Genomic DNA, 72,089 nt, shown 5'->3' with positions numbered 1-72,089 from the left:
AAAATATTTACAAAAATGTGAGGGGTGTACTCACTTTTGTTGCCAGCGGTTTAAACATTAATGGCTGTTTGTTGAGTTATTTTGAGGGGACAGCAAATTTACACTGTTATTCAAGCTGTACACTCACTACTTTACATTGTAGCAAAGTGTCATTTCTTCAGTGTTGTCACATGAAAAGATATAATAAAATATTTACAAAAATGTGAGGGGTGTACTCAGTTTTGTGAGATACTGTATATATAATGTAAACCTAACACAATTTGTCAAAACGGTTTAGACTTTTTATTTTGCTGGCTTACTGGTAAGTTTGCTGGGGAGATTTATAATGTATTGTTCTGTGAACTGTCATGACCGCTTGAGCGGTTTGACCGCTCCCGTAGACGTCCTGTGACGAAACGTACGTAGGGCGGAACCTAACGTCACTTCCGGTCCGCAGCTCGCCCCAGTTAGAACGCGGAAGCTTCCACAGCGTTGCCTGCACGAGTCTGAGCTGATCTGCTGCATCCTAAAGCGTGAGTTACTACAAGCCTTTTGGAATATTCTCCTTCACTACTGCACTAAGAGGTTCGTTGTCTTCTCCCCTTTATACCCAGATGGGACCCATCAGTCCGTGAGGACATTCTGGGAAAAGGTTTGAGGTATTTTTCTTATACCCTATTCGGCTCCTACTCACACTATCAATTATATAGGGTAAGTGCGACCTCTTGTGGCTCTTTTGGAGATAAACCATTAAGAAGGCATTCATAGCATTCTCTCCGCTTTGTATTGTAGCAACTACCTTTTTATCCTTTTTACCTTATCGTTCACCATAATATTAATTTCACTGTTATTTATTGGAAAGTATTCCACCACTATATTTACTATAAATCACCACATTTTAGTCATATCCAGGTGATTGTTTTAAATCGTCCTTTTAGCCAGTGACTTGGAATTTGTCACAGGCATATACACCTACACATGTTTGCACTATATACTACGCACTAAGCACTTTCTTCCTCTATTTCTCACCCGCATCTTTGCACATGCGCTAGGTAGCGCCGTTTCCAACTTTTCACCCCCACATTATATACCACTCCTCTGAAAAGCGATCCACTCCTTAATTACTTTTCAGAGATGTTTGGCAGGTTGTGATCAGGAGTTGTATTACCTCCTCGCCTCCTGCTTTAACTCTTTGTACCCTGCACTATGAAATGCTCGCAATGTGCCATGTGTATACCCGCAGCCGCTGCCTCTGCAGCTAAAGGAGGAGTGGTTGGGTGGGACGTTAAAACCGTGGTTCAACCGTGGAGTTTTACTGCCCCCCAACCACTAGTATGAATGAGCTGTAAATGTGTGACCAAAAACAAAATAAATATGTGATCATGTGTACAATCTTTGTGTGCTTCTAATTCCTTGTGTATTCAACCATCAGTTTGCATACTCACATTAGATCGGCCAATACCTAAAGTATAAAATCGACTCCAACACTGTAGGAACCTGGTTAGAACCCCAATGTCTGTATGATTGAGCACACTGTCATCAAGCCCTAATAGACCTTTTTTTTTTATGGATTTAAATTTGCCTGGAAAAATTGTTAATAGAGTAATGAGGGGGTCTGGTGTAATGTCACTGTCTAAAATTGTATTGTCATTTTTTAGGATTTTGTCCCAGAAAGGTAAACTGAGCAAGCATTTGCTCCATATGTGAGTCATCATGAATTCCTCCTTCAGACATCTCCAACATGTATCAGGGCATGTCAGTTCTGTGATATGCATGCCTACAGGGCAGCTATACTATCTGGACATGATCTTGTAGTTTCTGTAGCCGATATGGACATTTTATGTCTTGGTGTGATCACCTTATCTGAGTCAGTGGGGAGTATGGACCACCCCAACACTTTCTCCCGTTAAGTAATGAAATAATAAAATTTGGGAAACATTTCAGATAGAAGAGATTTATGAATCATAGATACTATATGGGTCTGCCTCTGTTCGGGTAGAAGATATTGCTCAAAACTCTAAGGGGGTCTAGTTAGTAAAGACAATGGATGGATAGATGGAGTGACCAAAGTTAGAAAGTTGAAACTTCCCAAGCAAGGTCAACTGATCCCTCTTCATAGATGAGGGAAGTTCTAAGGCGGGGGACAAGTCAATTAAGTACCTTCTGCTCTGCTCCAGGCTAAAAATGTAGGAGAATTTAGGGCTAGTGAGAATTAAGAGTTAGAGAATAAAGGTGTCATTGGTCCCAGCCTGGAAGATAGGAATCCTTTTTTTAAGCATATTATCCCAAATTTGCATAGTAGTGGAAACAGTAGGAGGTAAGGTATCTGACGTTGGTCACAACTCTGGGGGCAACTAAGGGTATATATTTCAGTTGTAAGTCAAGGATATCCTTATCCAAACTTTATATTTTTTTTTGTTTGTGAGAACTAATCAATTAGATCAGGAAGGGCAAGCCCTCCATGTGTTTTTCAAATGGATAAGAAGATTCTTTCAAATCCTGGAGTGTTTGAGTTTTTGACCACCTATTTCTTAAGTATGTTCATAATACACATTTGCAATGATATCCAGCAACTTTAGGTTTCCTCCAGGCCCAGTTGATCATAGATTCACTATACACTCCATACTCGTGCCACTTAGAGGGAAGTAAAGCATGAGTAGCGTAAAACCATTTTTCTTAAGCATTGAAAACCACATTTCCCAGCACTTCAGAACCTTCTCCAGCAAGAACCAATTTATTGCCCTGTTTCGACTTTACAACCAAACGAATTCTGGTGGTTAATTGAACCAGTAGATGGTAGATTGCTAGGTTTTTGATTGTTTCTTCTTGCGATAATATGCAAATTACCAGTTGTTTGAAAGTGGTTGAAAGTAACTTAAAATTGCCATGTGCTTTCTAAAAATGTTCAAGTTCACCTGAAATTTGTGTCAAGCAAGAATGGAGTACTGAGGGCAGTTAATTGGGCAGGCAGACTTATAAATGATCCCCAACCTGATAGTAAAAGGTCTTGGACATTGGATGAGAGTCTCCATAACAGGTCCCATTTTGGTCAGGTTGCCCAGGATCCTTTACCTATGAAGCCATACTCATGGTTTCTCTTGACATATTGATTTTTATTTGTATGTTTTCAACAATACTCAGTATTTAGCTGTGTACTTGCTTAAGCTACCTAAAGGATGACATGAGATGAATACTGGAAGATCAGACTGCTTTTTTGTTGTCTGGAAATAAAAACTGAACTAAAAAAAAGTGCTGAAGTACACAAGGGTGTGGTGGTCCTCCTGCTCGATCTGTGACCCTCCAGGGTGTAAGGCTCTTGAAAGTGGCTGAGTACTGTAAATCACCTGGCCAAAGCTAGGCAGATCCTGCCCCCAGGGCCATCTTACCGAATGGGCACGCCAGGGGGCCCCAATTGCCCAGGTGGCCCCACCTGCCCAGCGACCCAGCCAAGCATTAGTCCTGATTCCCGTGTGCATCCCACCGCCGAACTTAGCAGGTGGCAAGCGCCTGTTGGCCCTACGCTGCTGTCAGGCCACTTGGGCCATGGAGGGGGAGCCCACAACTGCAGGAATGCCTGTTTGCCTCCATGGGAACAGGCACGCACAGGACAGTCGAGTCTGACTCCCGTCCATGTGTGTGTTCACCGGACCCATCCGTCGAACTTGGAAGCTGTCATTAGCCTTGCACTGCTGTACCAATAAATATAGCCTAATAATTTTGATAATTTCCTTTTTTTTTCTTGTGAGTGATTGTGTAGGCAGGGCCCCAGTGCACTGCATTGCCCAGGGCCCTTTAATGCTCTTAAGATGGCACTGCCATGGTACCGCCAGGTACTTGATGAAGGCTCCAGGGCAAAACAATGTTAAGGGAGAGTTACAAAACCAAAGGCCACTTACTCCCCAGACGTGACTCACAGTGGGGTCTCAAACCCATAGTGATTTTCTGGCACCTCAGGGTATCACTTCTATAGGGCATGATCTCCACGGGCTTCCTGCCTCTCAAGCCCCAAACCAAAGCCGGCAGATCCATCTTACCAGGAGGCACTGGGTTCCTTGGAGTCCAACCTCAAATGAGGGATACAAAACTTTGTACATTACCTAATGGAACTAGGTTTCAAACCTTTGTGGAGAAGGATCCCTCCCAAACCCCATCATACTAGATGGAATATTCTTCAGCCAGTATGCCTGCTATGAGACAGGGAATCAACAGGCTTATACCCCCGGACATTTATAAGAACAGATAATAGAGCTGATCTTAGCCAAAAGGAGACTGCTACATGATTGCTCTGTGAAGTGTTCATAGCATAAACTATTACAATCTTCTGAGTGTGCATGTTAATCCATGGAGTAGACTCCCCCCTCCCCACCTTTCCTTGTTCTCAAAGAGAAAATCTACCGGTTTGGATTTTGCTGACTGATCGCCTTTATTTCACTGAAATAGGTGATATCAGCATGAGCCTGGCCACCAATTTATATAGTTAAACAAAAAACATTGCTTAGAGGATACATTTTTTGTCCATATGTTGACCAAGCAAAACCAACACCTACGTATAAGAAAATAAAATGCTGTGGGTGGAGGAGCATATAGACAATGCAGAACTCCAGGGGAGGAATGCTAATCAAGGATGGGATGGTGTTATGTGGTCACTAATCATGTAGACCTTTTGTGTTAAGTAAAACCCAAAACATTTACACATTTAATCCCATTGAGAACCCTGCAAGGATGGTCTGGCTAATACCAAAAAACAATAGTGTGCAGTGGCCTACATAGTAAGGTTATAGTCATGGTCAAATGTAATCCACATTGATTTAACCACTTAAGGACCAAGCCTATATTTTTTGCTTGAAAATTACTTAAACCCCCAAACATTATATATATATATATATATATATATATATATATATATATATAATACATATATATATATATTTTTTTTTTTCAAGCAGAGACCCTAGAGGATAAAATGGAGATCGTTGCAATACTTTATGTCACACCGTATTTTTTCAGCTGTCTTACAAATGCAGTTTTTTTTGGGGAAAAAATACTCTTTTTTGAATTAAAAAAAAGAAAACCGTAAAGTTAGCCCAAATTTTTTCATATATTGTGAAAGATAATGTTACGCCAAGTAAACTGATACCGAACATGTCATGCTTTAAAATTGAGCATGCTCATTGAATGGCGACAAACTTTGGTACTTAAAAATCTCCATACGTGACACTTTAAAAATGTATACAGGTTATCCGTTTAGAGGTACAGAGCAGGTCTAGTGCTAGAATTATTCCCCTCGCTCTAATGATCTTGGCAATACCTCACATGTGTGATTTGAAAACCGTTTACATATGTGGGTGCGACTTGTGTATGCCTTTGCTTCTTTGTGCGAGCTCGGAGGGACGGGGCGCTTTAAATTTTCTAAAGGTCACCAGTTTAGAAACACAGAGGAGGTCTAGTGCAAGAATTATTGCTCACGCTCTAACGATCGCGGTGATACCTCACATGTGTGGTTTGAACACTGTTTACATATGTGGAAGCGACTTGCATATGCGTTTGCTTCTGTGCGCGAGCTTGGACAGATGGGATGCTTTAAATTTTTTTTTTCCTATTTATTTTACTTTTTATTTTTTACTTTTACACTGTCCCTCTTAAAAAAAAAAAATTTAGATCACTTTTATTTCAAGGATGTAAACATCCCTCTTTAACCACTTTAAGACCGGAAGATTTTCCTGCTTAATGACCAGGCCCTATTTTGCAATTCAGCACTGCATTAATTTAACGGACAATTGCGCGGTCGTGTGACGCTGTACCCAAATAAAATTGACACCCTTTTTTTTCCCACAAATAGAGCTTTCTTTTGGTGGTATTTGATCACCTGTGCAATTTTTTATTTTTTGCTCTATAAGCAAAAAAAGAGCAACAATTTTGAAAAAAAAAAAAAAACAATATTTTTCACATTCTGCTATATAACATTCCCCCCCCCAAAGAAATGTAATAATCACATTTTTTTAACATTTTAGGCCAATTTGTTTTCCGCTACATATTTTTGGAAAAAAAAATCGCAATAAGCGTATTTTGATTGGTCTGCACAAAAGTTATCGCGTCTACTAACTATGGGAAAGATTTATGTAATTTTTATTGTTTTTTTTTTTACTAGTAATGGCGGCGATCTGCGATTTTTTGTGGGACTGCCACATTTAGGCGGACAGATCGGACCCCTAACTGACATTTTTGACTCTTTTGGGGGTACCAGTGACATTACTACAGTAATCAGTGCTAAAAATATGCACTGTTACTGTAATAATGCCATTGGCAGGGAAGGGGTTAATACTATTGGTGATCAAGGGGTTAAATGTAAGCCTAGGGGAGTGATTCTAACTGTGGGGGGGTTGGGCTTGTGAGATGATCAAAGAGACCTGCGATCCTATATAGCAGGATCGCATAGCCTCTGTGATCATTGCAGGGAGAAGGACGGACGGACGGCTGTGTTTACATCAGCCGTCCGTTCTTCTCTGTCAGCGGGGAGAGATCGCCGGTGTCAGGCGGCAATCAGACACCATTGATGGGGCACTATTCCTCCCACTGACACCAATGATGGGGCACTATTCCTCCCAATGACACCATTGAAGGAACACTATTCCTCCCACGGACACCAATGATGGGGCACTATTCCTCCCAATGACACCATTGAAGGAACACTATTCCTCCCACTGACACCATTGATGGGGCACTATTCCTCCCACTGACACCATTGATGGGGCACTATTCCTCCCACTGACACCATTGATGGGGCACTATTCCTCCCGCTGACTCCATTGATGGGGCACTATTCTTCTCCCTTACACCAATGATGGGACACTATTCCTCCCACTGACACCATTGATGGGGCACTATTCCTCCCACTAACACCATTGATGGGGCACTATTCCTCCAACTGACACCATTGATAAGGCACTATTCTTCTCCCTTACACCAATGATGGGGCACTATTCCTCCCACTGACACCAATGATGGGGCACTATTCCTCCCACTGACACCATTGATGGGGCACCATTCCTCCCACTGACACCATTGATGGGGCACTATTGCTCCAACTGACACCATTGATGGGGCACTATTCCTCCAACTGACACCATTGATAAGGCACTATTCTTCTCCCTTACACCAATGATGGGGCAGTATTCTTCCACTGACACCAACCAACATTGTTACCAATGCCAGGACATTTTGTGCACCTACTGGCCACAGTCCGGCCCCTCTAAAGTCTGAAGGATATAAACTGACCTTTTATAGTTAGATAGTTTCGAGATCCCTGCACTAGAGGGATCCCCAGCAGGAGGAAGGTGGTCCTGATTTCCCCTATAGAGAGCTTGTTTTAACTAGGGATCACTAGAGTCAAATCCTGTGAGGAGGAATAGGAGGGCATGGCCAGGCCAAGCGGTGTGTGTCTAAGGACACACGCAGTCTGGCTCGGGAGTGCGTCTGTATGGGTGCCGCCTTAGCACTCGGATTGCTGAGGGGTGCTCGTAGGAGGAACGACGGAGAATGCCGGTCGGGGACTCCAGAAGAGGAGGTAAGGGACTGCTCTGTGCAGTACCATTGCACAGAGCAGGTAAGTATAACCTCTTTTTTATTTATTTATAAAGAAAACCTTTGCAATCACTTTATATTACCAAGATAGGCTTTCGGGTGTATCCTTTTTTAATCTCCTTGGACCTTAGTGGAAGGGCATTTGCCCCACAAACCTGTAGTGAAAATTTAACTGTTAGGGCAAATAAAAAAAAAATAACAAAGACAGTACAAAATTGTATTGTGGTAGTAAAACCATATTTCCACATAGTAACTATTCACTTCTCTACCATTCCTTTTATTTAAACATTGAAAACAATTTTTATTTTTTTATTGTTTATTTGCCAAAGAAAAAAAAAAATAAGTTATGCAAAAAAAATCAAAAATTGATTCAACTCTACTATTAAGCTAAGAAAACACAGCACACCACTTTCTTTTATTAACCAGTTCTGGCCCGGAAGCATTTTTCCCCCTTAATGACCAGGCCATTTTTTGTAATTCGGCACTGCGTTATTTTAACATAAAATTGTGTGGTCGTGCGATGCTGTACACAAATAAAATTGATGTCCCTTTTCCCCCACAAATAGAGCTTTCTTTTGGTGGTATTTGATCACCTCTGTAATGTTTATATTTTGCGCTATAAACAATAAAAGAGCGACAATTCTGCAAAAAAAAACAATATTTTTCACATTCTACTATATAACATTCCCAAAAAAAAAAAAATTTGAAAATCAAATTTGTTCATCCTTTTAGGCCAATTTGTATTCTGCTACATATTTTTGCTAAAAAAAAAAAAGTGTATTTTGATTGGTTTGTGCAAAAGTTATCACGTCTACAAACTAGGGGAAAGATTTATGTAATTTTTATTTATTTTTATTTTTTATTAGTAATGGCAGCGATCTGCGATTTTGCGGCGGACAGAACGGACCCCTAACTGACATTTTTGACACTTTTGGGGGGACCAGTGACATTACTACAGTAATCAGTGCTAAAAACATTCACTGTTACTGTAATAGTGAAACTGGCAGGGAAGGGGTTAACCCTAGGTGATCAAAGGGTTAAGTGTGAGCCTAGGGGAGTGTTTCTAACTGTGGGGGGAGGGACTTGTGAAATGACCATAGAGACCTGCGATCCTATATAGAAGGATGATTGAAGTGATCATTTCAGAGAGAAGAAAGATCCGCTGTGTTTACAACAGCTGACCGTTCTTCTCTCCCAGCGGGGAGCGATCACAGGTGCCCTGCGGCAATCACGGCCGCCGGCCTTGTGCATCGGCATCCCTGCTGCCTAGTGAGGATGGGAGCACACTGGCGGTGGCATGTGCTTGCCCCCCAGCACCACGTGCGTGACCGACATAGTACTACGTCATTTGGCGCAGCTGAGCCAGCCTGCTGCAGTAAAACTGCGGTGGGCGGTCGGCAAGTGGTTAACCGGTTGCCGACCGCCGCACGACTATATACTGCGGCGGTCAGCCCCGGCCAGGCAGAGTGACGTATCGGTACGTCACTCGCCTGTCACTGACTTGCGAGCCTATCGCGGGCTCGTTCACAGGCAAGTCAGTGCGTGTGACCGGCGGACTCGATGTCCGCCAGTCACACTGCGATCGCTCCTGTGAAGGGAGAAAAGACAGAGCAGCTTGTGTAAACAAGCTGCCTGTCAGTTCTCCCTGTGTAAAAGTGAAGATCTGACCGTTCTACTATGTAGAACGGTTGATCTTTGCTTTTACACCAATAGGAATGTCCCTACACAGTTAGAATCACGCCCCTAGGACACACTTAACCCCTCCCTCTCCAATAAAGTTAACCCCTTCCCTGCCAGTGTCATTTTTGCAGTAACAGTGCATATGTATAGCACTGATTACTGCAGTAATGTCACTGGTAACCCCAAAAGTGTAAAAAATGTCAGTCAAGGGTCCGATCTGTCCGCCGCAATGTCGCAGTACCGAAAAAAAAATCGCAGATCGCCGCCATTACGCGTTAAAAAAAAAAACACCAAAAATGACAAAAATCTTTCCCTTTGTTAGTAAACGCGATAACTTTTGCGCAAACCAATCAAAATACGCTTTTTGCGATTTTTTTTACCAAACATAGGTAGCATAAAACAAATTGGCCGAAAAATGTTAAAAAATTTTGATTTTTACTTTTTTTTTTGGGGAATTTCATATAAAAAAATGTGAAAAATATTGTTATTTTTGCAAAATTTACGCTCTTTTTTTGTTTATAGCGCGTGATCAAAAAATCGCACAGGTGATCAAATACCACCAAAAGAAAGCTCTGTTTGTGGGAAAAAAAGGACGTCAAATTCGTTTAGGTACAGCGTCGCACGACCGCGCAATTGTCCGTTAAAGTCACGCAGTAAAAAATCGCAAAAAAACCCCTGGTCCTTTAGCAGCCAAATCCTCCGGGGCTTAAGTGGTTAATATAGGCTGGCTGTAGAAAAAAACGTATATATTTCTGACTAGCCATCTTAGGTTTTACTTTTGACCTCTCTGTTTTTTGTCTGCTTTAAGGCCCGTACACACGATAGGAAAATCGGAAGTAAAATTTCGTCCGATGAAAGATCTGCTGATTTTCGGATCGTTATTATAGTGCTTTCGACAGCCAATTCCGATTTTTGGGACGACAAAAACCGGAAGTGCAGGCTATAGAATTTTTATTGTAGGTGAACACAGCGTCCGATTTTTGTTTACTTAGTACAGTTTTTGTCTGAAATAAATCATAAGAACAAGACTAGGCATGCTCAGAAATGAAAGAATACATACAGAACAATTCAACACATGACATCACTTCTGAAGTTGAATTCTGTTGTACGGGAAATTTCGTATGTTAAGTAACCTCTTCACTTTCCATATGAGATTAGCATGCAACAAAAAACTGAAGAAAATTAGTCCGATAATCTGATCGTGTGTACGAAGCTTTACCCTGAAGATGGAGATTCTCATTTTTTTGGAGTCTCCACCTCTTGACACCTATCAGAACCCTTTGAGGAGGGGAGGATTTAGTAAAACTGGCGCACACAGAATCTGGTGCAGCTGTGCATAGTCACCAATCATTTTCTAGATTTTAGCCCTGGTTCACACCGGCGTGACTTGTCATGCGATTTGACAGGTCCAAAACCCATGACAAGTCGCACAGTATTGTCGGCAATAGAACCGCTCAAATCGGAGCGATGCCGACTTTGCGGTGCCGCAACAATTTGAAAAAGTAGTTCCTGCACTATTTTTGGTGATTCATGCGTCCGGTTCCCTAATCTACATGCAGGGCCCTGGACACATGGAGTTCAATGGGGCTCTAATAGGCTAAAAAAAAGGGTGGGTTGGGGTCGCAGTGAGCCCACCCAGTTGTGTGACAATAGCGAATGAATATTCGCTATTGTCACACGGATCCTCCTCCTGGCCAATCAGGGAGCGGGTCCTGACACCCGTTTCCCGATTGACCGAAAGGAGAAGCCATGCCATTGGCCATTGAGGAAAACGAAGCAGCCGTTTGCTGCTGCTCCCTGCCTTCCCTCTATATGTCCAGGCAGGGTGAGTGAGTCGGGGGTGGGGGGTTATGGTGTGTGGCCTGGTGTGGTCCGGGGGGGTAGTATGTTGCCGTCCATCTGACGCCCCCCCCGGCCCATGGAGCACCAGCCGCCACATCTATCAGGACTCCTCTGCCTGGCCTTTTATGTGCTAAACATTTTTCCAACTGAACACCGGCTGGCAGGATCTGATACTACTAGCTGCAGGTAGATTTTAAATCCTGCGGTCTTTCCTCTCCCATTGCAGTAGTGAGTGCCAACACTTCAACCATCAGCCTGATTTGACATTTCAACAGGTGTGCAGGGGGTGATAGGAAATGAAAGATGAGTTCCAGGCAACCAACTAAACACGGTGTTGAAATACCGTTTTAACTATAATTCAGTCGGTCTTGTAGACCAGACATCGCAGTGGCCTTACTTTGCTCTACTGCAATTACCCAGTTTAGGTTTGCCCTATAGCAATTATACTGCTACAGGACGGCACCTGTGTGCCGAATCACGTATATATACAGGATCCGACACTTCCAGGTATGGGACGCACATGCACGCCGCCGGGGGCTTGCTCCCTCTTACACACAGCGAAAGCTGATCAGTATGTATCCCAGACTCGATCCCCGCCGGAACCCACATATTGTGAGAAAGTGCCGGTTCACACATATACCATGTGATGTCTGTCATCGCATTCGCAGTGCACTGCTCTGAAAATCACATATAATATCTGAGATAATAACAGATTGTATGGCTGAATTCCCATTGCATTTGGACCAAAGTCACACAGGACCCTTTTTTTGGTCCGCACCAGAATCGGATCACATGGGTGTTCACACTTATGCGATCTGATTCATGTCCGAATTGACAGTTCGCACTGCCATATGCGAACCAATCTGGGGGTGTTGTTAACTTTGGATTGACACCCCCAGCGATTCGCATATGGCAGTTTGAACTGCCTGCGAGTTGAGTGCGATGCGGGAACCCGCAGCGGATTTGCAGGGTTCCCGCATTGCATATTTGTCAACCGGCACGAAAAGACACAGAACTGCAATCTTCTTATGTAAACAAGGCAGATCGCCGTTCTGACAGGAGGGAAGGGATGGAATTTGAGTCCCTGCATAGCATTTCTTCCCCTATTAACTTCCACAGTTTAGAAAAACACCGGCTAGGCACACTGTTAACCCTTTGATCGCCCCTGATGTTAACCCCTGTCATTAGTACAGTGACAATGCATATTTTTAGCATTGATCACTGTATTAGTGTCACTGATGCCCAAAAAAATGTCAGTGTCAGAATGTATGCTGCAATATCGCAGTCCCACTATAAGTCACTAATTTCCGCCATTGCTAGTACAAAAAAAAAAATTGCATAGTTTGTAGACGCTATAACAAACCAGTCAATATACACTTATTCAGATTTCTTTTTTATTTTTAACAAAAAATATGTAGTAGAATACATATTGGCCTAAATTTATGAAGACATTTGATTTTTTACAATGTTTGTTATTGGATATGTTTCATAGCAAAAAGTAAAAAATATAGTTTTTTTTTTTAAATTGTTGGTCTTTTTTTGTTTATAGTGCAAAAAATAAAAACTGCAGACCCTCAAAAGAAATCTCTCTTTGTGGGGGAAAAAGGGACATACATTTTATTTGGGTACAGTGCTGTCAGTTAAATTAACGCAGTGCCATATCTCAAAAAATGGCCTGGTTAAATCTTCCGGAGGTCAAGTGGTTAATACAACTTGGTCACCAGCCCATCGTCAAGCTGCGATTAGAAACTCTACAAAAATATATATTAAAGCTTTTATATTTTCCTGCATTTTTAATTGTTTCATTACTGATACAAACTTGGATACCTTTAAAAAAAATAAAGTAATAATTATTTTGATGCAAACAAAAATCTGGAAAAATCTGATAGAAACATTTATTCGGAAGTATCTGTTTGTGCCGTTGGGATGCTGATAACTGGGATTGTAGTATGAGGGGCTGTAAAGGTACCAGATTTTTTTGTTTGCTCTTTGCCAAATTCATGGACAGGACTTTTCATTTCAGGATTCCCAAGCATTGGAGATGACCATGATGAATTTATGACGTGTGAACTCACGTTGTCACCTTGTTGTGTTCTGTTGTCTTGTCTGGGAGAAGACGTTATCTTCTCTGCTTGGTGAGTCTGGATTTTGACTCCCTGTGGATGTATTTCCGCTGGCAGGGAACTTTGTCTTCCTTTTCTGGCCTCCAATACCAGGGGTCTCGTGGTAAGAGTGTTGGGAGAATTATCACGTCTTCTCCCAGATCTTGGAAAATGTTTCATAAGGTGAGACTCTACAGCTGGAAATAAACTGCCAATCTCTGAAGAGCCTTGTTGGTGTCCTGGTGGCGATAGAGGTTTTGAGATAGTTATGTAGCTCCATCTTTGCATTTCCACCACACTGTTCGGCCTTGGCATGGATGATCTTGCACTGCTTGAACCAGAAGGCTTTGAGACTTGCTGTGGCCTGGAATGGGAACCTCGGTCATAGTCTACTGTCTTCTTGGGGTTGACTCCATTTATGACTGTTCCCAGCTGACTAAGCTGAGCCCTTTCCTCCCAAGCCAGGCCAGGTTTTGGGCATTGTTTGCTTTCCTGCCAAATCTTTTTGACTTCTCTATACCTGAACTGTCTGTCTGTAGGCTCTTTCTCTTCCCTCACTAACTCAGCCTTCTGTTTTGTCCCATCTGAAGATAAAAATTGTATATTAAACTTCACATTAGCCGACAATGACCTTTTAACGGTTTTGTTCTTTAAAGTGGAAGAGGGTGACTTAGTTTGTCTATTAGTCATTAGGTCCTTGGAGTAGTTCGTATTGTCCTGAGTAACTGAACTCGTTCCCGTTGTAGGCCTTACACTATCTGCTGGCCATTGGCTGCTGAAGAAATGGATTTGCTTTGCAGGAACAAGCTTTTGTAAGTCAGACACTGTACTGAAGAAGACAAACATGTTTTCCTTCTGGTATGTTTCTGGCTTTGTGTCAATTGCAGTCTGGAAAATAAGGATATACGTAAATAAAAGTATGATTTCAGTGAGCATTTAACAACCTCAATATCAGGCCAATTCTGACACTTCTCTCATACATGTGAATATTTGCATTTTTTTGTTTTGCTAGAAAATTACTTAGACCCCCAAACTATCTATTTCTAAGCAGAAGCCCTAGAGAATCAAATGGGGTTTTGCAATTTTTTTATGTCACACGGTATTTGTGCAGTGGCTTTTTCAAACGCAAATTTTTGGGAAAAAATGCACATTAATGAATTCTAATGTACAAAAACACAATATAATAGCCATTTTTTTTTTATAAACTATAAAAAGATGATTTTCCACTGAATAAATAGATACCAAACACCCGTTGAATAGCGACAAACTACAGTACTTAAAAATCTCCATAGTTGAAACTTTTAGACCCCAGATCTCTCATCTGCCCTTAAAAGCATCTGGTCAAACTGAGATGAGCTTGATCAGATCCTGTTAAGCTGGTAATGGTTTGAAAACCTCAAACCAAAACTGGAAAAATATCCTGGTCGTTTCCAGTTTCATAGACCATAAAGATGATTGAGGAAGTTTTGGTCCTCCTTCATCTCTATGGTCAGCCGGTGGCTTCAGTCTCTGGCTTCCTGGTGGAATGGGAGAGCCCAGAAAGGCAGCGGAAGGTGGTGGGGACCCTTTCCACCACATGTAAAAGCAATTAGATTGCTTTTACATGATTCAGCATTACCGGCTGAAAAGATTGATACTGATGTCATGACTGCAGCTGCAGCCATTGCCCTGGTATAATCACTTCAACCCGAGGGCGTATGGGTACGTCCTACAGGAGGGAAATGGTTTAAGCTGAATTCCAAGTATGGTTTTTATTACATGGTTACATTGGATAAGTAGCATTGGTTACATTGAAGCATTGTAAGTATACATATTCCATACCTATGGGACTGCTGTGGAAGCAGAGAATCACAATATACTCATTGCTTTTACAGTGTTCAACATTACTTTCCAGGTCCAATACTGAGCATCCGCTCTTTTGTATAGTGAACAAGGGTTGTTGCTCACTCAGCATGGCTGCCATTCACAGAACACTGTTTATTTTCAATGATAATAAGGCGTTCTCTGATTGGTTAGGTGGAGAGGTAGGGTGCTGACATCATGATCCCCACCTTGTCAAGTCAGAGAATGCCTTGTATTTATTGAAAAAACACAAGGTTTTCTGTGAATGGCAACCATGCTGAGTGTTTACTATGCAGAACAGCAACCAATCGGCACAGGACCTGGAAGACCACAGTAAACACTGAAGTGGCGGAAAATACAACAGTAATTCTCAGTTTCCACGGCGGTCCCACACCTATGAATTATTGCTATTACAGTCTGGAAAATAGTTATTTGATCCCCTGCAGATTTTGTAAGTTTGCCCACTTGAAATTAAGAAATGAAGGGTCTATATTTTTTTTTATCTTAGGTGTATTTTAAAGCATACAGACAGAATATCACAAATAAATCACATGATACAAATGTTATAAATTGAGTTGCAGTTCAGTGAGTAAAATAAGTATTTGATCCCCAAGCAAAACATGACTTAGTACTTGGTGGAGAAACCCTTGTTGGCAAGCACAGAGGTAAGACAACGGCTTGGGGGTCACATGTATTGCACTCGGTACAAGATTAGAGATTTTTTTTGTATAAATTGTGGTGTCTCTTTTGCAGACTTTGGATAGAAGTAGCAGGTGCAGAAAAATTGGGCTTTGGGTGTTGGTGGTGCCTTTACACTGTAACCCTATGGAGATACTCTTGATTAATGCAAGAATTGCCTTGCTGTAAAGAATTGAAATGTGATGGCCCCGTCAAAAACAGTTGTGGAAAAATTGGTCTTTGGTGGTGCCTTCATCCCACAACCTTCTAGAGGCAGAATAACCTGCTCTGGCAGCTGCAGTGGACTGCGCACTAGTGTCAACTTGGGTCATAGAGGATGAGGATGGTTTAGTAAGCCAGTCCACCACCTCCCTTGCATGCTGTGGCGGGATAGCATGGGCAACATCACTAAACAGCGGAAATTATGCTTTGTCTGAGGACAGACCATGTCCACCTTTGCCTGTGGACACAGACACTGCTGGGCCCCTCATAGTGGCATGGGAACATCTGCCTCTCCTGGTTGGCCTTCCAGACATGATGACAGGGGAGGGGGGAGAGGATCTTATTACCCACATTTAATAGAAACTGGGAAATGTATGATTGTATGCACTTTATTGAATGAAAAGTGGTGTTTGGTGCACTTTAAATTGAGGACTGACGCTGACAGTAATGAAAAAACTATTAAAAATAAATAAATAAATAAAAGGGGAACACCAGCGTCACAGTCAGAAAACTCTGGCTGACAATTTAAAAAAAAGGGGGCAGGCAGGGGACAAAAAAAAAAAAAAACATGCAGCTACCAAAAAAATAAAGGTGTATAAAGCACTGTATATAGCACTAAAACACTGCACTACACTAACACTATACTGACAACACACTATACTGACACTATAATAGCACTACACTAACACTACACTCAGAGTCACAATCAGTGAACACATTAACTCGCTAGTAGCAAACTGAGCCCTGCTCTATCTATCTTCCACTCCAACAACGCACTGCAAAAGCTTCCCTTGGAAAGGATCCTTTTATAGTGTGGGGTGGGACTATAATCACTGAGCCGTGATTGGATAAAGTCATCATCACTTTGTCCAATCAGGGCTCTGACATTGCTCTGTGCCCTTATCAGTAAAGCGGTGCAACACTTCATCCAATTAGGGCCCTAGAATGCACTGTGCAGCACGCAGTGCATTGTGGGTCACTCGGCGAGCAAACAATCTGCCAAGCACCCCGAAAATGAAGGTGTTTGCTGAACAGGCTGAACTTTCGCTTGGCCCAAACCATTCGCCTAACACTCATGATAACTAATTACCAATAGGTGTGCAGTTAGCATCGCTCTGTGATATCCTATCAGTACCAGAATGCATACCTTTAGTCTGCACTTATATAAAAAAAATCAAAAAAGAGCTTTTAAACAAATACAAAAATGAAGGAACACTATCATCATTTAAATGTTACAAAGAATATAATAGAATATGTAAAAAGGAAATCAAGGATGCAAAAATTCTAAACGAACGACAGATTGCAAATAGTAGGACAAACCCCCAAAAATTCTTGAAATATATTAACAGTAAAAAAACTGAAGTTTGAGCATGTAGGCCCTTTACAAAATAATCTGGAGAGGGTGACTGGGGACAAAGAGAAGGCAAATTTATGAAATACTTTCTTCAGCTCTGTGTATACAAAGGAGCATGGGGGAGCTCATAACCATAACGGGGATGGTATTTACACAGCCCTAAATGATACATAATGGCTCAAAAGTGATATGGTCTAGAAATATTTAGACAGAATAAAGCACCTGAACCTGGATGGCATACACCCACGGATCCTAAAAGAATTGAGCTCTGTCATTTCAAAGCCATTGTTTCATTTTTATGGACTTTTTTATGGGACTTTTCATTTGACTAGAATAGTACCACTGGATTGGCGTAAGGCCAATGTGGTGCCTATATTTAAAAAGGGATCACAGTCTTTATCAAGTAACTATAGACCAGTTAGTTTAACTTCTAAAGTCGGGAAGATACTGGAGAGTTTAATAAAAGCCCACATAGATGAGTTCTTGCTGGAAAAAGTATTTTACATAACAGACAGCATGGATTCATGAAAGACAGAAGTTGTCAGACAAATCGGATTTCTATTTATGAGGAGGTAAGTAAAACCTTGGACAGAGGGATGGCTGTGGACGTAGTATACTTGGATTTTGCAAAAGCGTTTGACACAGTTCCCTACACACGGCTAATGTGTAAGGTAAAGTCTATAGGCTTGGAAAGATCAGTTTGTAAATGGATAGAAAACGAAATACAACTAAAAGTGTATTCAGAGAGTAGTGGTTAACGATTTTTATTCTGAATGGTCTAAGGTTATCAGTGGTGTACCCCAAGGTTCAGTGTTGGGACCCTTACTTTTTAATATCTTTATAAATGATATAGGGTCTGGGATTAAAAGTACCATTTCAGTCTTTGCAGATGACACCAAGCTTTGCAGTGAAATAAATTCCTTACAGGATGTCTCCAACTTACAAGTCGACCTCAATGCACTGTTTCATTGGGCAACTTTGTGGCAAATGAGGTTTAATGTTGATAATTGTAAAGTTATGCACTTGGGGGCTAAGAATATGTATGCATCATACATACTAGGGGGAGTGCAACTGGGGGAAGTGAATGGTGGAGAAGGATCTGGGTGTTCTGGTAGATCAAGCACTGCGCAAACTGTTGGTGCTATATAAATCCTATATAATAATAATAATAATAATAATAATCATAAGCTTATTAATAGCATGCAATGCCAAGCTGCGGTTTCCAAAGCAAGCAAAGTCCTTTCTTGTATTAACCGAGGCATGGACTCCAGAGAGAGATATAATTTTGCCCCTGTACAAATCATTAGTAGGACCTCATCTGCAATATGCAGTTCAGTTTTTGGGCACCAGTTCTCCAGACATCAGGGAGCTGGAGAAAGTGCAGAGAAGGGCAACCAAACTGATATGATGCATGGAGGAGCTCAGTTATGAGGATAAATTTGAGGAACTGAATTTATTCTCTCTTGAGAAGAGGAGATTAAGGGAGGATATGATCACCATGTATAAATACATAAGGGGTCTACATAGTCCCATCTGGGGTGTTTGAAATTTTGTCTCTTTCAACCAGGGACTTTTTACAAGCGCTTGCCAAGGCGAGTATGAAGAATAAAAGCCTTAGAAATTCCCTTTCCTCATGCCTTAACTAATATGTGTGGCAATCATTATAAAAAACAAGCCCCAGTGGCCTAATGGATAAGGCACTGGCTTCCTAAGCCAGGGATTGTGGGTTCGAGTCCCATCTGGGGTGTTTGAAATCTTGCTTGTCTCTTTCAACCAGGGACTCTTTACAAGCGCTTTTGCCAAGGCGAGTATGAAGAATAAAAGCCATAGAAATTCCCTTTCCTCATGCCTTAACTAATATGTGTGGCAATCATTATAAAAAGTCCCCATTACAACAACAATCTTATAGGGGAAATCATTCTCCTTACTTTGATGATGAGGTCGATTCTAGAAATATGTCTCCTTATAATTATAACCAATCCCAACCTGGGCCGAGTCATCGTTGGGATTTTCCCAGAGAAAATCAAAACGGGAAGAGAGGTCCCGACCAAAGAGAGGCACCAGAGGGGGGAGGCGCAAAAGGAAAAAGACAACGAACCTAACTCAATCAGGTATATTCAATCTAAGTAAGGTCCAATTGTCAGAATCAGAACTATATACTTTGGATAAAGGACTTAAGTTTGTTCCCCCTAGGTCCATGAACAAATTTAGCACCTTCATAGACATTCAAAAATGTATAAGGAAAATGAATGTTCAAAGATACATCTTGACCAACCCTCGCCCAATTACTTCCGACAATCATTCCACAGAGATTTTCCATTCCGGATTGTATAACCCTTCATCATTTAATCCCCCAGGGCAGATAGCGCCAGCTGTCACAGTTTTTAGGGATTTAGTATTAAAGGATTTGGCTTCATTGCCTCTTAACCATTTGCCGACCGCCGCAAGTACATTTACTGCGGCAGTCAGCCCCGTGCAGGCAAAGTGACGTAGTACTACGTCGCTCGATCCCGCCGTTCTGGGACGCGCTCCCACCGCCGCCGATGACCTGATTGGGTTCAGAACCGATCAGTCATCAGGTCCAGGCCAATGATTTTTGGCCTGGACCTGTTGATCAGTCCTGCCCAATCAGATTCCATGCTGAGCCTGTGTAATGTAAACACAGGCTCAGAAAAGACCCGCTCTCCCCTCCCATTAACCTTTTTGGATTGGGCACATATAGCCCCCAATTGCCCCCCCCCAGTTAACCCCTACACCCCCTGTCACAACACACACTGTATACAGTATATAGCATTTTCCTATATACCCGTATAAGTGTGACTTGTGACCAGGTTTAGCGCTTGCGGTCGTTCCTTTTATCCTTAGGATACCCGCCACCCCCTCCCAATAAAGATTTAACCCCCTGATCCCTCCTGATCCCCCCGATTACCCCCAGTTAACCCCTTCCCCCCTGCCACATTGCACACTAATACAAACGTAATATGCTGTTTCTCTGTATTTTGTATTAGTGCGATTGTGACTTGAGTTAGCGCTAGCGACTTAGTTTCTGTCCCAAGTAGGTTTAGGGTCCCCGCCACCCCCCCCAATAAAGATTTAACCCCCTGATCAACCCTACACCCTCTGTCACAACACACACTGTATACAGTATATAGCATTTTCTTTATACCCGTATAAGTGTGACTTGTGACCAGGTTTAGCGCTTGCGGTCGTTCCTTTTAGCCTTAGGATACCCGCCACCCCCTCCCAATAAATATTTAACCCCCTGATCCCTCCTGATCACCCCCAGTTAAGCCCTTCCCCCCTATCACATTGCACACTAATACACATGTAATATACTGTTTTACTGTATTTTGTATTAGTGTGATTGTGACTTGAGTTAGCGCTAGCAAGTTAGTTTCTTTCCCAAGGAGGTTTAGGGTCCCCGCCACCCCCCCCCATAAAGATTTAACCCCCTGATCCCCCCCTGATCACCCCCAGTTAACCCCTTCATTGCCCTGTCACAGTGTCACTTTTATAGTGTACAGTTTTTTTTCTGATCACTATTATTAGTGACACAGGTGACATTAGCTAGTGTTAGCGTCAGTGTAAAATAGTTAGAAATAACCCCTTGATTATCATCTGATCAGAACTATACTAGCGTCCCCATAGTTTAGGGTTCCCAAAACGCGGTGTTTGCACGATCAGCACTGATTCCTGCCAGCACATGCGTTTAACCCCTTCACCCAGCCCACCCCACCCCACCCCACCCAGGTAAGTGTAGTAATCAATAGATTACTGTCACTTACAAAAAAACACAACAGACAAAACCGCTGTGTTAGAGTCAGGCCTGATCCCTGCTAGCATTAGCAGTTTTTTTTGGTAGAGGTTGAAATAGTCCTTGACAACCAGGTGCTTTTATTACCTGTTAGTCACACTACTGTATCGGTAAATTTAGTTAACTAAAATGACCAAATATTGGTACAGTAGTGCAGAGGCTTACAGTATACTGACCATGTCAGATGAAAGCGATGGGGAAGCCTCACTGGCAGAATCAGGGTCAGTATACGAACCTGATGGCAGCAGCGGCTCCCTGACAGATAGCTCCGACGACATATGGGTCCCTGTTAGACCCAGGTGTACCCGACTCCATTCTGGAGTTGTTGAGATGCAGGAATCGCAGGGTGCTCGTATGGAGCAGAGTGTCAGTACTAGTGCCGCTCATCCTTCTGGTGGCCTGGCATGCGCCAGCGGCCTAGTACACCCCGGACCTAGTACAACCAGCGCTGCAGTAACACTTGGTGATGTGGCGAGTCCCATAAGTGCAGTTGAAGCTGGTGCAGTGGCTAGCACGAGTAGTGGCCCGCAGCCACCGCGTATTCGAAAACAGGCCCATAGTGCCCTCCCTGATGCGCTGGCATATCTCAATTGGTAACCCACTGATTCTACAGCGCCAGTACTTCCCCCATTCACTGCCCAACCTGGAATCCAAGTGGAGACAGCTGGTTTTACGCCCCTGAAATTTTTTTGAGCTGTTCTTCACGGAAGATCTTTACGGATCTATTGTGGATCAATCAAATTTATATGCACAACAATTTATTGCCGCCAACCCAAATTCGCCCCTTGCCAGACCATTCGCCTGGAAACCTATAACGGTTCCGAATTTTAAAATCTTTCTGGGCCTTTCCCTCCACGTGGGCATAACAGTGAATTGCGGCTATATTGGTCCACTATATAAGGTAGTTTGTTTGGAGTAGTATTTGTGTAGTCTATGTACGTGCCCGTGTTGTCTGTGTGTGTTTGGCTGACTTAACCCAGAACAGCATATAAACAAAGCATTCTGTATAGGTCACAGAAAAAAGGAGGTTATCTGGTCAGCAAATAATATAGCGGGCTCATAAATTTATGTGAACATAGATATTTATTTTGAAAAAATTGGAGTTGTATTAATATACACCCGTGCAAATGAATGAAGTCAGTGAATACAATCAGTGTGTAAAACAAGAAACAAGACTAACATAACATGTAACAGACAGTGACAAAAACCGGCCGGTGTTCCGTGAGAATTACCTACCCGTGAGAAATCCTACCCCTCGTCACTTCCGGTGCACGGCACTGTATGTAATGCGGCGGTTACATTAAAATAACTGTGCTGCAATATGACTCATCTCCGCTCCTGTCCCGGTCACTTCCCTGCTATCGGCAAGTAAATATAAAAGCGGCGGCGGGTGTATGAAAACATACATCACGGAGCCGAGAGCCGCTTTTATATTTACTTGCCGAGAGCAGGGAAGTGACCGGGACAGGAGCGGAGATGACTCATAGTGCTGCACAGCTCGTTTATGCCAACGAATGGTGCTTAATCACCTAGCAGCAACGCTAAGCATACCCTCTCTCTCCCTCAAATGCTGCAACACTGACTGAGATACTTTCAGCCCTCTCCCTAAAGAGTCATTTATAAAACGAAAAACTAAAAGCACAAAAGAGTGATCTTACTGGATCCAACACTCAACACAATTGTGCAGTACGGCCACCAGCCCCACTAGCGACCCACACCCCCCTAAGGAGCCTCTTCAAGAATTGCCTATACTGTAACCATTTGATTAATTGCTAATTATATATTCTTGATGTAATATTTTTGCCGGCCGGTTTTTGTCACTTTCTGTTACATGTTATGTTAGTCTTGTTTCTTGTTTTACACACTGATTGTATTCACTGACATCATTCATTTGCACGGATGTATATTAATACAACTCCAATTTTTTCAAAATAAATATCTATGTTCACATAAATTTATGAGCCCGCTATATTATTTGCTGACCAGATAACCTCCTTTTTTCTGTGACCTATACAGAATGCTTTGTTTATATTGGTCCACTAGCCCACTTCACCATATGCGCATGTACTCTGCTTCCATGTCCAGGGCGAGATACGAGCAAATTCTGCGATTTATGCATTTCAATGACAATGAAATCTGTCGTCCTCGGGGAGATCCTTAATATGATCGGCTCCACAAAATTCGGCCCCTCATAGACCACTTCAATCAGCGGTTTGCAGCCTTGTTTACGCCCGAAAAAGTTGTCTACGTTGACGAGTCCCTGATTAAGTTTACTGGCCGCCTTGCTATGAAACAGTACCTCCCCAGCAAGCGTGCCAGATACGGGGTCAAGCTGTACAAGCTCTGTGACAGGGCCACAGGCTATACAGTTAGTTTCCGGGTCTATGAGGGAAAAGATAGCACTGTGGAGCCCCCCCAACTGCCCAGACTACATAAGGAGCAGCAGTAAGATAGTTTAGGACTTGGTGTCACCCTTATCCAGAAAGGGGTACCATTTGTACGTGGACAACTTCTACACAAGCGTGCCACTATTTAGTCACCTTCTTGAATTACAAATTGGCGCATGTGGCACCATGCAACCTAATCGCCGGGGCTTCCCCCAACAGCTTGTAAATTCCCGTCTTAGTCGGGGGAGAGAGCCTGCTTGAAAACGGACAAATTGCTTGCAGTGAAGTGGAGGGATACACGGGATGTTTTCGTTCTGTCCTCCCTTCACGCAGACACGACCTCTGTGTCCATGACTACAACCTTAATATGGGAGGGGGTGGACCTTAACGACCAGCTTTTGGCGCCGTATTTAGTTGCCCGTAAAGCTAGACGCTGGTACAAAAAAGTGTCTGTTTATTTATTCCAATTGGCTATGCTGAACGCCTTTGTCCTATACAGGGCGTCAGGACGAACTGGATCCTTCCGAGAATTCCAGGAAGCGATCATCAGTGCCTACCTGTACCCAGGAGGTATGCCTGCCCAACTTCCCCTTCCAGATGTAGTGAGCCGGCTGCATGAGAGACATTTTCCACATGTCCTCCTGCGTACCCCTACCCAAAGACACCCCCAAAGAAGATGTCGTGTCTGTAGAAGGGGCGGATGTAGGCATGACACCCGCTATTATTGTCCCAGATGTCCTGACCAACCTGGTCTCTGCATCGAGAATGTTTCGAGCGCTACCATACACTTGTAGAGTATTAGTGTAGGGTACAGCACGACATAGTGTAGGGCACACAAACACAGGATCTCGAAAGATGTTCGATGGCTATCGACATTTTAAGAGACCCAAGCTGGAAAATCGCAGTTCACAGAAAAAAAAGTGTTACAAAAAAAATTAAAAAATCCAAAAACAGTTGTCATGGCAGTCATTTTTTATGTTCTTCTACTTTTCCTACTGTACTTTTACTGTACTTTGTTTTTCATTCTTTTGCTAACCTGTTTCTCTTGCAGGTACCCGTCGGCTGCCACATTGATTTTATATATTCTGACACAAACAGTGTTTGCGCACAGCATATATGGATACCTCTGATGGCAGCAGCTGTGGTAGGCTGATTTCACCACTGCAGTTAAAATACCTTTAGGTATACGTGGAATATTGTCATGTATACCCACCATTAAATTCAGTTGGTGGCTGTTTGGGCAGTTAATGGTGTGTAATACTACACAATATTCCTGTGCTGATTTCTGTTAGGTTCTCTTTTTTTTTTCGTTCAGCCCACAGGCTGCATGGAAAAAAAAACCTACACTATATGCCAAACAAGGACCAGCAATGTACTGGTACGTTGCTGGACTTTGAGTGGTTATACCAGGATGATGCTTGCAGATTTAGGCATCACCTTGGTATCGTTTTTTACAGCCAGCGGTCGGCTTACATGTAAAAGCAATCCTAGCGGATAATTGGCCGCTAGACTGCTTTTACATGCAGTGGGAGGGGACTCCCCCCCCCTACCGCCGCCTTCCGTGGTTTTTCTCGGGCTCTCCTGTCCCACCGGTTAACCCGAGAGTGCAGCCGGTGGTTCAATTATCTAACCATAGAGCTGATTGGAGATGAGAATGGCTCCAATCATCTCTATGGCCTAAGATACCGGAAGCTACGAGTATTTCATGACTTCTGTTTCGTCAGAAATAAACAGCGCCATTGGGAAATAGGGAAAGTATTTTATCACACCAGTTTAGATGTGGTCAGATGCGTAAGGTCAGAGGAGAGATCTAGAGTCTAAAAGACCCCAAATTTTTTAAAAAAAGAGTACCTGTCACTACAGATTGCTATCATAGGGGATATTTAAATTCACTGTGATAACAATAAAAATGATAAAAAAAAAAAAAAAAAATGAAAGGAAACGTGTCAAAATAACATTAAAAAGAAAAATAAAAAAAATAAGAAATCAAGGCCTAATCTGCTTGGACAAAGCAGATTATCACTGCGAAATACAGAGGATCCTTGGTGATCAAGAAACATATATATTGCTTGCCAATAATCCAACTACTCAATATAAGAAGGAATTGGTTGAGCTAATTGAGAAAGGTTTCAGAAAGACCATACTTAATAAAAAAGAAAAATCTTTTCTAATCCCTTCAGCACCGAGAATTCCCGTGTTGTATTATTTGCCCAAAGTGCATAAAAATCCCACCCAACCACCAGGACATCCCATCGTCCGTATGATAAATTCCATAACTTCTAAAATTGGTAAATACATAGATCACTATCTACAACCACTAGTCTGCAAGAATCCTTTATACATTAAAGATACAAAAAATACCATTAATATTCTTAATAATGTTGAATTGGAAGGCCATTGTCTAATTGTAACAGCAGGTGTTAATTCATTATATACCTGCATACCTCATTATTTGGGCCTAGAAGCGGTGGACCATTTCCTACAAAGAGACCCTTTAATATCTTCTCCTCAACGAGAATTTATTTTGGACCTTTTATTATTTGCCACTGGGCATAATTATGTTTGGTGTAATGGCCAATTCTTTCTTCAACAGAAAGGTGTGGCGATGGGGGCAAAATTTGCCCCAAGTTTAGCCAACTTATTCATGGCTAAATGGGAGGAGGATGTCCTCTATCCCTTACAAAGGCCAGAGCTGATCCTTTGGGTCCGCTATATAGACGACATTCTCCTCCTTTGGAAGGGTAATGTTGAATCTTTAGACTCTTTCATGGCCCTCTTGAACCATAATAATCGTGGCATACAACTCTCATATGAATCCAGTGAAACTAAAATTAATTTTCTAGACCTGAAAATCATCAGAGACAATAATCGTTTAATTACTAATACTTATTTTAAATCCACCGATCGTAATTCATACTTACCAATTAACAGTTGTCATCATAAACCATGGAAAGTGTAAAGAATCCACGCTGATGGAAAAATAGAGGAATGAGCGGCTGCAGCCTACCTTAAAAAAAAGGTTTATGCCTCTGAAAGGGGCAATGTACCAATTGAGAAATAGAAAGGGAGGAAGGTACTTGGCGCTGCCACACTGGTAGGGTGTAAATAAATAAATGTAGGGAAATAGATATGAATGATAAGTATTAATATCTCTCCAAGGAGTGGTGTAAATGGTAAAGTGCTAGATGCAATATGATACAATAAAAGTGGAAAAAGTGCAATAGAGGAAAATGCACAATAAAATCATATGTAAACAAATTAATATGCGAATAAATGATACAAATATCCCCAAATTGATTGTCTAATAAAGTGCAATGGTGGTTAGTGTAATGATAATATAAAGTGACTTTATGCTAGAAAATACAATAAAAAATAAGATAAATGAATTTAATTAAAGTGACAGTGCTCCTTAAAAGGAGGAGGAAGGATGGGGGTGTCACCAAAAATGGCAAGTGAAGGAATGTGCCCAATCAGTGAATATGACAAGTCACATAAGGTGATAGGTGAAATAGGTGTAAAGGATAAATAAGGTGTGTCCCAAAAAGAAAATGGGCAAAAGTGAAAGAAAGTACAGATATGATAATAGCCACAAAACAAAGTGTAACAAGTGGCGATATAAAAATAACAGTTCAAAAAAGCAGCTGAAAGTCCAATGACACTTGTATAAAATGATGGGTGTCACATAACAGAAAAGTGACTACATAGGTAAGTCCGTGTGAAATTAAAAGTTCAGAATATGAAGAGGATGACAACCATCCGGTCCCAAATTTTCATGGAATAAGGTGAAACTCTTCAGAAGGTGACGCGTGCTGGTGAATCCTGTGTCCCCCTAATGAATTGCGCACTCACCCGAAAATGGTACCCCTGCAGGGGTAACACGCGTGGTAAATATCAAGGGTAAGTCTCCTCTGACAGCATCAATAAAAGGATACAATGCTAATGAATTAGATCTGACTATCTCTGAGGTTGCTAGAAGGGATAGATCCCAATTATTAGCTGATTCCAATCCTAATATTACTAACTCTTCAAATTTTGCAAAGTGGTCTGTATTTACAGAATACTCCATTCATCATAAACATATCAAACAAATTCTCAAAAGACATTGGGATATACTCAAAAATGATAGAGTCCTGGGCCCTGTCATTCCGGACAAACCAGTAGTTACTTTTAGAGGGGCACCGTCCCTGAGGGGGAAATTGGCTCCAAATGTACTAGATCCTCCCAATAAGCCTCAGTTCTTCACAGATCTGATTGGCCACTTTCCTTGTCGTAAATGTAGAGTTTGTCACCTAAATCGTGATAAACATAGAAAATTCATGTCTTTTGAATCTACCATCACTATTTATGACATTAACTTCTTTTCTACATGTACTACAACTTATGTTGTATATCTCCTTACATGTCCCTGCAACAAACAATATGTAGGGCGTACTACCAGGCAATTTTATATTCTTGTCAACGAACATATTACAAATATCAAAAATAATAAAAGTAATCATAATTTACCCAAACATTATTCCAGATATCACCACAGCGATCCGAAAGGCACACTATTTCAGATCATAGATCGGTATACGGCACCATGGAGAGGTGGATCCAGAAAGATAGGTGTCTCACGTCAAGAGACATATTGGATATACACTTTGAAATCCTATTCACCATTTGGTTTAAACATTGAATGGGATATTAATTCTTTCATTAACACAGCTTAATTATATGCAATCATTTGATATTCATGTTCTCTTTCAGTAGGCTACCTCCATGTTTATTGTCCCATTCTTCATCCACAATCCCTTACCAGATTTTTTTGAACAGTCATTTGGTTATGCTAGTTTAAAATTTATTCTGTCATCTATTTACCCTATATATGGGTTCATTGTCCTCTGGTCTATTTATTTTAGTTCTTTTGTTCACTTATCGTTTCTCCCCCTTCTTATCATTCACATAGCAGGTATTATTAAGGGTTTTTTTACCCATTTTTTGTATTTAAATTTTTTTTTTTATATATTGCCATATATATTTTATATCATAATGTTTTATTACAATACTGCGGATTGAGGGTTTTTTTTAAATATACTTTTTGTTTTTCTTTTAATTCCCAAATATACACATTAAGCGGTATGATATACAGTATATATATAACTTTTTGCCAACTACTTAGGTTAATACAAATCCTCTGTGGTTTTTTCCATATTAATAATCAACCTTTTGATGTCTTTATCAATAATTCCTGATAGATTGTTATAAATCTCAGGATGATAAATATAATTCCCGGCCACGGTTTTACCGGAACCGGAACTAGCATGCCGATCGTTATATATCCTTTTCTTATGGGTATTTAATATCATGCAAGAAGTTAGTCCCACATTTTCGTGCATTAAAATACATTTTTTTGTGATGCCCGTATCGGAGAAATGTCCATCTCTTCTCTTGGTTTCACACCACTAAGGACGCACATCTCTATACCCCACTTCCTGTAGCAAACCGGAAGTGTCCAAGTCTAATCAGAAAGAGGCTGAAACTCACGCCACCGCCATCCCGGTGCAAGCCAGCCACCCACATCCACAGGCCCTGTACCAGCCAGCCACCCACAGGCCCTGTACATGCCAGCCACAGGCACTGTACCAGCCAGCCACCCACAGCCCCTGTGCCAGCCAGCCATCCACCACAGGGTGCTAGACAGTCAGCCACCCACCCACCACAGGGTGCCAGCCAGCCAGCCACTCACCACAGGGTACCAGCAAGCCAGCCATTAAGCATTAAACAAAAATTAACATGTTCAGTACTAGATTTGTGTCAAAAATTGTCTTTATTTTTCAAGACTTTCTATGTACAAAATATCGGCCGATAGGTTGTGACCAAAATATCGGTATCGGCCCTGAAAGAAACCATATCGGTCTATCCCTATTACTAATATTTATATGCAAAGTTTAAGCAGGGAATATTTGAATGCCTCTCTGGAATCAGGAAGGAACTTTTCTCCCTGCTGGAATAAATTGGATCATGCTTTGCTGTTTTTTTTTTTTTGCCTTCCTCTGGATCGACTGTGGGTGAAGGATTGTATGTTTTTTTTTTTATTTTTATTTTTTTTTCCCTTTTATTGGTTGAACTAGATGGACTTATGTCTTTTCCCAACCTGACTTATTATGTATATGGTCACTAATCTGCTCAGTGAATCTCAGGACCCAAAGGGAAACATGATGACATACTATAAGATACAATATAAATGATGTCCCTCTGTTTACCTCAATGTGAGCCCCGCGTGTCTTCTCTCTGGGTGTAATCACTTTCACATCGGATTTTATCAATTCATCATCAATGCTCAGAGAGACTCTGTCCACATTTGTAATATTTTGCCTGTTGTAATACAAAATAAATTCATTGTTATTATTATTACGTTTATACATCTGTCATCTGTGGCACTGTATGGATAGCTTCAGACTTAACATACAGTAATTGTTACAATCTGACTGTACAATCTCCTTTAGGCCCCTTTCACACTTGTGCGACTTGTAATGTGATTTGGGACTGCAAAATCGCATGACAAGTCGTTCCTCATAATTTCCAATGAGTACCATTCATATCTGTGCGACTTGAAGTCGCACCGACTTCAAAGTAGTCTCTGAACTACTTTGGCACGATTTCGATGCGTTTTGAGGTCCAAAGACGTTCAAGCCCAGTCAAACTCGCATCAAAATCACGTCAAAATTGTGGCAAAAAAAAAGTCTGAGCAAAACCGCTGTAAAATCGTGTGACTTTGAAGTCGCACAAGTGTGAAAGGGGCCTTAGTCTCAGTTCACACTGGGGCGAGATGTCAGGCGACTTAGTCCCTGACAGGTCGTGCTCCATTCAGTGCAATGGAACTGTTCTAATCGGAGCGACTCAAGACGCTCAACTTAGAAAGAGGTTTCTGCACTATTTGGGGGTGACTTTGGAGCGGCTTGTACTGACTTTTATTAAAGAAGCCGTGCTGAAGTCGCACTGTACGGGGCAGCTTCAGAGTCGGGTGCCTTTGAGGGCGTCCCAGTGTGAACCGAGCCTAAGATCTATGAACAACTATATTGTACATGAGTACACTGATTAGATACAAACTGTTTGGATAGTTTAGGTAGGTCATGGCACACAGTTTTGGTAAATCTTAAGCTGGGTACCCACTGTCCGAAATCGGCTGGTTCAGCAGGAATCGGCCAGCTTTCCATTGCTGTGTACAGCAGTCTGTCCTACAGAAGCTGGTTTAACGACTGGCTTTTGTCGAAAGGTAAAACCAGCATCTGATCAGCACTCACAGCCAATGGCTGCGACCTTTGATCAGTGTATTCTGGCCTGTTGTGCCAGAATACAACAGCACAGCAAGAGAGATTGTTGCACCAACATGGCTTTTGCATAGCCATGGCTATGGCTATGCAGTGTGTACCAATTTTTGTAACCGTCTATAATGTAAAGACTTTGATATTTGCCGCTACAATCAGTCTTGCTTCTTTTGTTCGCTGAGATAAGATAGCCACATAGAGAATGCATTGTTTTCAAGGAGAAGCCAATTTGTAGGTGGAGTAGAGGCTGTTCACTGAACAATCTGCATGTTCACTTTGAAAAGTGCTCTTCACTAAGGCCTCATGCACACTAAGTCCCGATTCACATTAGTGCGATGACAGATATCGCATGTGATTCTCATCGCACTGCTCTGAACATCACATGAGACGTCTGTGCGATGCAAATTTAGCCATACAGATTGTATGGCTGAATTTGCATTGCATTCGGACAGAACACGCACAGGACCCTTTTTTGGGTCCGCAGCAGAATCGGATCGCATGGTGGTTCACACCTTTGCGATCCGATTCATGTCCGAACTGACAGTTCACACCGCAATATGCAAACTGATCTGGGGGTGTCGTTAACTTTGTATTGACACCCCCAGCGATTCGCATATGGCAGTGTGAACTGCCTGCGATTTGAATGCGATGCGGGAACACGCAGTGCATTCCCAGGGTTCCTGCATTGCATATGTGTGGACCGGCACTTAAGCTGATATGCAGCTGCAAGAAAAAGTATGTGAACCCTTTGGAATGATATGGATTTCTGCACAAATTGGTCATAAAATGTGATCTGATCATCATCTAAGTCACAACAATAGACAATCACAGTCTGCTTAAACTAATAACACACAAAGAATGAAATGTTGCCATATTTTTATTGAACACACCATGTAAACATTCACAGTGTAGGTGGAAAAAGTATGTGAACCCTTGGAGTTAATAACTGGTTGAATCTCCTTTGGCAGCAATAACTTCAACCAAACGTTTCCTGTAGTCAGGGCCGCTGATAGGGGGGGACCACCAGTCCTACTGTAGGGGGCCCAGGCACACAAGGGGGCCCCAACAGCATTGGGAATTGGTGCAGTTGGGCGGAGGAGCAATTACAGAAGGAAGCCCTGTGTGGCTCTATACAACAGCTGAAAGCCAGTTTCTCCCACTCCTGCCAACTTTCAGCTACTGTAGGGAGAGACACAGACACATGGCATCGTTCCTGTAATTGCTTCTCAGACACTGATCCACTTCCCTGTTCTGCCTGCTTCTGATCCCCCCTATTTTTAGTGAAAATATTGTCTTGATATATTGGGGGGGGGGGGGGGCCTGCCAGGTAGGCTGTATGGGGCACTGTGATTTTTAACAGCAGCCCTGCCTGTAGTTGCAGATCAGACGTGCACAACGGTCAGGAGTAATTCTTGACCATTCCTCTTTACAGAACTGTTTCAGTTCAGCAATATTCTTGGAATGTCTGCTGTGAATCGCTTTCTTGAGGTCATGCAACAGCATCTCAATCGGGTTGAGGTCAGGACTCTGACTGGGCCACTTTAGAAGGCGTATTTTCTTCTGTTTAAGCCATTCTGTTGTTGATTTACTTCTCTGCTTTGGGTCATTGTCCTGTTGCAACACCCATCTTCTGTTGAGCTTCGGCTGGTAGACAGATGGCCTTAAGTTCTCCTGCAAAATGTCTTGATAAACTTGAGAATTAATTTTTCCTTCAATGATAGCAATCCATCCAGGCCCTGATGCGGCAAAGCAGCCCCAAACCATGATGCCCCCACCATCATACTTCACAGTTGGGATGAGGTTTTGATGTTCGTGTGCTGTGCCTCTTTTTCCCCACACATAGTGTTGTGTGTTTCTTCCAAACAACTCAACTTTGGTTTCATCTGTCCACAGAATATTTTGCCAGTACTGCTGTGGAACATCCAGGTGCTCTTGTGCAAACTGTAAACGTGCAGCAATATTTTGTTTGGACAGCAGTGGCTTCCTCTGTGGTATTATCCCATGAAATCCATTCTTGTTTAGTGTTTTACGTATTGTAGATTCGCTAACAGGGATTTTAGCATTTGCCAGTGACTTTTGTAAGTCTTTAGCTGACACTCTAGGATTCTTCTTCACCTCACTGAGCAGTCTGCGCTGTGCTCTTGCAGTCATCTTTACAGGACGGCCACTCCTAGGGAGAGTAGCAGCAGTGCTGAACTTTCTCCATTTATAGACAATTTGTCTTACCGTGGACTGGTGAACAGCAAGGCTTTTGGAGATACTTTTATAACCCTTTCCAGCTTTATGCAAGTCAACAATTCTAAATCGTTGGTCTTCTGAGAGCTCTTTTGTGCGAGGCATCATTCACATCAGGAAATGCTTCTTGTGAAAAGCAAACCCAGAACTGGTATGTGTTTTTTATAGGGCAGGGCAGCTGTAACCAACACCTCCAATCTCATCTCATTGATTGGACTCCAGTTGGCTGACATCTCACTCCAATTAGCAAAACAAACTGAATGTTCACATTCCAAAGTGATTCTTAGTATATCGATTGGACCTGTGTTTACTTTAAATAATCATATACAAGGCAAAATTACAAAACAGGGTTTGCCAAAACATTATTTTACCCAAATGCAGGAAACACGTTTACACAGTATTTACTAACATTCACTTTACTAGCTTCACCTTTAGTAAATCCAACCCTATGCCTGCAAGTCAGGTAATTTTATTTTTTTATGGGACAAGCTCGCCCCCTGCTGGAATTGTCTTGCACTGATTGAAAGCATCCAGTAGTTTGTGTGTGGCTGGTGTGCAGTATATTTGCTGACCAACTGCCATAAATATATCTGGGCTTTTTGGAAAATGAATTCTATTTGCTTTAATAAAAAAATGAGGTTTATGAATGTATGCAGCTCTACAAATGTCTGCAAAAAAATATGCCATTCTACCTGGATTTGCTGCACATGACAGCACATGACAGCCAATGATATATTGAAAGCGATCCTGTATGTGCAGATTTTCTGAATGGGCTTGCAACCCCATATGTCTCATATGCCTATGCAGCACCTAGCAGAGTCTTAGGCCCCTTTCACAGGGCAGCCATCAGAAAATTTGGGGCCCCTTACAAGGCTTTAGGCCTGGGCCCCCCAGGCTTGACCACCAACATTCCCCAGGGCCTCGCAGTGCCCCTGCCCCCACATGAAAAGAATGCACCAAGGGCAGGTGCTCCTCCCACCCCTGCCATCCTCTGACTCTGCCGGATGGCTGGGCCCCTCAGGATGCCCGGGCCCCCTACTTATATATTGGCTGTACCCCCCTGATGGCAGCCCTGCCCTTTCACAGCGAAGGTAACTCACAGAGGGGTTGCACTGCAGTTTTAGTGCAGGTTAGCTGTGAAAATCTCAACCATGGAGAAACTAATCCATACTTTTCAGAACAGACGCATCCAATTTCATAATACCTGGTCCTGTTGGATCCACTATAAAACTACAAAAGAGAATGCTGCTCACATGGTGTGACTGTGTATATGGGAAGGTCAGGTACTGTTGTTAGAGGGCGATAGGGCTGACTTGATGGGTCTCTGGGCTTACAGTCAGGGTCTCTATTTGGGCTACTCCTTGATTGAGGGGTACTTTGTGAGGTTGTATTGCTGCTCTCTATAAGGCAGCATAGCCTTGGAAAGCCCTTTGCGTGAGGGTCTCCCCCACCCCCTTCTCTATTCTGTGTGGTTTTGGTGGCTTCTCGCCTTTCCTTTCCTTGCTTCTTCCCCCCTTCTTCTTCCCCCCCCTTCTCTTCTCTCCCTACCTCCCCCTTCTTTGTCACCCTGCCATCTTTAATTGCTGCTTTTTAGGTTCCCCCTATATTTAGAGGAACTCCACTGAGGATGAACTACATCTTACCTGGTCCACCATGTTGGGGGCTTTCTCTTGCCCCTGTGTCAGCCCTTGGGGTAGTCCTGTCTGGTATCATGCTGCTGTTTTGCTCTGGATATATTTTATAACTAATAAACTGCTACATTTTCGTTCTGTCCTGAGGAAGCAGTTGTTATCAATGAAACGTGTTGACACTGAAAGGGCGCTTCCCCAAAACCCCCTTTTCTATAGCACCTAGTATGAGATGAATATATTCTCTGGAGTGTTTGATAACCCTGTGTAGGCTGAATTTTTGGTGTTTAGCATCCTACTCCATGTTGTATGCGATTAAAGTGGGCATCAAAATGGGATGTTCTTAGAAGTAACAAGAATTTCTATGGATTTTAAGGCCAGCCTTAGTAAAGAAAGTCAAGAATTTACAGAGTAAAACTAGTTTAGTATTTTAAAATAATGTTGAACTTGCTTTATTGTAAGGTGGATATATTACCTGGAGTCACATGTAAGTTCCATGGTGTTGCCAGTACTGCAAATGTTGTGCATGTCAAGGCAAACTAAAAGAAAAAAAAAAAGGGGGTATTCAGGATATCTCTGAAATATAAGTACATTTCCCCTTTTTAAAGTGTAACTAAAGGCAAAACTTTTTTTTTTCATATTGAATAGGTTAAGGGAAGGTTATACCCCCCCCCCCCCTCAATGTTTGCCATCTGTGTCCCATTGGGGAGATTTCCCTTCACTTCCTGCCCCACAGCTAAAACAGAAAGTGAGAGGAAATTGCTCCAAAGTGAAGGAAAACAAGACTAGTGTCCCCACTGGAAAATGTCCCCTCTATTACTGTTCTGATGTAAACCCAAACATTGGGATTTTCTTTCACTTTTACTTTCAATGATAATGGTAAACAGGACAGATAGAGGTAAACCTCCCTAACCGGGGCACAGACAGCAATAAAAACAGACAGGGGTCCTAATCCCTCTCAACTTTAATAAAAAAAAAAAAAAAAGTTTTGCCTTTTGTTACACTTTAAAATGTTGCAAGTACAGAAAAATAGCTGTTGATCTGTGAGAAATCCAGTGTGCTCTCAACACCCTGTTAGGACTGAGGACACGGTGCCTTTGCTGGACTGAGGTCCCAATCTGTGTTATCAGCCCTGCCTGCTGGACTACAGACCTCTGCCTATCCCCCACCCTCCCTGTATATATATCTACAGGCATATATTGATTTCTTTACCCAGGAAAAGCATGCAGCTGCTTTGACTCCCAAGAATCCATCCACACACAGTGTGTTAGCAAAGACTGATCTGGGAGACTTGCCTTTGTCATTAGAAATCCATCCCCCAATGGTTCCCCCTGCAAGACTTTTACAAGCCTGGTAATAAAGGGTTTGAAAGCAATAAAAGCTGTTTATCACTACAGAAGCAATGTAAAGGGAAAATATATGTGGGGACATGCTCTAAGAGGGAAGGGGGAGGCTTGGGGGTAACTTTGGGTAATTCCTGGACATATACTTTAAGTTTATGCTGCAGTGGTGACATTACACCTTATTTATATCTGCTAAGGCAGTGGTCTCCAAATTGTGGCCCTGGGGCCAGGTTTAGCACTTAACTTGCCTCGATCTGGTCCTTGGAGCACTATTCCATCCATAACTGACACCAATAATGGGGCACTATTTCTCCCACTGACACCAGTGGTGGGGCACTATTCCTCCCACTGACCCCAATGATTAGGCACTATTCCTCCCACTGACACCAGTGATGGTGCCCTATTCTTCTCACTGATCCCAATGATGGGACACTATTCCTCCTACTGACCCCAATGATGGGGCACTACTCCTCCCACTGACACCAGTGATGGGGCACTATTCCTCCCACTGACACCAGTGATGGGGCTCTATTCCTCTCACTGATCCCAATGATGGGACACTAATCCTCCCACTGACACCAGTGATGGAGCACTATTCCTCCCACTGCTCTTAAAGAGGAAGTAAACCCTTCTCTGCAACTTTTACCTATAGGTAAGCCTATGATAAGGCTTACCTATAGGTACTGTAAATATCTCCTAAACATGTACCGTTTAGGAGATGTTTACCTTACATGCAGCCAGTGAAATCACTGGCGCATGCGCTCTGAAGGAACGGCCGCTGGTGCCATTCCTTCAGAGCCCCGTGCCGTGACCGTCGGCTCCCACGCGCGTGCGTGGGAGTGACGTCACCGCGGCTCCGGCCAATTAGATGGCCGGATGCCGCGATCCCGGAAGACGGGCGACTGAACATGTTCAGTCGCCCTTCATACAGGTAAGCGGGCGGCATGGCGGGGGCTCGTTCTAAGGTAAGTATTTTATAATGACCTAGTATGCGATGCATACTAGCTCATTATGTGTTTCGCTTTCAGGTTGAAAAAAAACCCATTTTTTTTATGGGTTTACAACCTCTTTAATGATGGGGCACTATTCCTCCCACTGACGCCAGTAATGGGGCACTTTTCCTCCCACTGAACCCAATGATGGGGCACTATTCCTCCTACTGACGCCATCAATGGGGCACTTTTCCTCCCACTGAACCCAATGATGGGGCACTATTCCTCCCACTGACCCCAGTGGTGGGGCACTATTCCTCCCACTGAGCCCAGTGGTGGGGCACTATTCCTCCCGCTCACACCAATTATGCGGCACTATTTCTCCCACTGATACCAATGATGGGGCACTATTCCTCGCTCACTGACCCCAATGCAGAGGCGTGATTAGAACCTTTAGGGCATCAGTGCAAGAAACCATGAAGGGCCCCCCGACCCCTGGCCGAAGGCCCTTCCCTCTGAGTCTGGGGCCCCTACCTCTGAGCCCAGTGGTGAAACGCCAGGGCCTGGTCGTAAGAGACATTTGAGATCCTAGTAGTTCCGCCACTGGTGTCAGTAGTTTTTTATTTTTTACCATTTTATTTATTAATGTTTTTTTACAATATTATTTTGTATTATTTTTTAAAGAATTTTTAGGAGCCCCATTGGGAGGGCTTTGGTGAAATATCTGGGGTCTAAACAGGCCTCTTATGTTTCACCTTTGAAACAGAGAAACGAGATTGAGGACACAACCCTCAATCTTCTCTGCAGTTTTAGCTGCACTGAATGAATGGACAGGAATAGCTCTGTACACAGTTTGCCGTGCATCCAGAAACTGAAGCATATTAAACACAGTTTATTACACTTCAGTTATGAATGGAGAGAGTCAGTACTTGGTACTGACTCTGTAATCAGGCAACGAAGGGGCCGGTAAAAGAAGAATTTACCAGCCCCTTCCCCACTCTCCATCCTTAAATATCCCCAGAAGCGGTGGGAGAGGGGAGGGGGAAAACCCGACAGAGCTGTGGGGGAAGAGAGGAGGCAGAAGACAGTACAGGGGGGACCAGAGAAGAGCACAGGGACTGTAGAAAAGCATGGGAACTAGAGAAAAGCACAGGGGGACCAGATAAGAACACAGGGGGGACCTGTAGAAGAGCACGGGTACCAGAGAAAAGCGAGGGGGGGGGGTCTGAGAGCACAGAATTTGCCAGAAAGATCACAGGGGAGCCAGGAGAGAGACTCACAGGCAGCAGATGGAAGTCGGACAGGAGGGGCAGCATATAGAGGAACTAATGCCCTCCATGTTCCTCTTGTGGAAGGGAGAGAAGGAGAAGCAGCCATTCAGTGGGTGCAGGAGGAACATGGAGGGCATCGGTTCCTCTATGTGCCGCCCCTCCTGTCCAGGTGTAGGAGGGAACCGCACTGCTTCCAGAACCAGAAGGGGTGGGTCACAATGGTGACCCCTGTAGTTGCACCCCTGGGCTGCTGATATTCCATCCAAGATGGTGGTGCCCAAATGCAGTCTTTGGCTTCTGAATGTCTACACATAGGGGAGGCTTTAACTGGTAAATACCATGATCAACATAAAAAGACTTTCTTTTTAATAAATGGTCTGGTGACTGGGCATCTTTAATTTGATTAAACTTTGAAGGTAATTTTTTTCATATACAGTATCTCACAAAAGTGAGTACACCCCTCACATTTTTGTAAATACTTTATTATATCTTTTCATGTGACAACACTGAAGAAATGACACTTTGCTACAATGTAAAGTAGTGAGTGTACAGCTTGTATAACAGTGTAAATTTGCTGTCCCCTCAAAATAACTCCACACACAGGCATTAATGTCTAAACTGCTGGCAACAAAAGTGAGTACACCCTTAAGTGAACATGTCCAAATTGGGCCCAATTAGCCATTTTCCCTCCCCGGTGTCATGTGACTCATTAGTGTTACAAAGTCTCAGGTGTGAATGGCGAGCAGGTGTGTTAAATTTGATGGTATCGCTCTCACTCTCTCATACTGGTCACTGGAAGTTCAGCATAGCACCTCATGGCAAAGAACTCTCTGAGGATCTGAAAAAAAGAATTGTTGCTCTACATAAAGATGGCCTAGGCTATAAGAAGATTGCCAAGACCCTGAAAATGAGCTGCAGCACGGTGGCCAAGAACATACAGAGGTTTAACAGGACAGGTTCCACTCAGAACAGACCTCGCCATGGTCAACCAAAGAAGTTGCGTGCACATGCTCAGCGTCATATCCAGAGGTTGTCTTTAGGTAATAGATGTATGAGTGCTGCCAGCATTGCTGCAGAGGTTGAAGGGGTGGGGGGTCAGCCTGTCAGTGCTCAGACCATACGCCGCACACTGCATCAAATTGGTCTGCATGGCTGTCGTCCCAGAAGGAAGCCTCTTCTAAAGATGATGCACAAGAAAGACCGCAAACAGTTTGCTGAAGACAAGCAGACTAAGGACATGGATTACTGGAACCATGTCCTGTGGTCTGATGAGACCAAGATAAATTTATTCGGTTCAGATGGTGTCAAGCATGTGTGGCGGCAACCAGGTAGGGAGTACAAAGACAAGTGTGTCTTGCCTACAGTCAAGCATGGTGGTGGGAGTGTCATGATCTGGGGCTGCATGAATCCTGCCAGCACTGGAGAGCTACAGTTCATTGAGGGAACCATGAATGCCAACATGTACTGAAGCAGAGCATGGTCCCCTCCCTTCGGAGACTAGGCCGCAGGGCAGTATTCCAAAATGATAATGACCCCAAACACAACTCAGAGATGACCACTGCCTTGCTAAAAAAAAGCTGAGGGCAAAGGTGATGGACTGGCCAAGCATCTCTCTAGACCTAAACCCTATTGAGCATCTGTGGGGCATCCTCAAACGGAAGTTGGAGGAGCACAAGATCTCTAGTATCCACCAGCTCTGTGATGTCGTCATGGAGGAGGGGAAGAGGATTCCAGTGGCAACTTGTGAAACTCTGGTGAACTCCATGCCCAAGAGGGTTAAGGCAGTGCTGGAAAATAATGGTGGCCACACAAAATATTGACAGTTTGGGCCCAATTTGGACATTTTCACTTAGTGGTGTACTCACTTTTATTGCCAGCAGCTTAGACAATAATGGCTGTGTGTTGAATTATTTTGAGGGAACAGCAAATTTACACTGTTATACAAGCTGTACACTCACTACTTCACATTGTAGCAAAGTATAATTTCTTCAGTGTTGTCACATGAAAAGATATAATCAAATATGAAAATGTGAGGGGTGTATTCACTTTTGTGAGATAGTGTACATACACTGCATATGTAAACACTTTCTTTTCTAAACTGGCACTCCAAGCTTTTGGAGCGGGGAAGACTTAGCACCTCCATCACATTTTGCTGCTATTTTATTCCCTGTTGGTGAAAATTCCCCCTCACTACCTGATCACCTGAACCCAGGGAAAGGTGATCTCCTGGTACTTAGGTTTCTTGAAGAAATTAAGGCATACTTGTTCAGGTGACCATTGAAGTTAAACCCCAGACTGATTTTTTGCAGCATCAATAATCATCAGTTACTGTACCTGACTATTACTTCATAGATAATCTGCCAGTTTGCCAGCAGGGCCTGGGGACTAGGGATGTGCACAGATGCACATTCCTAGTTCCTTGCTGCAACAGTTATTCACATTCTCACCACATGGGGCACTGTGCATGTGGAATTAGAAAAGATCTATTGCAGTCACAAGGTGGTTAAGCATAGATTATCTAACCCACTGGTGGTGGTGATCTGGGAGATACAATTGAAACATCCTGAAGTGCCAGTATGGGCAGGTTATCCTCCAGACACAGAGTGCCCAGCTTCGGGACAGAGTCCACCTACAAAAACAAAGGCAATATTGGTCAAGAATTCCAATAAAGCTACAAATCGATTCCCTTCAATGGCTGTAGTTACCGAAGGGAAACAAGGACAGTCTCATTTATGGGAAATTTAAGCTTATTGTTTTCTAACAGTACTAAAATACCACCTTGTAGACATGTGCAACTCGTTTTGGGACGAATATAAATTCAGACAGAATTTTGGTTATATGGATACATGGATACCTTCGAATCTCTTGGGCCCCGTTCACATTAGGTCGCTCCGGCTTAGGGGGCGACCTGTGAAGTCGTGTGCAGCGCGGCTTTGGTGCGACTTGCACGGACTTCACATAATGGAAGTCAATGCAAGTCGCCTCCAGGTCGCCCCCAAGTAGTACAGGACCCTTTTTCTAAGTCGGAGCGACTTGTGTCGCTCCTATTAGAACGGTTCCTGTACTACACAGTAGGAGCGTGAGGACCGCGACTTGTCAGGCAGACAAGTCGCCTGACAAGTAGGATCAATATGAATGGAGTCTTAAGGAAAAAGTAACAGATTTTGTTGAAATTTGCTTAGTTTTGTTTCGTATATTCATTTTCTAACGAATTCCAAATTTTCAGAAGGACTTGAATTCGGATCAGTTGAAATATGATCAACCGATTCGAATTCTGTGTAAAGAATAGCTGGTTGTTAAAGAGGTTGTAAACCCACTTTAAATGCTTTTGCCTATATGTAAGCCTATATTAAGGCTTACCTATAGGTGCTATATACATCTCCTAAACTTGCACCGTTTAGTAGATATTTACAGTGCATGCAGCCGATGACGTCATCGGCGCATGCGCTCTGAAGGAACGGCCACCTGTGCCGTTCCTTCAGAGCTCTATGCCGTGAACGGCGGCTCACGCACAGATGCGCGGGAGTGATGTAATCGCGCCCCGGCCAATCAGATGGCCGGAGGACGCGAACAAGGAAGCAGGACGGCCGGACATTTCCGCCGCCCTGTCGCTGAGCGGGCCGCACTGCGAGGGCTTCGTTTTAAGGTAAGTATTTCATAATGAGCTAGCATGCAATGCATACTAGCTCATTATGCCTTTGTCTTTACAGGTTTTTTTTTTCTAATTTTTTTTATGTGGGTTTACTTCCTCTTTAAGGAGCATGCCGGGAAGCCAGCCCCCCTCTAACAAAACCAATGACTCACCAGCTGTCAGCGGGCTTCCCCACTGACAGATGAAATGTACACAAAAGAATGCCGATGTTCTAAAATTTCATCGGACCTGTGAAAATTCCGGACCCTCGTCACTTCCGGTGACACTACGTCACCACCAGCTGGTGCGAGCCCCGGTGCGCATGCGCACAAGACATTTTCCAGGTCAGATTAAATTTTAAGACTTAGCGAACAGCTGACTGAGAGGAGGTGGGGCTGAGGCACCGGGTATGTGCGGGTCCACCAACTCCGCTTCTGGGTCTATGCGTTCCAGACATAGATCTTTTTTTTGTTGTGTTCTTTTCTATCATTCCACACATTTACACACATTCCCTTTACTTCAATGGAACGGAAAGGCGGACACTCTTTTTTTTAGCACATACCAACACACTGTGCAGGGGACCAGAAGCACTGCATTTTTCCATGATGCATTTCCCTTTTCTGCTTAATATAAATACTAATTATGATTACAATGGATATTAAACATTTTATTATTTCTCTCGATGTGTGTAAGGGAATGTGTGTAAATGTGTGGAATGATAGAAAAGAAACAACAAAAAAAAGATCTATGTCTGGAACGCATAGACCCGGAAGTGGAGTTGGTGGACCCGCACATACCCGGTGCCTCAGCCCGCCTCCTCTCAGTCAGCTGTTCGCTAAGTCTTAAAATTTAATCTGACCTGGAAAATGTCTTGTGCGCATGCGCACCGGGGCTCGCACCAGCTGGTGGTGACGTAGCATCACCGGTAGTGACGAGGGTCCGGAATTTTCACGGGTGCGATGAAATTTTAGAACACCGGCAATGAAAAATGCAGACACAAAAACAGGATGGGGGTCCCCTCCAATCCATACCAGGCCCTTTGGAGAGTTTTCCCATTGTATAAGAGATAGTACATTGTTCCCATTAAAGTGGTAGTAACCTGCGCTTTGCAGGCCTTTTTTTCTCTGAGAATAGGTGCATACTAGCACATTATGCAATTGTCTTATAGGGGAAAGTTTTTTTTTTTTTTACTGCAGCTGTTTACAACCACTTTAACCGCTTGCCGACCGTATACTTTATATATACGTCGGCAGAATGGCTCTCCCAGGCAGAGTCACGTATCGGTACGTCACTTGCCCGGGAGGAGTAAGGGGGTGAGCGCGCCGCCGGTGTCGCGCTCCCGCCCCCGCTTATCAGCAAGGAAGCTGGCGCGTGTGTCAGGCGGCTCCGATTGCCGCCTGAGACTCTCGATCTCCCCCCGCTGAGAGAAAAGGACGGACGGCTGATGTAAACACAGCCGTCCATTCTTCTGCCTGCAATGATCATAGAGACCATGCGATCCTGCTATATAGGATCACAGGTCTCTGTGATCATTTCACAAGCCCAAACCCCCACAGTGTGAATCACTCCCCTAGGCTCACATTTAACTCCTTGATCACCAACAGGGTTAACCCCTTCCCTGCCAGTGTCATTATTACAGTAACAGTGCATATTTTTAGCACTGATAACTGTAGTAATGTCACTGGTCCCCCCAAAAGTGTCAAAAATGTCAGTTAGGGGCCCGATCTGTCCGCCGCAATGTGGCAGTCCCGCAAAAAAACGCAGATCGCCGCCATTACTAGTAAAAAAAAATAAAAAAAATAAAAATGACATAAATCCTTCCCGTAGTTAGTAAACGCGATAACTTTTGCGTAAACCAATCAAAATACGTTTATTGTGATTTTTTTTTTACCAAAAATATGTAGCAGAAAACAAATTGGCCTAAAATGTTAAAACATTTTTTTTTTTTTGGGAATGTTATACAGCAGAATGTGAAAAATATATATATATATTTTTTCAAAATTGACGCTCTTTTTTTGTTTATAGCGCAAAAAATAAAAATCGCACAGGTGATCAAATACCACCAAAAGAAAGCTCTATTTGTGGGAAAAAAAGGACATCAATTTTATTAGGGTACAGTGTCGCACGACTGCGCAATTATCCGTTAAAATAACGCAGTGCCAAATCGCAAAATAGGGCCTGGTCATTAAGGGGGGGATATCCTTCCGGTCTGAAAGTGGTTAATTAGCTCTGGTCATGGAAGAAGGATAGGACTTTGCTCAACCTCACCTCACTCTGCCAATTTCTTCTTCTGGTTGCAGAAACACATCTTGTCTTTTCAATCTTCTTCGATTTTCTCTCTCTGGCTGGGACACAGCCTGCTTTTAACACACAAAACATTGCACAGATCCGTCACACTTCCCATCTGGTTTAATTTCGCCTCAAAACAAAAGAATTCTCAGTGCATTTCAGTTTCTTAACTTCACTCCCCCTTACCTGTTATCCACGGTTGTCCTTAAAGCGGAGTTCTGGCCTTAAACACCTTTTTTAACTAAAAATACCCCTATAATACGAATCCATCGCCCTTTACAGAACCACTATTCTCATACTTACAAGGTGTCCAGTATTGGATTTTAGTCGAAATCTTACTTTTAAAAACGCTGTCTGGGCGCGGCCATCTTGGATGTGGGCATCTGAAGCCGCAGTGTAATCTGCTGTGTCCTTCTTCCTGATTCCAGGGAGTGTTCTGGGAGTTCTTCCTGATTCCGGCCTCCTGGGAGTGATGACAAACAGCTCCCAGGATGCAATGCAAAGGCGGAAGTGATGTCGGTGGCCGCGGCCACAGAGGGGGGAGAAGGAGGAAGTACAATCAAAAATGCCCTGAAAATAAGGTAAGGGACCCCCGAAAAAAATTGAAATTTCCCAATTGTTGATCAGCATAGCGAGCACTCCAGGAATCACTAAAGTTGCAAAATAGGCCGGAACTCCACTTAAACCACTTGCCGACTGCCTAACGACGATTTACGTCGGCAGTCAGACCCTCACAGGCAAAGTGACGTAGGTCTACGTCACTAGCCTGTGAGGCTCTAGGGAGCGAGCGCGCGCCCGCTCACGGACCCCCCCGCGCGAGTGACCGGCGGACCCGATGTCCGCCGGTCACTCGCGATAGTCGGTTACACGGGAGAAAGGCAGGCGGCTAATGTAAACAAAGCCGCCTGTCATTCTCCCCTGTGTAACAGCAGAGATCATACGGTCCTGCTATGTAGGACCATTGATCTCTGCTGTTCCTTAAAACGCAACATCCAATCCAATCACAATTAGAAGCACGCCCCTAGGGACACACTTAACCCCTCCTTCTCCAATAAAATTAACCCCTTCCCTGCCAGTGTCATTTTTACAGTAACAGTGCATATTTATAGCACTGATTACTGTAGTAATGTCACTGGTACCCACAAAAGTGTCAAAAATGTCAGTCAAGGGTCCGATCTGTTCGCCGCAATGTCGCAGTCCCGCAAAAAAAAAAAAATCGCAGATCGGCGCCATTGCTCGTTAAAAAAAAAAAAAAAAAAGAGAAAAATCTTTCCCTTAGTTAGTAAACGCAATAACTTTTGCGCAAACCAATCAAAATACGCTTTTTGCAATTTTTTTTTACCAAACATATGTAGCACAAAACAATTTGGCCGAAAATATTAAAGAATTTTGATTTTTACATTCTTTTTTTGGGGAATTTCATATAAAAAAATTTGAAAAATATTGTTATTTTTGTAAAATTGTCGCTATTTTTTTGTTTATAGCGCATGATCAAAAAATCGCACAGGTGATCAAATACCACCAAAAGAAAGCTCTGTTTGTGGGAAAAAAAGGACGTCAAATTCATTTAGGTACAGCGTCACACGACCGCGCAATTGTCCGTTAAAGTCACGCAGTGCCGAATCGCAAAATAGGCCCTGGTCAGGAAGGGGGTAAAATCTTCCGGGGCTTAAGTGGTTAATACTCACCGGCCCAGTGGATCCAGTGTGGATCCAGTGTTGTCCTGCTGTGATCCGCCACATTGCTGCCATACACCTTGTCCAGCGCTACCATCTTTCTTCCTGACATAATTTATTAATGGGTGCCTCTACCTGGTTCAGGTAGCCCTGACTTATCAATAAGCTTGATAAAAGGGCAGAACCCGAAACGCGTTTCCTGGAAACCTCACACCAAATAGAACACTCCAAATGGTGCCGAGCAGCCACAAGGACATCACTGCTTTGTACACTTAGGCGGGTTCTCTTTCCTTGGAACTTGCACTGGAGAGCGATTTTGCAATCATCCAGATCGCTGGCCATGGCAGTCTCAGATCAACATCTCTCTCTAGCTATGACAAGCGCTTATGCAAAGGAGTTTTCTGAGTGCAATATCGTTGTTTTAAATATTAAAAAATTATTACTTAATGCTCCTGGTGAGTTTGCTTAAATTCTATTTTTAGACATCAGAAAGGGCGGGTCTTTTAAAATGGGCGTGGTCAACAGGAGGCTAGGATACATTTTCCAAAGAGGACACCTGCTCCAGTGGCAACCATACAAGGGTGAGGTTACAATCTGACCGTGCATTCTTAGTATGGTCAACGAAATTTAACATGTTACTAAACCCAGGAGCCTGCAGTCACTATATCTGCTCTCCCCAGGAGCCTGCAGTCACTATATCTGCTCTCCCCAGGAGCCTGCAGTCACTATATCTGCTCTCCCCAGGAGCCTGCAGTCACTTTATCTGATCTCCCCAGGAGCCTGCAGTCACTATATCTGCTCTCCCCAGGAGCCTGCAGTCACTATATCTGCTCTCCCCAGGAGCCTGCAGTCACTTTATCTGCTCTCCCACAGTACACAGAACATGGAAATGCAATTATTTTAGTAAATATAAACTGCTAAATACCTTTTCTTATCAGCAGAATATAGCAGTCTTGTGACTTCTATCAGTGTCCAGCCCAGCACTGGTAAAGGTTGTAGGAGGAGTCTTCATTCTGCCCTGACTGTCCTATGAGGCTGCATTAACCCCTGACTTTCTGTCTGGACAGTGCTGATTGCCCCCCTGTGCTGATCACATGCACTCTCCCAAAAGAAAAGAAAAAGCAAAATACACAAAACTGAGCATGTGCAGAGTGCCCCCAAGGCTCTGTTCTATCAGGAGATGGATTGGGGACAGTGGAAAAAGGGAGGATCAGAGAAGACAGGATCAAACCGCCTTTTTACACAATGCGGGGGATTAACCCCTTAGTATTTTGTTGCTTTTGACAAACAGGTTATTTTAGATATAGACCTTTATTTGGGAAATATATTTATTATATATGTGACAAACGCATTCAGGACAGGGGCTTTTGGAGGGGACTGCAGGCTAGCCTCTTGCCTACTGACTATGGGCCCTGGCTTGTGAGAGAATATGCTCTTTGTGGGGTGTATGCTTGGGGGGACCCTTGGAGTAATGTTACTTTGGAATCAAGTCCACATCTCCCCAAGACACACAGACTCTGGGACTCTAGGCCTAGGATTCATGTTAAAGGCCTAGCTGCCTATTGTCAATAGGGAACTGCTCCGAACAGTCAGACTCATGGCAGATGCTAATGTCATCAGCTCAACCATCTATCTTCCACACATGGTTGATTGTGCTGATTAACTCACCTATTGTCTACGGTGGGGGGGGGTGTTTACACTTATAACAATGTGTATTGTACTTCATGAGCTCGATGACGGCAAGTCTGCTAGTTAATTAACCAGTTGCCGACTGCCTACAGTATATTTACTGTGGCAGTCTGGCTCCTATAGGAAAAGTGACGTAGGGATACGTCACTCGCCTGAAGGCAGCAAGGGGGCGCGCTCCCGCCCCCGATCGTCAGCGGGGAAGCCGCTGCGGGTGTCAGGTGGCTCCGATTGCCGCCTGACATCCACGATCACTCCCCGCTGAGAGAGAGGGACAATCGGCTATTGTAAACACAGCCGACCGTCCTTCTCCCCGAAATGATCACAGAGCTCATGTGATCCTGCTATATAGGCTCGCATGTCTCTGTGATCATTTCAAAAGCCAATCTCTATACAGTTAGAAACACTCCCCTAGACCCCTTGATCACCCACTGTGTTTAACCCTTCCCTGCCAATGTCAATATTCCAGTAACAGTGTATATTTACTGGAATATTTTTTTACTGTTGAGTTTACAATATTATATCCTTGAGTGGATATGCATTGGTATTTTTATTTTTGAGTTGGCATATTCTGCTGCTACACCCATACAGTTAGAATCACTCCCCTAGGGTCACATTTAACCTCTTGATCATCTATACTGTTAACCCCTTCCCTGCCAGTGTCATTATTACAGTAGCAGTGCATATTTTTAGCACTGATTACTGTAGTAATGTCACTGGTACCCCAAAAATAGTGACAAAAATGTCAGTTAGGGGTCCGATCTGTCCGCCGCAATGTCGCAGTCCAGCAAAAAATCGCAGATCGCCGCCATTACTAGAAAAAAAAAAAAAACATTAAAAATTACATTAATCTTTCCCGTAGTTAGTAGACGCGATAACTTTTGTGCAAACCAATCAAAATATGCTTTTTGCGATTTTTTTTACCAAAAATATGTAGCAAAAAACAAATTGGTCTAAAATGTTAAAACATTTTGATTTTTTGATTTTTTTTTTGAATGTTATATAGCAGAATGTGAAAAATATTGATTTTTTTTTCAAAATTGTCACTCTTTTTTTGTTTATAGCGCATAAAATAAAAATCGCACAGGTGATCAAATACCACCAAAAGAAAGCTCTATCTGTGGGGAAAAAAGATCAATTTTATTTGGGTACAGCGTCGCACGACCGTGCAATTGTCAGTTAAAGTAACGCAGTGCCGAATCGCAAAATATGGCCTGGTTATTAAGGGGGTAAATCTTTCCGGTCCAGAAGTGGTTTAGTTAAAAATTGTAATATCTACTTACTAAGAGTACACTGTGCTTTCCCCTTGCACATATTGTAAAGCAGTTTTATTTAACATGTATAGAAAATATAATGCATTTTCATGATTGGATGTTCTGCAACTTTACCCCACTGCTCCTTTGATGAGCTATTCTTTCTATTTACTAAAAATGCCATAAATAGGAGACGATGAAGAAATACCCATTACGCAGCTCTCTATCTATAATCTTGTCGCATTCAGCTTTCTGAGATCAGTGGTAAAAGAGCAAGCAATGGAAAATAGATATATAGATGATATATTATCTACTGATCTCCCAGAAGAAGATCTGAGCCCAGGATTAGGGAGGAGAAGTAGCAATGTTATCTCTTTACAGGAAATCCTCCGTGTAACATACTGAGCTCTGCTAATCACATCTATCTGGAAAGATATTAGTGATTAAACTATATGTAAACCCCAGCAATTAAGTTCTCTCATTTGCTCCATTTTGGTCTGTTAAATATAAAAATAAAAGCAGTTTATTATATCTGTTATAAAAATACACGTAGATCCTGCCAGAAATCTCATAAATTCTTAGGCTTCATGCACACTGGATGTTATCAAAACATCAGTAGAAAGCTGTATCTGTAGAAAGAGTTTTTAAGTTTTTTTGCAGTAAAGATATTCAGCGGTTTTTTTTTTTTTGCTTTTTTCAGCTGTAGCGTTTTTTACCTTTTTTTTAGCAAAACTATATTCTCACAAAATCTTATGGTTTGAAAACGTTGATTAATGTTGAATAGCCGCGTTTTTCAGGGTTTTTAACCTCTTGCCGACCGCCGCACGACTATTTACTGCGGCAGTCAGCCCCTCACAGGTAAAGCGATGTAGGGCTACTCCCCGTGGGAGCAAGCGCACGCCACCGGAGGCACGCTCCCGCGCGGTCACGGACCCCCCCCCGCGCGTGTGCCCGGCGGACCCGATGTCCGTCGGTCACTCGCGATCGCCCGTTAGAGCGGGAGAAAGGCAAGCGGCTAATGTAAACAAGCCGCCTGTCATTCTCCCCTGTGTAGGAATAGTAATCATACGGTTCTACTATGTAGGACCGTTGATCATTGTTCCTACACCTCAAGCCACAGCCAATCACAGTTAGAATCACGCCCCTAGGGACACACATAACCCCTCCCTCTCAAAAAAGTTAACCCCTTCACTGCCAGTGTCATTTTACAGTAACAGTGCATATGTATAGCACTGATTACTGTAGTAATGTCACTGGTAACCCCAAAAGTGTCAAAAATGTCAGTCAAGGGTCCGATCTGTCCGCCGCAATGTCGCAGTACCGCAAAAAAAATCGCAGATCGCCGCCATTACGCGTTAAAAAAAAAAACAACAAAAATGACAAAAATCTTTCCCTTAGTTAGTAAACACGATAACTTTTGGTAGTACGCTTTTTGCGATCTTTTTTACCAAACATATGTAGCATAAAACAAATTGGCCTAAAATGTTAAAAAATTTTGATTTTTACATTTTTTTGGGGGGGAATTTCATATAAAAAAATGTGAAAAATATTGTTATTTTTGTAAAATTGACGCTCTTTTTTTTGTTTATAGCACAAAAAGTAAATATCGCACAGGTGATCAAATACCACCAAAAGAGTGCTGCTCCTGATGACGTCATTGATGACGAAATGCGTAGAGTGTGGTCACGTCAGTTCCGCTTCCTGTTGACTGAGACGCTGATCCGGCCGGTGGAACGCACCGCGTCCCGGAAACAACCGCTACACGAGGGTGTTGCGGTCCCTAGGACATATATGCATGGTTCTCTTGTTTTAAATGTGAGTATTGTGTACTAAGTGATTAATAAAGCACCATTTTATTTACAATACTTCACTATTGGAGCCTTTTTTCTTCCTTTCATCCGGACATCTCCCCTACATATCGGAATGGTTATGAGGAATTACTATATATTAACTACTCTGGAGAGGAGCGTATGAAAGGAGGTCGGGACCAAGTGGATACCTAGTCAGCCTTCGGAGGGACCCCTGAGAGTCACCCCAAACGCTGTCTACCGCTGTAGGGGTACCACCATCTGGTGAGTGCGGGATCAATAGGAGGGGAGCACTTATTCCCATATTGAGCACCCCCACCATTTCTGAATCCCTGGAATCCACTTCCTCCTGATAATCTCTTCCCCCTCTCTATTTGGGACTTATCCACACCTGATTGTGTATTTGTGGCACCATTTACTACTATGGACATTTAATGTACTTTGCTTGGACACTGTTCATGATTTTATATTTTTTTAAAGTTTCATTTACCTAATTTAAATATTGCTATATAGTCTTTTTATCACTAGCACTCTTATGCACTTGAACAGAGCACCTTAATTTTTATTTTAAAATTTCTCACCTAATTTATGCAATAATGTACCACCACGTTTATTGATTTTACAAGTGTGTTTTATTGGTGGCTCAGTTTTACACATTTGATTGTTATATACAGAATTTATTTATTTAATTTTGTGACACTTATATTGGAATAATTTTATACACTTACATTTTTATCTCCCACTATTCACTCACGGGAAAACATTTTTTTATATATTTTTTATTTTCTTATATTTATTCACTGTATATCACACATTACTTATGAGGATTTAATATTTTAATACACTTAACTCTATTTATTATTCAATATAAAGTGACCCACCGATATATTTATTTTCCCTACTTCCTATTCCTGACAGCGCCACTTACCTCCACATCCACCCATAATTGTTAAATATAGTTTGCTATATTTTGAGGTAGGCTGCAGTCATATATAATTTTTCCCATCAGCGCGGAAATCTTTTACCACTTATTCGCCTTCACAATGCCTTATTTAATTAAGTTTATAAGAGAATACTTAAAGCTGAGTTCCGGCCTCAAAAACATTTTTGAGATAAAAATCCCCCCCTAATCCTAAACTAACGCCAATTACACTAATATTATTCCCACATTACAGTAGAGTACAGTAAATGAATATAGATAAAATCTTACCTTTAAAATTGATTGAAGAGCGCGGCCATCTCCGGTGTGGGCGTCTGAAGTCGCTGTGTCCCTCTTCCTGGTTTCTGGCTACCCAGAATGGCGATCGCAATCTCACGCATGCGCTGTAGATTGCGATCGGCAATCAGAGGAGCGGCCGGCCATTCCCATTGCATCCTGGGATGGATGACACACATCTCCCAGGACGCAATGCGAAACCAGAAGTGACGTCCGGGGTCACGGCTGCAGAAGGAGGAAGTCAGACAGAGATGCCCCTAAAATAAGGTAAATGACCCTTAAAAAAAAAAAAATGTCCGATTCTTTTTTTAAAGCGGAGTTCTGGCCACCAAAACAAAATTTAAATGAAAATACCCCCGGGACAGTCAGGGCTACTACATTCCACAATGGATAGCCTCTGATCTGTCCTGGTTCGCACTTACCTTTTAGAAGAAATACTTACCTTGAAAATTTCTTCTCCAGCGCTGCCATCTCAGGTGTGGGCAGCTTGAAGCCAGCACGATCCTCTTCTGTGTCCTCTTCGGTCCAAAGATGCACTGCGCCGGCCCCGCCGTCACTTCCAGGGCTGCAGCGTCATCCCTGCACAGCTTCTGGGCATGCCCAGAAGCAGTTTAGCAAGGTATGACGGCGCCTGAACCGGAACTGACGTCGGGGTCGGTACAGGCGCATTGATTCCTGGGAGCAATGACGTTCAGCTCCCAGGAATCAATGCAAAGCGGAAGTGACGGCGCGGGCCGCGGCCACCGAGGGAGGAAGTGGAAGAAAGGTGAGTATATTTTTCTGCAATTACAAGGTAAGTAAAAAAAAAAAAAAAATCGTAACTACCCATTTCTTTTTCAGGTGACTAGAAGCAAGCGGATGGCCCAAAATCGACTATGTCGATTTTGGGGCTGGAACTCCGCTTTAACGTGCTTTTCCCTACAGAAATCAGAAAAGAAGAAAATCAGGCTGGAACTCTGCTTTAAGAATTATTTTTTGTAAACTTTATGTAATACCAGTGTTTGTTATGACAACTTGCCTACTTCCTTTGTACCACCATATTCTTTTTTTTTTCAATAAAAGTTTGTATACAAAAAAAATAAAAAATTACAACCCTTGGTTTTTTTTTTCAGCCAGAAAATGCCTCTGCCAAAACTTGCTGATAACAGCCTGGGTGTGCATGGAGACATATGAGAGCATGCTGAGGAGTTTACTTGCTGCAGAAAAAAATTTCTGACGCCAAAAACATCCGCTGTAAAATCCTCCAGTGTGCATGAGGCCTAAAAAGTTACTAAACCCACAGCAGCATACCTCCCAACTGTCCCTGATTTCCAGGGACTGTCCCTGATTTGGAACAAAGTCCCTCTGTCCCTCTTTCCGCCTTATTTGTCCCTCATTTTGATCTGATCCATATAGTTGTATATAAAATGCACTCCTTATCTATCAAAAAGTGTTTTCCAGCACTAAACCTTTCATCCAATTTCTAAACTGCTGCATTTGTAAATTCCATAAGCCAATATAAAGGAATTGTAGTGGATTTACCTAATCCTTTTTTGCACAATTCTCCTTTAAGGGAGGTGTGACAGGGGGCATGCCCTATGCCTACATACTTTTGTGAATAGGTGTCCCTCATTCCCATTTCAGAAAGTTGGGAGGTATGCACAACAGTAAAAGCGATATATGGGGTTAAGCATGCTTTTTTTCTTTTACTGGAACCCAAGGGTTTAATCCTCTGCATTGTGTAAAAAGGCTGTTTGATCCTGTCTTCTCTCATTCTCCCTTTCTTTTACTGTCCCCAATCCATCTCTTGATAGAACAGAGCATTAGGGGCTCAGTTTGGTGTTATTGCTTGAGAACTTTTTTTTTTTTTTTTTGGGATGATGCATGTGATCAGCACAGGGCCAATCAGCACTGTCCAGACAGAGGGTCAGGGGTCCTGCATCCTTATAGGACAGTCAGAGCAGAATGAAAACTCTTCCTACAAGCTTTAACCAGACACTGATAGAAGTCACAAGACTGCTATATACTGCTGATGAGAAAAGGGATTTAGCAGTTAATATTTACTAAAATAATTGCATTTCCATGTTCTGTGTACTGTGGGAGATCAGATATAGTGAATGCAGGCTCCTGGGTTTAGTAACACTTTAACTTCCTGTTCTGCACACTTATTAGTTTCCAGATATCTCTGTTGACCAACCTCCCCACATGCTATGCAAGGGGGAAAATAGACCTGTCTTAGGGTAACATTCTTCAGCAAGATGGCCTGTACTAAGGACCCCCCCCCTCCCCTCTCATCTCATTAGGCAGATTGATAGCAGCGGAAGCTATTGGCTCCCACTGCTGTCAATCAAATCCAGTGACACGGGAGCAGGGGGTGGGGCCGAGCACCGCTGTTTGTGTCAATGGACGCAGCAGAAGGACTCGGGAGGGAGCCTGCACAGGTGCTCCTAGGGAAAGCAGCTTTCCGTGGGGGCACCCGATGAAGAAGAGGAGCCAGGAGCGCCAGAGGGGCATCCCAGAAGAGCAGGATCAGGGCTGATCTGTGCAAAACTCTTGCACAGAGCAGGTAAGTATGATGTTTCTTATTTTTATTTAAAAAAAAAAAACAAACCTCTACAACCCCTTTAAACTTTGACAAAAAAAAAACAACAACTGGAAGCTGATTGGTTTCTATGCAGAACTGCACCAGATTATGCACTCTCCCGTTTTAGTAAATAACCCTCTTTGCATGGCTGCTAGCTTCCCTAAGTCCCCACTAACAATTAGTGACTGATCAGTGTGCTTCCCAATTATGTAATCATCATGCAGATGGCACTGCAGCCTGCAGATGGCACTGTGTATCTGTTTAATACTGTAATTGTCAGTCACAATTACAGTATTAAAAAAAATAATAATGATAAGGAAATCAATTAAATAAATGATAATGATCTGTAAAATAAATAGCGAAAATAACATTAAAGTCTTATTAAAACACTGTACCAAATAAAAACCTTATATGCCATTAAAATAATAACGATTACTATCAAGGTAACAAACACATCTGACGGTGCCAAATTTGGGCTGGATGATTAGGCATCAAGGATCTCTGTTCACAAAAGGGTAGAATCCACCTTTCTAAAATGAGGAAAGTAAAATAAGAACTTACCTTTCTGCAGAGAGTGGTCAGCAGTGGCAGCAAAAGGTTGTATTACTGGTTGTGCATAGTCAGTGACGATTTTATTCCTTGTAAAAATAATAATCATATGAGTAACTGCATTGTACACAGTACACACCTGCGATATTACACATACAAGCTACAATACTTGCCAAAGCTGGAAATTCATAAATAAAAGAAGAACTATAGGCACATTTTTTTTAATTCCATTTTCTTCCAAGGTTTACTTTTGCCAACTGTGTCCCATTGGGGGGAATTTCCGTTCACTTCCTGTCCCATAACCAAACAGGAAGTGAGAGGGAATCCCTGCAAATTAAGGGAATTCCTTGGGACACCCACCCCCCCCTGCGGTCCAATTGGAAGATTTCCCCACTTTTACTTTACTGGGGACAGCCCAAAATTTTGGCATTGCTTTACATTCACTTTCAATGATAATGGTAAACAGGACAAAGTGTAATAATAATCTGTCTCCCGCTTATCCAAGACTAAAAAAAAGTTTTGCCTTTAGTTATACTTTAAGGTATTTAAAGTAGAAGTAAACCCTCATATAGTTTTCAACAAAGTAAGCTGTCATCTTAGCCTCTGTTTAAAGCGGAGTTCCAGCCATTTCACTCACCTGTCCAACGGTCCAGCGATGCGGCCGCCTGAAGCCTCGATCCTCTCCCTCGGCGCCGGCATCACTGTTGTGGGCACCCGGCTGTGACAGTTTGCTGCTTCACAGCCGGGTACCCACTGCGCATGCGTGAGTCGCGCCGCGTGTCTTGATTGGCCGGCAATCTTCTGGGACCTCTGACATGTCCCAGAAGATTGCAGGGAGGGAGGGGGGAGAGGAGAACTTCCGTTCAGGGCACCGCGGCGCTCCGAGCGGAAGTGGGAGCGGGTACCTGTCAAAACTAGGTACCAGCTCCCCCCCAAAAAAAATTAAATGCCAAATGTGGCATGTCGGGGGTTAGAATACCTAAAGCGGAAGTTCCATTTTTGGGTGGAACTCCGCTTTAATCTTCAACTGCCATGCTGCTGCACATGTGATCAATTATGACACCAGCCCTTGGATGGGTTTGACAGTTTGGTTGACAGCACAAGCAAATGTGACAGTTAGCAATCCCGGCATGCTGGGAATGTAACGGATTTCTGAAATCAATGGGTTTACTTCCGCTTTAAGAAAATGACAAACTTCAGCTTCTACAATACAGAAGAATGATTTGTGCTGTTCTCTGATACAACACAAAATAGGATGCATAAGGATATTTATCCTTATTTATTTTAGCCATGTGACAGTTGTCAGTCACATGGCTAAAAATAATAATCCTATGCTGCTGTTATATCTTTGTGAATGGAGAGTTATGTATTGTATGTAGCTGATTCATGGTGTATCCCAAGGCAATGGGATAGAACACTTCTACAAAATGTGGCTATAAATCTGTTTTTGGCATATAGATTGCCAAAAGGTTTAAATTTAAAAGGACGAATAATTAAACACCCGCTGTCTCAAAGCATTTGGTGATATCTTATCTCCATAGTTGCCAACATTTGAAAGTAATCAGAAAGTGCACCTAAAAGGATAGAAAAAAGATGTGGTGGATGTAGCATGCTGCCGTCTACAGCTAGGGGGCATGGCCAATAAAATGGGTGTCACCTAACTTGCTATATTTTAGACAAAATAGGATCCAGATGTACACTGAAGAGAATGTGTGAGTAAAAATAAACCCCACGATTGGTGTCAGTAATAGTAATTCCCAACAATGGTGTCAGTAGGGGCAAAAGTAAACTCCTGCATTGGTACTCAGTGGCAGTAATATTAATGCCACCCTCTTTATAGGTGGTGAGTGACAATATTAATTACCCCCCCCCCCCCCCATATTTTTTAGTAGCCAGTTTCAGCAAGAATTAACCACCAAACTCCCTTTCATTTGTAGTCAGTGGCAGTTATAATAAACCACCCAACTCCAATTCATCAGTAGTCAGATGCAGTTATAATTAACCAACCAACTTGAATTCACGAGTAGTCAGTGACACTTATAATTACCACCCAATGCCAATTCATCAGTAGTCAGTAGCAGTTATAAATAACCACCAGACCCCCCTTCAAAAGTAGTCAGTGGCAGTTTTAATTAACCACCTGACTCCAATTCATCAGTAGTCAGTGGCAGTTTTAATAAACCACCAGACTCTAATTCCCCAGTAGTCAGTGGCAGGTATAGATAACCACAAAACTCCAATTCATCAGTAGTCATTGGCAGATATAATTAACCCCCCGACTTGATTTCACCAGTAATCAGTGGCAGTTATGATTAACCACCTGACTCCAGTTCATCAGTGGTCAGTGGCAGTTATTATAAACCACTCAACTCCCTCTCATCAGTAGCCAGTGGCAGTTATAATAAACCACCAGACTCCCTTTCATCAGTAGTCATTATAATTACCCAACTGACTTGAATCCATCAGTAGTCAGTGGCAGTAATGAATAACTCCCCCACCCCTCCTTTCATTGGTGGTCAGTGGGAGTAATGATCAGGGCTGGGACAAGGCAATCCAGCACCCAGGGCAAAGATGCCAAACTGTGCCCCCTCCATTAGTGTTAGGGTCAGAGCGCCCCATTCCTTGCAATAAACCATTGCGCCCAGGGCAACCGTCCCTCCAGCCCACCCCTTGTCCCAGCCCTGGTAATGATTAACCCCCCTCACCCCCTACATTGGTGGTCACTGGGAGTGAAGATTAACCCCCACACCCCCTACATTGGTGGTCAGTGGGAGTGATGATTAACCCCCACACCCACTACATTGGTGGTCATTAGGAGTAATGATTAACCCCCACACCCCCTACATTGGTGGTCAGTGAGAGTGATGATTAACCCCCCACACCCCCTACATTGGTGGTCAGTGGGAGTAATGATTAACCCCCCACACACCCTACATTGGTGGTCAATGGGAGAAATGATTAACCCCCCACATTGGTGGTCGGTGGGAGTAATGATTAACCCCCCACACCCCCTACATTGGTGGTCAGTGGGAGTAATGATTAACCCCCCACACCCCCTACATTGGTGGTCAGTGGGAGTAATGATTAACCCCCACCCCCTACATTGGTGGTCAGTGGATGAACAGGCATCTTTTTGCACTTATCAAAGGATGCAGCAAATTACTTTCAACTGTATATTTAACAGCTCAAAAGGGAGCAAATAAGAGAAGTTTATTGGTCGCATTTACATACACTTTAAGGAAACCTCTACTGGGAGAAATATGAAGGCTGCCACTGTGGATGCTTTTTCTTAAAATGCTTTTTGCCTGGCTGTCAGGGTGATTCAATGGCTTCAGTACTCTCAGAATCACGGGCTCAGAACATGTGTATGCACATCAGAAGTTCTGATTTCTCTCTGATGGTTTATGTTGCACGCCTGTTCTAGGTTTAAGAACGGTATTAAGTGAGCCAGGCAAGTTGAATTTTCAGAAGATGGTCCCCAGTGGTGTCCATATTTCTTTTAGCACAGGTTTACTTTATGATAAAGTTGTTCTGAAAATCAAGCACACCTTGGAGATAATGCTGCAGGCTTCTCTGTTTCAAGCAGAAGTTTGCTGCGGGCTGACCACCTCTCTGTGTCCTGATCACCTTCCAGTCCAGAATCAAAGGTCAAGGGAATCTGTAGGGAGTGAAGACCTTGCAGGTAGCTCAGGGTCTGTTTCTAGAAAAAAAAAAATAACAAAAGGATTTCAAACAGAAAAGAGAAGGAGCCTGATTTATAAAATGTTTCAATGACTAGTTGCTTCACACTGTCTGTGTTAATGAAAAGCTGTAAAGTTGGTCGCTATTGGCTGTGTCGTTTTCCCAGACAGTTCTCACTTCAGCACTTGTTGTACTTCTACTTCTCTGCAAGATGTCCTCAGTCTTTTAGGTTGAATGTCATTTGGCTTCTTAATCCAGAAGACTGTGAATGAAGGGTATCATAAGGGAGAAAAAAAATGCAGCATGGATAAAAACAGCAATAAAAAGGTCAAGGGTAAAGTATTCTTCCCCTACTTTAACAACTTTACGACTAGGCCTATTTCTGACATTTGTTGTTTACAAGCTGAAATCATTTTAATTTTTGCTAGGAAACTACTTAGAACCCCCAAACATTATATATATTTGTTAGCAGAGACCCTAGAGAATAAAATGGAGATCATTGCAATATTTTTTATCGCACCGTATTTGCGCAGCGGTCTTCCAGGCGCAATTTTGGGAAAAGTTCACTTTCTTTTTTAATTAAAAAATAAGAAAACATAAAGTTAGCCCAACTTGTTTGCATAATGTGAAAGATAATGTTTGGCCGAGTAAATAGATACCCAACATGTCATGCTTCAAAATTGCGCACGCTCGTGGAATGGCGACAAACATTGGTACCTAAAATTCCCCATAGGCGACAATTTAAAAATTTCTACAGGTTACCAGCTTAGAATTACAGAGGAGGTCTGGGGCTCAAATTATTGCTCTCGCTCTAACGATCGTGGCGATACCTCACATGTGTGGTTTGAACACCGTTTACATATGTGGGCGTATGTGTTCGCTTCTGTGCGCGAGCTAACGGGGACAGGGCGCTTTAATTTTTTTTTCCTATTTATTATTTTTTTTTTACACAGTTTATTTAAAAAAAAATGTTTGATCATTTTTATTCCTATTACAAGGAATGTAAACATCCCTTGTAATAGAAATAGGCATGACAGGTCCTCTTTATTGTAAGATCAGGGGTAAAAAAGACCTCAGACCTCACAACTACACTAAAAAAGAAAAAAAAAATGTTGAAAAAAAAAAAAAAAATCGGCCCTTTAAACCGGTTGCTAGGCAACGACGTTTGATGTTGCTCCGGATCCTCCAAGGCCATAGAGTGGAGTGAGCCTCACTGGACTTCCTGTCTCAGAGGATCCGGGACCGGATCGTTTTCCCCGCTGCCGGCGGGTCTGGTTAGCTGGGAAAACTGCCTGGACGCGGCGGGAGTGGGAGGGCACCGCTTTCGCCACCCATAAGGGTGATCCCTCTGCAAATCAGCCGCTGGGACCACCCTTATCTAAAAGCCGATCGCCTGCCCTTTTAAAAAATACCGGGGTTATGGCAGCTATCTGCTGCCATAACCCCGGTATTTAGCATCAAAGGACCAAAGTAAAACTGCAGCAGGCGGTCAGTAAGTGGTTAAAATAAGAGAAAATGCTGTTTTTGTCCCTTCTGCAGATTTTCCTCCACTTCCTCTCTGATGCAATTGTTGTCATTGGGACAGGACATGATGGAAATCCCTCTGCTTAAAGCGGAGTTCCACCCTGAAAATTTTTTTTTAGATAAAAATACCCCCGGGACAGTCAGGGCTAATGCATTTAAGCAACGATAGCCTCTGAACGGCCCCCTGTTTCACTTACCTGTTAGAAGAAATACTTACCTTGAAAATGTCTTGTCCAGCGCTGCCATCTCAGTTGTGGGCAGCTGAAGCCGGAACGTCCCTCTTCGGTGACGTCGGAGTCCCAGAATTCCCTGCATCGGCCCTGCTGGTCACTTCCGGGGCAGGCGCGTCATCTCTGCACAGCTTCTGGGCATGCCCAGAAGCTGTTCAGCAGGGAATAACGCGCCTGTACCGGAAGTGACCAGCAGGGTCGGTGCAGATCTTCCAGGAGTCAATGCAAGCAGGAAGTGATGTCGGCGGCCGTGTCCCCAGAGGGAGGAAGAGGAAGGAAGGTAAGTATATTTTCTTTAAGAACAATGTAAGTGAATGAAAAAAAAAATCTAATTATCCAATTGTTTTTCAGGTAGAAAAAAGCAAGCGGATGGTGAAAAGTACATTCTGAGGTTGGAACCCCGCTTTAAATAACAGAAAAAAACCCTACAGGGATTCTATTCCTTCCCCACTCTCCAAAACGTAAAAATTAGCTTTGGCTGGACACACACTTTATAGTGGAACTTCACACACACAATGGGTCAGTGGGAGGGATTCCCTCAACACTGATTGTGCTGATGGGGGAATCAATCAATTTTCTTTCTTGCAACCTTGATACCTTTTCTAACAGGTACCCACTCCCAGTTCCAAAATTCCCGCCCAGGTGCGAATTACATTAGCTTGAACCCCCCCCCCCAATCACACACACATTCCCAGCAGTCTCCTGGGACATGCCACGTATCCCAGGAGGCTGCGTGACTGGGCACAGAGCGATCTTGTGCATGCGAAGTGGGGAGCCGGCTGTAAGACAACAGGAAGTCACATCCGGTGACCACATCCAAAATGATGGCACCGGGAATCTGAAGCCCAGTAAAGGATTCACTAAAGACAGCGCTGGACTCCTGGATTGGTTAGTGTCTGTTTCATGCGCTATACAGTAGTGGTCACCAACCATTGGTCCATGGACCACAGATGGTTCATGGGAACATTTTGTTGTTTCCATTGCTGTTCTCACTGCTTGATGACAGTCAATATTGTCAACACGCATTGAACCCTATGCCTTCTTTGTAGCTCCAGCTTCTGAGAACTCTGGAAGGAGGGGACTTCCAATGGCAGCGCTGATCACAGACTGTGGGAGGGAGCATGGAGTTTGAGTACATTGCAGGATAAGGGGGTCAGATCCAATGATGAGTCTGTGTAAGGCAGCAGCATAATGCAGAGTGCGGGGGGAAGAGAGCATTGTAAAGCGCTGCGTAAAATTGACAGCGCTATATAAGTACCTGAAATAATAATAATAAATTGTGTGTATAAGGCAGAAGTGTGATCCAGGGGGAGGGGGGCAGAGAGCCTGAGCATTGTGTGTATAAGGCAGCAGTGTGATCCAGGGGGAGGGGGGGGGAAGAGAGCTGAAACATTGTGTATAAGGCAGCAGTGTGATCCAGGGCAAGGGGAGCAGAGAGCCAGAGCACTGTGTGAAAAAGGCAGCAGTGTGATCCAGAAGGAGGGAGGCACAGAACCGGAGCATTGTGTGTATAAGGCAGCAGTGTGATCCAGTGGAAGGGGGGCAGAGAGCCGGAGCATTGTGTGTATAAGGCAGCCGTGTGATCCAGGGGGAGGGGGGCAAAGACCCAGAGCATTATTTGTATAAACCAGAGGTGTAATGCAGGGGGAGGGGGGCAGAGAGCCAGAACATTGTGTGTATAAGGCAGCAGTGTGATCGAGAAGGAGGGAGGCACAGAGCTGGAGCATTGTGTGTATAAGGCAGCAGTGTGATCCAGAGGGAGGGGGCCATAGAGAAGGAACATTTTGTGTATAAGACAGCAGTGTGATCCAGGGGGAGGGGGCAGAGAGCAAGAACATTGTGTGTATAAGGTAGCAGTGTGATCCAGGGGCTGGGGGGCAGAGAGCCGGAGCATTGTGTGTATAAGGCAGCAGTGTGATCCAGGGGGAGGGGGCAGAGAGCCGGAGCATTGTGTGTATAAGGCAGCAGTGTGATCCAGGGGGAGGGGGCAGAGAGCCAGAGAACTGTGTGTATAAAGCATGTAAAATTTATGTTAGTGGTCCGGGGGATTACAAATTGTGAGATTAGTGGTCTGTGAGGTCCGAAAGGTTGGAGGCCACTGCTATACACTATTTGCATATGGTGACTTTTAATACTTTAAAACAAGACTGAAGTTCCTCTTTATTGATGTGGCCAGACATAGAGGCCGACACCCGGTCTAAGTCACGCCATCTATGAGACTTGTGGTCATACAATGCTCCTTCAGAAACTGGGTCACGCATAGACACCTACACATCCGTACTCACCTCGTTCTGCAATAGGTGAATACCTGTACTACATGTATACCGCATTGTGTCTGTGTCCTGTATACAGAACCGGATAAAGGGGGGACGCAGTGTGCATTGAAATCAGAGTAAGCAATTTCAGTCCAGGAGAGGAGCCGCTACAACTGTGCAAGACTGTAGGGAAGGCCGGATGTCAGAATTACATACAGTATGCTGGCACTTATGTGAATACAGTTTTAGTTTCCCATGTTGATTACCCGGTGCTACAGACAGTGGCAGCAGAACTGTCTGTCTTCCAGGGCACAAATGTTGAGCCTACAGTAGTACATCCTTTGCAAAGGACTGCTGCCCATGCAGCCAACCTGACAGCCCCCCCCCCCCCCTCCCAAAAATAAATAAATACAGCTGCAAGAAAAAGTATGTGAACCCTTGGGAATGATATGGATTTCTGCACAAATTGGTCATAAAATGTGATCTGATCATCATCTAAGTCACAACAATAGACAATCACAGTCTGCTTAAACTAATATCACACAAAGAATGAAATGTTGCCATGTTTTTATTAAACACACCATGTAAACATTCACAGTGCAGGTGGAAAAAGTATGTGAACCCTTGGGTTTAATAACTGGTTGAACCTCCTTTGGCAGCAATAACTTCAACCAAACGTTTCCTGTAGTTGCAGATCAGACGTGCACAACGGTCAGGAGTAATTCTTAACCATTCCTCTTTACAGAACTGTTTCAGTTCAGCAATATTCTTGGGATGTCTGCTGTGAATCGCTTTCTTGAGGTCATGCCACAGCATCTCAATCGGGTTGAGGTCAGGACTCTGACTGGGCCACTTCAGAAGGCGTATTTTCTTCTGTTTAAGCCATTCTGTTGTTGATTTACTTCTCTGCTTTGGGTCATTGTCCTGTTGCAACTCCCATCTTCTGTTGAGCTTCAGCTGATAGACAGATGGCCTTAAAGCGGAGTTCCACCCAAAAGTGGAACTTCCGCATTAGGGAGTCCTGACCCCCCGACATGCCACATTTGGCATGTCATTTTTTGGGGGGGGGAGCGGGTACCTAGTTTTGACAGGTACCCGCTCCCACTTCCGCTCGGAGCGCCGCGGCGCCCTGAGCGGAAGTTCTCCTCTCCCCCTCCCTCCCTGCAATCTTCTGGGACATGTCAGAGGTCCCAGAAGATTGCCGGCCAATCACGGCGCGCAGCGCGACTCGCGCATGCGCAGTGGGCACCCGGCTGTGAAGCCGCAAACTGTAACAGCCGGGTGCCCACAGCAGTGATGCCGGCGCCGTGGGAGAGGATCGAGGCTTCCGGCGGCCGCATCGCTGGACCGTTGGACAGGTGAGTAAATGGCTGGAACTCCGCTTTAAGTTTTCCTGCAAAATGTCTTGATAAACTTGGGAATTCATTTTTCCTTCGATGATAGCAATCTGTCCAGGCTCTGACGCAGCAAAGCAGCCCCAAACCATGATGCCCCCACCACCATACTTCACAGTTGGGATGAGGTTTTGATGTTGGTGTGCTGTGCCTCTTTTTCGCCACACATAGTGTTGTGTGTTTCTTCCAAACAACTCAACTTTGGTTTCATCTGTCCACAGAATATTTTGCCAGTACTGCTGTGGAACATCCAGGTGCTCTTGTGCAAACTGTAAACCTGCAGCAATGTTTTGTTTGGACAGCAGTGGCTTCCTCTGTGGTATCTCCCATGAAATCCATTCTTGTTTAGTGTTTTACGTATTGTAGATTCGCTAACAGGGATGTTAGCATTTGCCAGTGACTTTTGTAAGTCTTTAGCTGACACTCTAGGATTCTTCTTCTCCTCATTGAGCAGTCTGCGCTGTGCTCTTGCAGTCATCTTTACAGGACGGCCACTCCTAGGGAGAGTAGCAGCAGTGCTGAACTTTCTCCATTTATAGACAATTTGTCTTACCGTGGACTGATGAACAGCAAGGCTTTTGGAGATACTTTTATAACCCTTTCCAGCTTTATGCAAGTCAACAATTCTTAATCGTAGGTCTTCTGAGAGCTCTTTTGTGCGAGGCATCATTCACATCAGGCAATGCTTCTTGTGAAAAGCAAACCCAGAACTGGTGTGTGTTTTTTATAGGGCAGGGCAGCTGTAACCAACACCTCCAATCTCATCTCTTTGATTGGACTCCAGTTGGCTGACATCTCACTCCAATTAGCTCTTGGAGATGTCATTAGTCTAGGGCAGTGATGGTGAACCTTGGCACCCCAGTTGTTTTAGAACTACATTTCCCATGATGCTCATCTACACTGCATAGTGCATGAGCATCATGGGAAATGTAGTTCCAAAACATCTGGGGTGCCAAGGTTCGCCATCACTGGTCTAGGGGTTCACATTTCACATACCTTTTTCACCTGCACTGTGAATGTTTACACGGTGTGTTCAATAAAAACATGGCAACATTTCATTCTTTGTGTGTTATTATCATATTTTATGACCAATTTGTGCAGAAATCCATATCATTCATAAGGGTTCACATATTTTTTCTTGCAGCTGTAAATAAATAAACTCAGTTTACTATGCTTCAGTTATGAATGAACACAGTGAGTGATCAGTACCAATGTACCAATCACTCATTGCGTGCATTCAGGAAAGGAAAGGGCTGGCAAATATGACATATTTATTGGGCCCTTCCCCCACTCTCCATTCTGCAGGATCCTATTGTGTGCTTGCAGCTGCCAGCAGGAAGGAGAGGAGGGTAGCCGGCAGTGCTGTAGGGGTGGGGCACACAGGGGCTTTGGGCAGCAGGGGGAAATGTATGGTGCACAGGAAGGGTGATTGGTGCAGTGGGGGCAATTACTGGTACCCCACTTTCCACGGCCCTACCTATAACCCACCTTTGCATGCTTGGCCAGGACGTCTCGTGAATACTTCTCTAAGGCATCAAACTCCAGCAAGATCCTCTGAGTCATTTCTCCTATAAAACGAAAATACAGAAAGCATTACAGGGAAGCTATGACCAGGTTACATATAACTGTATATCAGTCTACACCCATCAGCCATAACATTATGACCACTGAGAGGTAAGGGGATATCACTGATTGTCTTGTGACAGTGGCATTTGAAAGTGGGTGGGATATATTAGGCAGCAAGTGAACATGTTGTCCCTGAAGTTGGTGTGTTGAAAGCAGAAGCGTAAGGATTTGAGCGACTTTAACAAGGTCCAGATTGTAATGGCTGGGTCAGAGCAACTCCAAAACTGAAGCTTTTGTGGTATGTTCAGGACCGTCTTTAATGATGAAAATGGCAAAAGGGGCAGCTGCCCCGGGGCCCAGTCATTGTTGTGGGGCCCAAAGCAGCTGCCCCTTGAGCCCACAATTAGTTTTAGTTTCTAGCGTGCACCCGCCGCAATGTGCGGGAACACAACACATGCAGCCTCCACCCTAGGAGTCTACAGCATCCTGCCCAATCAGCAGCAGCCCGTTGGTTGAAGGCCTGGCTCATATAGCAAAGTGGACACAGCCAGTGTTAGCGGAGCAGAGGGTGGGGCTTAGGAGTGTTGTTGTGTGTGGCCGGGGGTGCGCTGATTTGTGTGGGTGGGGAAGGAAGGTGACGGTGGGGGGGGGGGGGGGGGAGAGAGAGGTTCTGGCTGCCTCAGGATACCCGGCAAAGAGCTGCACCGGAAACAGAAACTTTGTGTAAGTCTCGCTTGTTCTGTATGAATTCTTTATTCCCAGCCAATCCTTCTACAGCAGGCGGCATGACTAGTCATTTATTCCTGGCAGCCCATCCTTGGGAAAGCTGCTCACATAATAACAGGTTCTAGGGGTTTTCTGTCTATTGATGGGTCCCCTCACTCCCCCAGTCCATGGTGTGCAGGCACTGAGGAGATGATGTGCTGTAACCTTCAGCAACCAATGAGTGAGCCATAATGATGTGCAGTACCTCTAGCAACCAATCAGTGATCAGTAATGATGTGCATTAACATCTAGCAAGCAATCAGTGAGTGGTAAGGATGTGCAGTAACCTATAGCAACCAATCAGTGAGTGGTAAGGGTGTGCAGTAGCCTATAGCAACCAATCAGTGAGTGGTAAGGATGTGCAGTAACCTATAGCAACCAATCAGTGAGTGGTAAGGGTGTGCAGTAGCCTATAGCAACCAATCAGTGAGTGGTAAGGATGTGCAGTAACCTATAGCAACCAATCAGTAAGCGGTGATAATGTGCAGTAACCTATAGCAACCAGTGACCAGTCCTTTATGTTCACATTATAGCAAAGTTGTTTGTAGATAAGTTTATGTGTCCATGTGACTATCCTACAAATCAGGAACACTGGAAGGTAGAGGAAGCAGCCGGCTGCTATTATGAGGAGAGCTCAGAGCCTCATCCAGTATAATCCTCTGATAATCCGGCCTGATCTGTGTGCAAACACTGAGCGCACCTCCCTCCTCCCTGTATGTGTATGACCCCCCCCCCTGTATGTGTAATCCCCCCCTTCCCCCCTGTACATGTGTGATCCCCCCCTGTATGTGTGTAATCCCCCCCTTCCCCCCTGTATGTGTGTGATTCCCCCCTCCCTTCCCCCCTGTATGTGATCCCCCCCTCCCTTCCCCCTGTATGTGTGTAACCCCCCCCTTCCCTTCCCCCCTTCCCTTCCCCCCTGTATGTGTGTGATCCCCCCTCCCTCCTCCCTGTATGTGTGTGATCCCCCCTCCCTTCCCCCCTGTATGTGTATGACCCCCCCTCCCTTCCCCCTGTATGTGTGTGATCCCCCCCTTCCCCCCTGTATGTGTGTGATCCCCCCTCCCTGTATGTGTGTGATCCCCCCTCCCTGTATGTGTGTGACCCCCCTCCCTCCCCCCTGTATATGTGTGACCCCCCTTCCCCCCTGTATATGTGTGACCCCCCCCTTCCCTTCCCCCCTGTATGTGTGTGAGCCCCCCTCCCTGTATGTGTGTGACCCCCCTCCCTCCCCCCTGTATATGTGTGATCCCCCCTCCCTCCCCCCTGTATGTGTATGACCCCCCCTCCCTTCCCCCTGTATGTGTGTGATCCCCCCCTTCCCCCCTGTATGTGTGTGATCCCCCCTCCCTGTATGTGTGTGACCCCCCTCCCTCCCCCCTGTATATGTGTGACCCCCCCCTTCCCTTCCCCCCTGTATGTGTGTGAGCCCCCCTCCCTGTATGTGTGTGACCCCCCCTTCCCCCCTGTATATGTATGACCCCCCTGTATGTGTGTAATCCCCCCTCCCTTCCCCCTGTATATGTGTGACCCCCCCCTTCCCTTCCCCCCTGTATGTGTGTGACCCCCCCTTCCCCCCTGTATATGTGTGACCCCCCTCCCTTCCCCCTGTATGTGTATGACCCCCCCTCCCTTCCCCCTGTATTTGTGTGACCCCCCCCCCTCCCCCCTGTATGTGTGTGACCCCCCTCCCTTCCCCCTGTATTTGTGTGACCCCCCCCCCTCCCCCCTGTATGTGTGTGACCCCCCTCCCTCCCCCCTGTATGTGTGTAATGCCCTCTCCCGGGATATATCAGTGATCTGCCATGGCACTGTGCCCCCCTCCCCCATGCAGTGTCACCTCCTCGGATGGTCACACATCGCTCTCTCTCTCTCTCTCTGATCTCCTCCGCCGGCGTCCTCCAGTCTCCATAGACACCGGGACGCCGTACTAGGAGTGGCCGCTAGAGGCCGCTATTGTGAGATCACAACTTCACAGCAATGACGGGGGGAGGAGGAGGGGGGTTGGGTTCAGAGGAGGACTAGAAGTCTCAGCAACCCCTGATAACACACAGCTGTCATATCTCCCTCCCCACCCCCCTCTCCCAGCACCCCCTGATAACACACCGCTGTCATATCTCCCTCACCACCCCCTGATAACACACCGCTGTCATATCTACCGTGGGTTGGGAGGTGAAGGTCTTAGTGGGCGTGGCCTCAGGACCTCCTGTTTTTTAGTGGGCGTGATCTCAGGGCATCCTGTTTGTTGTGGGTGTGGTCTCAGCGACTGCTGACTGTAGTGGGTGTAGTCTCAGGGCCTCCTGTCTGTAGTGGGAGTGGCCTCAGGGGCTCCTTTCTGTAGTGGGAGTGGCCTCAGGGGCTCCTGTCTGTAGTGGGAGTGGTCTCATGGCCTCCTGTCTGTAGTGGGAGTGGCCTCAAGGGCTCCTTTCTGTAGTGGGAGTGGCCTCAGGGTCTCCTGTCTGTAGTGGGAGTGGTCTCATGGTCTCCTGTCTGTAGTGGGAGTGGCCTCAGGGTCTCCTGTCTGTAGTGGGAGTGGTCTCATGGTCTCCTGTCTGTAGTGGGAGTGGTCTCAGGGTCTCCTGTCTGTAATGGGCATGATCTCAATCTTTAATTACCCCTCCAAAGTACACACAAGTACAAAAGTGTGTGTGTATATATATATATATATATAAAAAAAATATTTTATTCGTTTTTTGACAATAAAACTGTGTTAAAACATACAGAATATGAAAACAGAGCTTACATATTGATTCCACCAGATATAGCCACCATGGAGTTGCTTGGTATATGATCGAGATATAGGATAGAGGTTTACGCGTTTCATGGAGGTGCTGCTTCTTCAGGACCACCGGCACCTAGCTCTCCAGGAACCATAGAGTAAGGTGACCAGATTTTTAAAATGAAATCCGGGGACATATTTTATCGTATTTAATTTTTTTATTGGCAAATAGTAAAAAAAAATTAAGCATATTTTCCTCAAATGATATATGCAGTGTATGTGGGATGTGTTTATGGAATGATTGTATGATTTTATACGTTATTTCTCACATTCCGTCCATGAGATAAAAAAAGATACTTTTTGGGATCTGACTACCAAATGATAAAAAGATAAGATAGAGAAAAAACTTTATGATGTATTAGAGGGGTGCAGAGTGTATGGCGGTGGGCAGTCTCATCAGTACCCATCAATGCAGCCTCACTACTGCCCATCAATGCAGCCTCACTACTGCCTATAAATGCAGCTTCACTGGTGCCCCATCAATGCAGCTTCACCGGTGCCCCATCAATGCAGCTTCACCGGTGCCCCATCAATGCAGCCTCACCAGTGCCCCATCAATGCAGCCTCACCGGTGCCAGATCAATGCAGCCTCACCAGTGCCCCATCAAAGCAGCCTCACCAGTGCCCCATCAAAGCAGCCTCACCAGTGCCCCGCCCCATCAAAGCAGCCTCACCAGTGCCCCATCAATGCAGCCTCACCAGTGCCAGATCCATGCAGCCTCACCGGTGCCAGATCAATGCAGCCTCACCAGTGCCCCATCAAACAGCCTCACCAGTACCCCATCAAAGCAGCCTCACCAGTGCCCCATCAAAGCAGCCTCACCAGTGCCCCGCCCCATCAAAGCAGGCTCACCAGTGCCAGATCAATGCAGCATCACCAGTGCCAGATCAATGCAGCATCACCAGTGCCAGATCAATGCAGCCTCACCAGTGCCAGATCAATGCAGCCTCACTAGTGCCCCATCAAAGCAGCTTCACCAGTGCCCCATCAAAGTAGCCTCACCAGTGCCTCATCAAAGCAGCTTCACCAGTGCCTCATCAAAGCAGCTTCACCAGTGCCCCATCAAAGCAGCTTCACCAGTGCCCCATCAAAGCAGCTTCACCAGTGCCAGATCAATGCAGCTTCACCAGTGCCCCATCAAAGTAGCCTCACCAGTGCCTCATCAAAGCAGCTTCACCAGTGCCCGATCAATGCAGCTTCACCAGTGCCCCATCAAAGCAGCCTCACCAGTGCCAGATCAATGCAGCATCACCAGTGCCAGATCAATGCAGCTTCACCAGTGCCCCATCAAAGTAGCCTCACCAGTGCCCCATCAAAGCAGCTTCACCAGTGTCCCATTCAATGCAGTTTCACCAATGCCAGATCAATACAGTGTGATTAGTGCAAGCGGATTGGAGAGCTGCCGGATTACACAGAACAGGGATCTCCCGCTTACACAGCAGCCGCTGTCATACAAAGTTCCGCCTCCTATGATAGACAGCACACTGGTGACGTCTATTATAAGAGCCGGTCCAGGAGGCGGGACTTCATATGACAGTGGCTGCCGTGTAAGCATGAGATCCCTGTTCTTTGTAACCTGGCAGTGCTCACCCCCCCCCCCCCCTTCCCCTCCGAGGCAGCCCAGTAGGCCCAATGGGACACGGGAGGGACCCTGGGCGCCACCCACCCTCAGCTCACCCATCCAGGATCCAGGGACAAAACTGGGGACAGTGTCCTCAGTCTGGGGATGTCTGGTCACCCTACCATAAAGATTGTTTGTAAAAATAGAAGAGCATATCAGTGCGATTGATAACAATGTAATCATATTTATTCACAAAAAAACATTATGAAAACTTCTCTGAAAAGACAAAACAAAATACTTTATCCATTAATATGACAATATTATCCCTGGGGGGAGTGGTCATATCCTGAGGCCACTGGGCGAGGGCCAATGGTGGCTCCGAGCTCCATAGCCATAGGAGGGTTCCTTCCCCCTCCTGATAACCCTGGTGTGCCAATAAAGAGGGATCTTTATCCCAGTTTGGGAGATTTAAACAGGTAAGCTTTGGGGTCCAATTAGGTTTCCTGCTTGATTCACCATACCACGTGGACTTCCTTATACTGTGGGTTAAGGAAATCCATAGATGCTTTAAATCCAACTTTTTCACTCATCTCTAATAGACAAGTTATGGTTAAGGCTGGCCATACACTATACAATTTTCTTGTTCAACTTTCCTTTAGATTTACCAAAACCATGTAATATAGGGTCAAACCTAAACACTTTCAATTTGTATGCAGTCAGGCAGGCCCTTGCACTACATAGTTTAAGGTAAATCTAAAGGAAATTGAATAAGAAAATTGTATAGTGTATGGCCAGCCTAAGTCAATGCCATACTCTCGCATCCCCCACCCCCCATCCTTGTTTCCTCATCACAGTGCACTTTGGGAATTATGTGTCCACTTTTGGATCACTTTTCCCCTGGTTAAAATTACATTTTCTTCATCAGTTTAGGCCAATATGTCTACATATTTTTGGTAAAAGAAAAATCCCAGTAAGTGTATATTAATTGGTTTGCACAAAAGTTATCGCGTCTACAAACTATGGAATATATACTGGAATTTTCTATCTTTTTATACTAGTAATGGCGGCAATCAGTGACTTATTGCGGGGCTGTGACATTGCAGCAGACAGTCAGACACTAACTGACACTTTGTGGGAACCAGTGACACTAATACAGTGATCAGTGCTAAAAATATGCACTGTCACTGTACTAATGAAACTGGATGGGAAAGGGGTTAATATCTAGGGCGATCAAAGAGTTAAATGTGTGCCTAGCCAGTGTTTTACTGTACTGTGTGTGCTGCTTTTACTCAGGAAAGTGATGGATTTTATACCCTGCTCTGCAGGGACATAAAAATCCAACCTCTACCCCCCGTGAGAATGGAGATCTGCCTTGTTTACATAGGCAGATCTCTGTTCTGTGTCTCTGCCTGACAATCGAAGGGTGCCGGTGAACATTCAGTGCCCGGTCCGTGCAGATTGG

General features: G+C 44.0%; 1 protein-coding gene across 1 annotated transcript; it reads right to left on the bottom strand.

Moving 5' to 3' along the window:
• Positions 1–12,977: 12,977 nt before the first annotated feature.
• LOC309562246 (uncharacterized protein) lies at positions 12,978–68,191 on the bottom strand (the record flags this gene model as incomplete). Its single annotated transcript, XM_082266366.1, has 9 exons — positions 68,127–68,191; positions 65,444–65,523; positions 58,420–58,571; positions 54,884–54,960; positions 44,100–44,191; positions 40,724–40,829; positions 35,130–35,193; positions 29,727–29,838; positions 12,978–14,072 (listed from the first exon to the last, which is right to left on the bottom strand). Exons 2-9 carry the CDS (start codon positions 65,516–65,518, stop codon positions 12,978–12,980), a joined length of 1,773 nt encoding a protein of 590 aa, XP_082122492.1. The 5' UTR covers positions 65,519–65,523; positions 68,127–68,191.
• Between the last annotated feature and the right edge of the window lie 3,898 nt (positions 68,192–72,089).

Source organism: Pelophylax lessonae (assembly GCF_965119305.1).
Source record: "Pelophylax lessonae genome assembly, chromosome: 8".
In the NCBI taxonomy this organism is placed as follows: domain Eukaryota; kingdom Metazoa; phylum Chordata; class Amphibia; order Anura; family Ranidae; genus Pelophylax; species Pelophylax lessonae.
Note: the sequence above shows the minus strand (reverse complement) of the source record. Positions and strands in the feature narration are given on the sequence as shown.